Consider the following 54,357-nt stretch of genomic DNA (forward strand, 5'->3'; position numbering starts at 1 on the left):
GAATTTGTGTCAACATATACTTAAAGTACCAAAAGTAAAAGTACTCAATATGCAGATTGTCCTATTTCACAATCATATATATATGTTTGTTTTTATAATGATTGATGTATTGATCTCAAACTGGTAAAGGTGGAACTCATTTTAAGTACTTAATCTACTGCTGGGTACAATGTGAATTTATTCCAGGTGAAACTAAAGTCTTATTTAAGTGTTGATCATATTGTTTATCATTAATCTATATCTGCAAAGTAACTACAGGAACCACATAAGAGTAAAATATGTACCTCTGAATTGTAGTGGAGTAGAATTACAACGTAACATCAAATTGTAATGCTCAAGTAAAGCACAAGCACCTCAGAATTGTATTTAAGTACAGTACTCGGGTAAATGTACTTAGTTACTTCCCACCTCGGATTAATTGTCCCGTAATTAATTGCATTACTCTCACCTGTGCGTCTCCCGAGAGCCCGCCTACACGTGGTGACGTCAGAGTAGCCGGAATTGCCAGAGTTTTCTGTCGTCACTGAGGTGAGAAGAAACGGTCTCCCTTCTGCTTTTCTGTCTAGCTAAACATGACGTTGTTCTCTATAGACAAGTAATTCATTAAAATGTATTTTAATAAGACTGTATTTGTTCCCTGAAAGAAATCACTGGCTATTTCCCTCTTAATAGGGGCTTATTAATCGTTAATTAGGCGTAATGTAGTATCAAAACATGGCGGCTCTTTGCGTTTTCTTCCGCTAAGTGTGTGGTGCAGTGTTAGCCAGCCCAACATTACTCCTTATTTGTTTTTATGTTGAGTTTAATTTCAAAGCTGGAAACTTCCTTTACGTACAAGGCTATTAGCATTTGTTTGCTAAGGTTTTATATGGCTAAAGCTGAAGCTTGGCTGTTGCTTAGTGTTTGCTTATTGCTTACAGCTGTTGCTTATTGTTTACAGAGGCAGTCTTTGAAGAAAGATGTCAGCTGGAAGGATGGACACCAGCTGGATACCAGGTGACACAAACATACACGGACATTAACGCGACACTTTTTTATTCTCTTCATTCCTTTTCCCTGTATACTTTAGCTGTTAGTAGTTGCTACGAATATTTATAGTAATGAACAAGCAATATTTGGTAGGCCTAAAGAAAATAAAGCTGTGTTTTTGCAATATATTACTCCCCCCCTTTTCTGTTAAACATGTTGTTAATTACTGACAATGCGACGGTGTTGTTGATACAGCAAGATGAATATTCAGTGTTTGAAAATATACATCTCGAGTTTTTCATCCAGGTACATTATATCACCGAAGATTGCAAAAACGTGTTTGCACGAGTGAGAAAATATTCACCGTAGATGTAGCACGCCAATATTAGAGTTTACCATGTTCAACGCAGATTGGACGAACACAATGCTGCATTAAAACTTCCAATATCCATCAAATAAATGGGACGGTTACATTTCCTGCTGCATTTATTAATAATGTTCATAATCAATTGATCTATTAATATAGTGCAACTTAGTAAGTAGTCGATAAATATTGAAATATATTAAAACATTACGGAAAATGCTGCCAGAGGCTGAGTTAAATTGATGCTGATTAATTCTGTCTACAGACTTAACTAATGAGGTGACTATTTGTTTCATTTAATTTGTCAGGAAACGTTGGAATGGTACAAATGGGATGCTTATAGCTCTGGCTTCATATGTGATAAAGCAGTGTGAAATCTAATGACTAGTTGCAGTCAATGCATCGCTCTCTAGTGGGATTCCAATTAAACTTGGGAACCAATTTGTTGCAAAACCTTTCAATCCTTTCACACTTGTGTCTTTAGTGTTTCAGACTGGATTTTGTAAGTTAATGATGATTGTTAGCAACCCTCATGTCCAGATAGATTTCCAACAGAAAATCAGAAAGGCATCAAGCTTTAATCTGCAACGAGTGTAATGTATGTGACGGCTGCACTTCCTGGAAGGCTTTCTCACATGTTTCTCGTGCTGTTCTAACATACACAAAACACGCACAAACACCCAGCAGAGAAAGCTTTGATTGGTGTTACTGGCATCAACTTATCAGGTCTGGCCTAAAAGCAAAGAGCTCTCTCGCAGCCTTTACAAGTGAAATGAAGCAGCTGTGCATTTTCTGTAAGAAGATGTGATACTGCTCAATCTTTTGAATTCGGTTGATGGTGGGATCACTCCACACTGTTGATGATGAAGAAGAAGAAGAAGACATACTTTATCAATCCCTTACAGGGAAATTGCTTTCTCTACTCTGTTGTGTTGACACACATTAAACACACAGAGGATATACATGCACAAACACAGAGGAAATACATGCACACACAACCACATGCAGAGGAGAGGTGGCAGAGCAGAGAGACAGCCAGGTACCCGGCGCCAAGGGAGCAGATAGAGGTTAGGTGCCTTGCTCAAGGGCACCTCGGCAGTGGCCTAGGAGGAGAACTGGCACCTCTCCAGCTACCAGCTCACTCCATTTTTTTTTTTTGGTCCGATCGGGACGTGAACCGGCGACCCTTCGGTCCCAAGACCAAGTCCCTACTGACTGAGCCACTGCCGCCCAAATGTGGGCAGAAAATGTAAGAATTATCCACCAGCTGACAGCGCTTTCCCTTATTTGTTTTAAACTTTGATCTGTATTGAATATAATACACAATGCGAATAATAGTCTTATGACATAAAATAGTGTAGAGGCTTTGGCTACAATTTAACCTAAAGGCCTGCACTGCGTGGAATTTAAAAGACCCATGTGTTTATCAGGAATGGAGTGGTCTGCTGTTCAGTTGAATTATGGAACCCAGGGTTCTTGGCGCTTCAACCATATAATTAATTCCTGCATTTGAAGAATACATAGACAGACACTTGCCGTATGGCCGTGCAAAACTTAATAATTGAAGTACACTATTTTTCAAAATGCTCGAGAAGAGCTGGCTCAAATAGCTGTAACAAACCTGTTTCTGGCTCTATTCAATGCCAATGTAACCTAGAATTTGTACTCAAGTAACAGTTAGCTTGCATAACTGATCATATAATACACATATGTATGAAATTATCAATAAAACAAATAGAACAATTAACCATGTCACTTAAAATTGTAAGTAAGGTTTCAATTTAAGTAAGGAGAGGAACAAGTGTCCACATACATCATCTGAATACACACCGTGACAATCTAACATTCTCATCCAGTACAGTATATTCTAACTAATCTGATGTGTGTGTTGGTTTCAGCCTTGCCAAGGAAGACGTCACTTCCAGAGTTTGCACACACCAACCGAGGCTTCACCCTCCTTTCACTGAAGCAAGAGGAATTTGTCACCAGATGCAGCAGTAAGGATCTACACAATCTGAAGATTTCTACTCTGAGATGGTACATTCTTCACACACACACACGCACACACACACACACACACACACACACACACACACACACACACACACACACACACTCACACACTCCCACCCACCCTTTATTCCACACGCTAGTTGCAAAAAAAATGTCATTTAATTTACACCAGGGATTTTTATCAGCACTTGCATCTGACCGACACCGCCATTATGGTGCTGATGATAATCAATCTCAAATCAATTAGGGAGTAATTGCTGAGTCAATTTCGTAGGCTGGTTAAATATTGATAAGTGTCTAAAAGGCCCATCAGGCTCTATTGACAGCTTAGGGAGACAGACAGCACTGGTTTAGCTAAAGAGGGGGGCGGTGATGGAGAGATGGCTTAGGGGCTTGGGTCGCATTCTCTACTCAAGCTGGCTACTCTGGTAATCAATGCAAACCTGCTCTCTCTCTGGCTTTGTTCCCTGCTCATAACTTCTATTACTGTTGAAAGCACCTGAGGAAGCAATCAGCATCTAGTGTACCTAGACAACACACCTTGCATTATTTCATCTATAAACCTATGTTGTGCAGCTTTATTACATCATGCTTTATATAAACTGTACATACGTTTTTTTGGGGGGGGAATGAAGACATATTTTCTTCCGCAAATATTTGTGCCCATTAGAACATCCGGGCACTATGTCTGCGGTATCCTGTCAAATACAGAAGAGCTTGAAGCATCATGTGGAATTGTATGTGCATCACTGCCCTGGTCATAGCGACTAACAGTAACTTTAGTCGAGACTCTGTTTAACAGGATAGATCGGACATGTGGAGGGGTTTTTCAGTTATTTGTCAGGGCACACTGGCTGCTTTCATCTGGTGTCTTGGAGCTTATGTATGATTATTGTGTGTGGATTTGATGTCAGCATGACCTCAATGATCAGCTACTGGTGCACACCTACTGACAGCAAATTCAGTACCGCACTCTCTTTGGTAACATTCTTTGCGCTGCATTTGAACCGAGTATCCCTCTGTCTAGCATGTGGTGAAGAGGTCACTGCCCTTTCCAACCACACACCTTTGTGCCGTATGCTTCTTCAGCCACATTTCAGAGTTTCAGAATAGATTGAATTTAGGTTTTTATCTTAACAAACTTTAAGTCTTGTCAGTTTAAATATCTCTTTAAGTAAAAACTGAACTGAAAATATCAGAGTGTAGTGTCAGTGTTGGCATTTGAAACACATTTTAGAAGACCCTAGTCTTTGCCATTTGCAGTTTGAGTTACATTGAGACTGAAGTTCCAGGGAGGAGATGAGCAAGGACTCTGCTCTAATTATCATGCTGGCTAAACATGCTGTGTAGGGCAAATGGTGTTTGCAACAGGCGCAACCTCTGGCTGCTTATAGCAGCTACTTCCTGACACTCCCAATCAGCTTGATTGATTGGATCCCAAACCCCTCCCTAACTCTGATTGGCAGCTTAATGACAAGGGGGGAGGAGAATAACTAAGGGAGAGGGAGCATTTTATGGTACAATAGCTTATCCAAAGTTAGTTTTTGTTCTCTAGATGTATCTATGCAAATGGTTCAGGCGTCAGTCTGCGATAAAGGTAGCATCAGAAAAATATTCATTCATAATAATCTTTTCTTCGGCTTTCCCAAAACTGTCACATCTATCAAGATTAGGTGAATAGTGAAGCCCAATTCTCCCACAAAATGAATCAATCTCACTGAATGCCTAGAACAACTGATGCCGACTGTCCAAGTGACTCGTTGTATAACCAACTCTGACAAATATTCGAGGCTCATACCGAACCCCTGATTAGACAGCTCAGTGATCCATCTTCTGAAGACAACACGGACAGTCATGTTAGCATCCATCTGGGTTTGTTTCTCACAGGCAGCTAATACAATTAGAGGCTTTTGAGAAGGGCATTTAGCCCATGATTTTCTATAAATCCTTTCCTTTTAAACTCATAAATCAAGACAGGGGTTCCAAGCGCTTCTTTCTTCTTTGATGCTGGCGCTTCCTTGGTGCCGTGTTTGTTTTGGCTAGACTAAGATGTTTAATGCCTCCTACGGTCATTTTTACATTAGACAGTTTTCTTTACAGAAGAACATCAACAAATCAGTTTCCTGAAACCATTTGTTGTGTGCTTAAAAGTCTGTGAAACATTGCGTGCTGTCCTCTGATGGAACTTTGCTGCCTGCATTAAATGGTGAATCTGAAGTCCTTAATTAAAATCTTTGAATCACAGAGCACTCTGCCGGCTCTCATCTTCATCTTTCATTCTACTCAAATGTATTGTTTTCATATAATATCCTTTCAGTGATAAATAGGACCCTTATCATTTTTGATCTAGGTAACATCCTCCCAACGGAGACAATTGTTTGTAATCAAGAGAATTAAAGGAGCATTTAATCTTAAAAGGCTTGTCGAGTGAAATAGCTTTGATGTGAGTTAATTCAATATGAACATAACCAGAGGGCACTTAAGATGGAGATTGGGGTTGCGATAAGATGTGCCTTTGGAATACTTGCATAGAGTTGGCACACCCAGTGTAGACTAATCGTGTAAAGGAAATCTTTTCTTTGAACGCTTCCCGAAGAATATGAATAAGATGAGTTAACAGCAGCTGATTGCATGCCACTGTAGAACCTGTGCCAAAGCTTGCTTGCTGTATCAGAACTTTGTACATCAGTAATTGTCATAGAGTTGAAATGACTTTAGTTTTGGAATTCTGTGTTTGCACAGGGCGTTTAGAAAGGTAAATGTGTTTAACTATAAACTGGGTTGTGTGTGATTCTGAATTAAAGACGAATGCTCAGCAAACCTCTCCAAGGTAAATAGACTTTTTAAAAGGAAGAAAAAAATAGCTCAAAGGGGCAGTTAATGTGATTTTCAGTCCACAGTTGAACACCGTAACCATACAATTTTGATTGTAGATCACAACAGTGTCTCAACAATTACCTGGCCGGAGATTTCAGAGTGGTCAGATTTCTTGATTTCAACATGGTCTCAATGACCTGCTTCTCCACAGTATTTTGAATTGCTTGATGATTGCACTTGGTGGTTTCGCTGTTGCTCTCTTGAATAAATCAGATAATATCATTGTGAAAAGAAAAAGCCAAAGGGAATGGGTGAGAAGGGGTCTTGGCAGAGACTTGCATAGGAGGAGATCTATAGAAGGTGTCTTACTTACTGCTATGTAGGGCTGGGCGATAAATCGATTTTATCGATTAACTCGAGTGTGTAGTTTACGTCGACTTGTTTGAATGAAAACCGGTTTTCTGTTCAACATCCGCCAACGCTCCCCTCTGGCTCCCGTAGTTCCTTATAGGCTCAGCCCTCCCCCTGCGCCGTGCGTGCGTTTGCCATAGAGATACACTAAACAACATAGCAGCGAGTAGGGAAGAACTCGTTCCCAAGAAAGGCACAGTGTCATCCGTAATTTGGATGACACCCCCCCCCCCCCCCCCCCCTCGCCACTATATTTCAGATCTGTGTGAAACACTGAAGTGTGTTTGAGGTCTGTTGCTAGCAAAGGCAGCAGTACAACAAATGTACTGCAGCACCTCAAACAGAGGCATCCTGCCGAATGGGAGAAATGTTGCGCCCAACGGAATGAAAAAGACGGCGGCACCACAAGCACACCCGCCGAAAGTAAGAGAAAATCGATTTAAATCGTGAATCGGATTTTTTGTGAACACATCGGGGATTTTTTTTTAAGGCCATATCGCCCAGCCCCACTGCTATGTAAAAAAAGAGGTTTATGTTTTGTCTATTGTGTAAGATACTTGTTGCAACCAGTGCAGTTGATATCAAAGCATTTGAGCCAATAGTTGAACGATATTGGTATCATGCGGTTTCTCTTTGTCGTCGATGATAATGCTTTTTAGTACCGGCCTGTCAGTGTGTGAACAAGGAGAAAAAGCACTCCGCTTCACTCTGGTACCAATTCCCAAGTGCTCAGTGACAATATGTGGAGAAAGACCAGGGTGAACATTGGTTCTGCTTTTACTTGTTTGAGTCAGCTGAATGATTTTCAAGGACAAAAAATGCCATGCAGAGGAGGCCACTTTTTTCTTGATCTTATTGACAGGTCCAGTGGGTACTGAAATTTAGCAAATCCCATTAAGACATCACAGCAATCACTGTACACCGGGGGCACAGGAGGAAAGGTGACGTAATATAACCGGGAGCAGATTGACTTCGACAAGACTGGATATTTGGGACAATTCTAATTAATCCACAAACTCTCCATGGGACTGCTGATAGCACCTCAGCCGTTCACACAAACTTACTTGGCCAAGGACAGCAGCTAAGAGGAATTGAATCAATGTGATGGATAACATTTGTGTTTTCAGCACTTGCGGTTATTCCCGGGTTAGCCTTTCCAGGCGACTGTACTTTTCCATCCAAATGTTCTTGGCATTTTTATGCTATCAAGCAGTTGTAGAAACGTAAGGAAGTGAGACAAAAGTAGAACCATGGGGGCAACTGTACACAACCAAAATTCATCCTGACATTTTAAAAGCTTTCTTTTGAGTATGACTGTGGAACACTGAGCGGCCTCTTTGTGACATTAACACTTTGACATGTGATTTTGCCTTTTCAAATCTCTGCGGACATGAACACATTTTGTCAAAAGCCCCACAGTATTCAAAGACTCTAATGTTTAATTGTGTGTGTGAATAAACGGACACCTATTACATTATTTCAGAAGTGCTGTTTTACGTTACTGAAGAGCTATGAAATTGATTTATAGTTTCTCTTTTCATCTGACCTGAAGTGACCCAGAACAAAAGCATTCCTGAATAGTTAGTCCTACCATGTGTCTTTCAACTTCTCCCAGAGCTGACATCAAGGCCCTTTCTCAATACCTGATTCATCTCATGTCTATAAATCTGTATTCATTCATGATACACTGGCCAGCCATTGAAATTACATTCGTGTTTGGCGTTTGCTTTCATACATTTGAGCAAATTATCACTTTTCAAAACATTGTAATTTCCTTTTTCAAAGTTGTGTTTCCTCTCAGTCATTTCTATAGCTGAACACAGCCATTTGGCTTTCATGCTGCTGGAGTGCAATAAATCCTGTTGTGGATAATTGTAAATGCCTCTTGAGTAATAGTTAATCACTAACTGGCAAGAAATGCAGCCTTTTTGGAGGGCTTGATTTTATTTATGAAATTGCAGATTTCGCCCAGAAGTGTGAGATGATGTGACCCCAGAATGACGGGGGAAGGGGGCATTAACCGGTTACCGCATGCTGTCATCATAGCCTGAGCGTGGCCCTAATGTTCACGATGGGCGGGGCAGATAATCACAGAGTAACCGGGGGCTGTTGGGTGGAAGCTGGGGGCCCCTGCAGCGGTATCCACCCAATGAATTGCAAAGCTTCTTCCACCAACATGACACCATGACGGAGACAAGGCTCCATGTGTGTCAACGGTTCTTTATTGCAACCTGCAGTTGTGCTGGCTCTTAACAGGGCTGCAGAGAAAGCATTACACAGGGCAGAGGGCTGCGTAATTGCAGTACTCTGTAATCATGGGAGCTGACAGAGAGCATTTTTTTTGCTGTCACAGGTAGCTTCATGCCATGCTGCGTGCACTAGCTTACTGCAGCGATCGTGAGGATTTCAGGCTGTGTTCCTGTGCAACTATCCTCTCCAGCTTTGCATCTGATATTCAAACAAGATGCAATATTTGGGAATATATTTAGAAGAACGACAAATATTACCATTGGTGCAGTAAAACTTGGATAAATTAAAATAGCATGAATAGAAACAAGTCACTATCATAGAATAAACTAGCAGCACCAAAGAGTCAAACTTAGTCGTTCTTACATTCACATAGAACCCGGCAGTCAGTGCGGTAGAGAACAACATGAGAAAGATATTATAGGAAAAACATGTCATGAATATTAATCTTTGCTATTGTTTGGAGCCTGGTGGTCTCATTCAATGGAGCAAACGCCTGATTGACAGATGGATGGCAGTGGTGCACCAATCAATCAACCGCTTGAATGAGCGGTATTCCCAAAACCATATGCTGCCTTCGTGTAGGACACTGCACTGTGTCTTGGACGCACTGCCGTTCTGAATTTTTTATAATTTCATTTGAATGACTAACAAGAGCGACCGAGCGAGTGCTTGTAAAGAGGGCTGCATATTCAGTGGAAATGTTAATGCATCATTTTATGGAAATTAGGCACTGAGCCAAGAGGCAGCAGATTTATAAACACCTGTTTGCTTTTGATGTTCTGACACAAACTCACAGCCATTCCAATTCACAAAGTGAAGACTTTAACTTGAGGGAACAGTGTGTGTGTGACTTGCATTATATCTCTGTTGTAAATGAATCTATAGAAGGCACACTGCAGGAATGATACATAATGAACTAATCTATATTGGAACTTTTCTTGAGGAATGAATGGAATTCTTCTTACTGTCTACCAGAGAAGTAAAAGTCTGTCCCATGAAATATTCAAAAAGCTGTTTTTCTCTGGAATAGTAATTCATCATCTATATATAGCCTGCTTTTTATCACTCTTCCAGGATCATGGATGATTCCTGATTCCGGCAATGCATCTTTTTCAGACTTCGATGATGAAAAGAATGCTAGATGAATACAATATTCAGATGCTTACTTAGTCATGGTGGCAGTGTGAGTGTGTGTGAGGGGGGGTGGGCTTATCATGTAAGTACCCATAAATAACCAGTGAGCTATAGCTAACTATAGTTCAGGCAGAGGTAAAGGAAGTCAAATTATGATTTCAGAGTAATTAAAAGAGGGGAGGAATATATAGAGATAGCAGTGCCTGGACTGAGGCAGTAAAAATGGAAATATTAGACAATCGTGTTAATTGCCTGACAAAAATAATCAACATACTAATTACATGCTAAGGTAATCAACACCTCCACATGAGGCACAATGTGTACACTATTATGCAATGTTAAATCCTCAACATTTGCTGTGAAGAACTGCTCATGTAGATACATTTTCAGGTCTCTATTGATCTAAATACCTTAATGCCCACCTTCACCCGGAGTGTTTCATAGAGGACAGAGTTTTTTCAAACTGCTTCTTTTTATCTTGTCTTGAGCGCTGTATCTTGTAGGGGATTGGGATGGATGGAACAAGGTTCCTTCAAAGTGCCTCGGAGGCTTTGATGAGTCCTCACAGATCACCATGGCAGTGGCCTTTACCTGCTCCAAGAAAGAAAAGTCCTTCTTCGGACTCATAATCAGCTCCTAGAGGAGAGCTTGAGCTAAGTGGACTGAATAAATGAAATCACTCCATGTGACGGTTTCCGTGGGTGACTTTTGATGCTTTGATTTCAAAGTACTCTGCAGAGGTATTATCTTTCATTAAAATGGATGCCTTTGCAATTTATTTTTATCCTCTATGAGCCATCTGGAAATTGCAGGTCTTACGAAGTGATTGTGGGAAATGACTAATAGCATGAGGTTAATCATTTAAGGCCAGTTTTTTCACATGGGCAGTCGTTTTTGATAATTCTGTGAAAGAAAAGGGGATTCAACGGGCCAGATACTACTGATTAACATAAGAATTATTAGAACATTTCAGAATTTTCTGAACTCAAAGAGCACGTTTGTGTGTCACACACTATGGCACATTATCAATTAATGCTGCTGCAGTCTGAACTTCTGTTGGCGTGTACTTCGTTTGCACATCTTATCATGCAATTCCATCTGATTCTCATTTTTGCATGATTTTTACAAATCTTTATGAAGGGAGAATGTTAACATTTTCAAATGTAGTCATTCTCAAATAATGTATCGACTTGAAATGCATTAAATGTATTGGAATCTATTATTTTATCAATTCAGTATCACTGTCATCATTTCATCATGACAGTGATACCCTATTGACTACGGGATTTGGAATAGAGGGTGAGGGCACATATAGCCCTCAGTGTCGGGGCAGTCTGAGATGTGAGTGCTGTCTATGTGGAAAAGAATAATGTAGCTTACCTCAGTATTTCCCTGAAGACCCTCAATATCAGGTAACACTGTTCTCCCGCTTAATTGCTCCCTTACAGATAAGAGTCCTCTGCTCAGATGGGGGAAGGGTGCTCCGGCCTTGATCTGCTGTTAACAACACCTCACACCTTCATATTTTCAGACAAGGCTATATTAGACTTTAATTAATTCTGTGCCTAGCAATACACAAAGGTAATGGCATCGCGGATATGCAGCACAGCAGCTGCAGTGCTGTGATGAACAACATGGCAAGCGTTCAGAGTGTCTGCATGGCGCTTGATTTCAGGGAATTTGTAGAGGAACTGTAAACTTTGTGCCACGTTTGGATGCAGCAATAGAGGTTTGATGCTGCTAGAAGATATTTGTTCTGTCTCTGTTGACTTTGAGCTAACAATGTTTTCTTATGTGAAGAGAACTGTGTTATGTCTCTAAAGTGTGAATCCCTACGTGGTTTTGCACTTTTGCTCAGTGGTTAAGGCGTTGCATTTATAGCACAAGTGCGATAAATCATGCAAATATTATCATTTCACACATGTAGCAAATAACAGCAACGTGCAAAATATAAGGCATCATGAATCCATTCCATAACCAAGAGTTGTAGAGGAGGTTGCCAGGGAGAACTAACGGCATGGTTATGTATAATTGGGCTTGAGTGGTTTGATGGATAATATCTGTGGTTGCAGATGACATCAGAAATATAATAGCCGACGAAAACTGCATGAAATTCAGATATGGATGTAGTGCAATAACTATTTGATGAGCGTCAGACGGGCAGTACAAGCCAATAAGAGGCTAAGTAGGGTGGCTCACGCCTTCACCACAGTGCAATCACCGGCTGAATAAAATCAGAAACAAAAGACAGCTGTCAATCAAAGTGTTCCAAAGTAGAACTCTACTGAGAGAGCAGTCTGAACTGTTGGAGCGTGTTTGCCCTCCAGCGCTCCCTAAGAACACACAGACCCTCTTGCATACTTCTATACATGCAGGTGCAATTACTTGCCTGTTCCTATGTTTTGTTTCTTTATCCCAGCTGCCTGTGTGATGCTGAGTGCTTGAATTGTTGCACAAGGACTTACAGCAGAGGCAGTTAATACCTACTTGTGTGAGATGGCATCACAGTTAACATGTTTTATCGCAACATGCCATCAAAATTTGAAAAAGGTCATTGAGTGCATGTAGACATCCCTGGTTCAAGTTCATCTGGCTGTCCATCGCAGACTAGAGGCATGCAACGGTTTGTTTTGTACTCTGTTGAATGTTTAGGCAACTGTTAGCCACATAAATACCAAGTGTATTCCATGAGGCTTTGAGATAATGAGGGTGAATAACTCGCATGATTGAAATGAAATGTAATAGTTTGCCTCAGAGAGGATTGCCCCCTTCCCAGTAATGGAAACACTGAGACTTCTCTGTTGCCCAGATTATACTTTGCTGTTAAACACTCCTCATCCCACAAGAAAGGATGAATCACAACTTCAGAGGGAGATCCAAAGTGTCTCCTAAACAGTCTGGGCTGAATACCATTTCATGTTTTGCCTCTTTGGTCACAGTTTAACAAGGATGGCAAATCCAAGTGTGTGATGTGCAGTTTATAACTGTCTTCTTAAAGGATTACTAGGTTTTAAATAAATTAAGTAAATGCATTTAAATCAAATGTCAACTTTTGCCTTTTACTACCATTTCTGGCCATCAATATGCTAAATTACAGCTTTAAATGCAGCAGCATGTTTTTTGTGTTGAGTCTGATTGGTGCATTTGGGATAATTTGGACCTTGGTGGATTGAAACAGCTGAGTAGTAACACTTCTACGATGCCTTGCTTTAATCTTCTTTAGCGTGTACCTCCTAAAAACCCCACGCTATTGGAATATTTCTCAGTGCTTTTGTCAACCTGTCTAGTCAAAGTGTGATAAGTAACTCCTGAAGTGATTTTACTGTTTATTTGTGTATATTATCTTAAGTATTGAAGAAAAATATCCCATAACATACAGTAGGATTGTATCAGGGCTATTGATAGTTGTGGTTATCGCTTCAGTAAGAGCAGTAGTTATAGAAAGAGGAGCATATTTGTATTAGTATATGTAATAGTAGGAGTAGTAGCAGTATTTGAGTGAAAGCTGTACTAATAGACCTAAGTGGACAACAATGGAATGAAAGCATTATTTGTTCTATGATTTATTATTTATTTGTCGACCTGTAGCAGTAGTTGAGGCAATACTAGCAGTGTTAGTACCTGCAATATTTGTTTTGTTAGTAGTATCACTCCATCAAATAATTCACTTTCCAGCATCAGCAGGCATACATTTGAAGACTTGAACTGTTTGGTACCCAAGAGTTCAGGTTAACTTGAATATCAGAGACCTGCTCATGTGGAATAACCATCTCGCTGCACAGCTTTCTCCACCACCCAGAGAGAGAGCTGTTTGTTTATTTTCAGCAGTACGACTCGACTCAGTGCAAACCCTGGCAAAGTTATCTGGGGGCAACATATTATATTCTCTGGCATCCTGTCAGGAATATGATATTGGTAGATTTCTGATGATTGGTAACGCTGTTTTAATCAAATATTCGTGTATAAGGGTTTCAGCCAGCAGGGTGCCACCTCTGTACGGACTGAAGGTCAGGGGAAATGTATAAGATCAGCATTACTGATAACCTTAGATAGGGCACAACGGTGTGTAATCAGAAGGGATTAAATTGAAACACATTTTGATTCACCTTCATCGTGGTAATATCCGCTCCTTTAAAGAGTAGCTCACTACTCCAGCCGAGGGCACAGCGTGTCAGCTGCACACCGTGCCCTCTTCTCTCCACAGAATCACCCGCTCTATATGAAACACCAAACACAGACATCAAAGAATTATTTGCATGCATACATTCACACAAACAGCGACTCGCATGCATACAGAGTGTAACCCGCTGAGGTTCATTCCTCCTGTTACAAAGATAGTGTTATTGATGTGATGGGTCACATTGCAATTTAGAGGCAATTAAAAGGTAATGAATGTGCTCAAATGAAACCTGTGTCTGGAGGGTGTGTGTGTGTGTGTGTATGTGTGTGTGTGTGTATGTGTGTATGTGTATGTGTATGTGTATGTGTATGTGTATGTGTATGTGTGTGTGTGTGTGTGTGTGTGTGTGTGTGTGTGTGTGTGTGTGTGTGTGTGTGTGTGTCTTTAAGCCAGTATGAAATATTACTCAAAGAAAGGGGCCTTTGAACATGACGGCTATTATCATATTTGAATAGTTATGGCAATATGTAAATCTGTAGTTTACAAAAGCCCAGTGTACCAAATGCTGTGTGCCTTACATAAAACACCCAATGGTCCCATTTATTTCCCTTCCTTTCATCCTATTAGACATAGGTAGAATTGGCGTGAAATTGGACGCCGTTGTGGCCCGACAGTTACCAACCCTTTTTTTTTTTACCTTATCTTGACATGCACAGAAGACTAAACACTCTGTGACAAATTCATTTCTAACAAATTATCTGCTCAAGTGGAACCGTTTTTTGGCCTCAATTATCAATTAAGGACTTAGAGAAATTCTCTGTGCGCCTCACTGAGTTGAATAATTTTGAGGCCAATTCATTTCATACTAAGACATTTAGGCTATACATGCATGATTATTTGGACGGTTACAAATAGTTGGAAAGGGGATGTTTGACCACTTGAAGATGTGACCGGTAAATGAACTTCAGTGTTACGCTTGAGTCATTGATTACACAGCTCTATTGAGTGTTATAGAAGAAGTAGAATATGCCTTAATGACCAAATATAGAATGTGATTTATGGTGTTTAAAGACAATACATTATCCTTGTAGGTGACTTTCCTTTGCCCACATCTTGTGTAACTATAACTGAATGTACTTTAATATCAATATTTAAATTTGAATTACACTATTGTTGTAACTATCCTGCCAACCTAATAGGAGCAGGAAAAATGTTTATTCATGCCAGATGTTTCCCTATACTGTAAATATCTGCCATTCAGAAGGAGGAACTTATAGCCGTATTTCTCATTTTCTTGTTCATTAGATCCCCCTAACCTTACAACCTAACCAGGTATTACTTCCTAACTGCTCTCCTAGGTGTTTTTAATTAGTGCGGAATCCTCGTTATGTGAGGCAGATGGCACAATCCTCCGTCTTTTGTTAAAGTCACACTAATTAGGATTCTCGGAGAAGATGCGTCCAACCAGAATCCTTAATAAGGGAGCCTGTTAAGCCAAGTAATAAGAAACCTGATGTCTTCAACACAGTGCTCACCTTGAAACTCCAAAATAGAAACCAGTCAATTCTTCAGCACAGACCTTTTGTCTGTGTGTGTGTGTGTGTGTGTGTGTGTGTGTGTGTGTGTGTGTGTGTGTGTGTGTGTGTGTGTGTGTGTGTGTGTGTGTGTGTGTGTGTGTGTGTGTGTGTGTGTGTGTGTGTGTGTGTGTGTGTGTGTGTGTGTGTGTGTGTGTGTGTGTGTGTGTGTGTGTGTGTGTGTGTGTGTGTGTGTGTGTGTGTGTGTGTGTGTGTGTGTGTGTGTGTGTGTGTGTGTGTGTGTGTGTGTGTGTGTGTGTGTGTGTGTGTGTGTGTGTGTGTGTGTGTGTGTGTGTGTGTGTGTGTGTGTGCCTGGATGGAAATGTGATAATGTGGTTTAAAGTGATTTTCCATTTAAAACCCCTTAAAAAAAGTCTTTAGCTGCTGATGCATGAAATGTTTCTGGTTGAAATGTGGGGGAAAGTGATGAATGATCGGTGATTACATAGATATCAACTGTTAAATTAAACAACAGTTGCGTCAGAGAGAGAAAGCAACCCACAGGAGAATGCCTGCTGGCTTTTGTATGAATGGACATTGCTTGCACATCAAACCCCCCACATGTCAGTCCTCTCTGGGCCTTCCAGGACTTTGAAAGCAGGACTTTGAGGAAGAGTTGTAGATGCTCTCATCCGAGTCCAGGCTCCCCCTTCTACACAAGCACAGATGGCAAATTAAGGCAAATATGGTCCAAAATAAATCGAAGTCGATTTTGGTTTCTTTCATTGAACGGGGTCTGACAGAAAATAATGATGGCTTGCGGTTTTAACATCCTGACACATTATTATGCACAGTCCGTCTTGAAGAAATAATGTTACACACATTATATGCATACTGCGTTCTGTAGTAAAATGAGACTATAACGCGCAGAACTTATTTAAAAGTTTATACTACAAGTTCATTTACGAAAGCGTTTAGGTAATATAGGTTCAATCTGAAACATTGCATTTATGTTTCTAAAGGAATCATATTGGCTGCAAATTTTTTTGCTAATTAATACAATTCAGTTTTTTCCAGCATTCCTCTCCCTTATAGTCAGGAATTTTTCAGTCACACATTACACAAACTAAAAACTTGAGACAGTGTTTGTAGAAGACTTTAAATGTGGAAGTTTCTAGAAAAAACGTTATGCTTGCTTTTCCTCATTTAACATAGGACAAGACTATTGTTTAGTATTCTGAGTATACGATAGCAAGTTGATGTCACCTCCTTTTGGTGGTGTAGGTAGAATTATTGACGAGTCACCACTACCGACTGTCGTAGTAAAATGTCAGACCAAGGGACTTTATACAGCTGGACTACACATACTGTATGTATGGGTGCTTTTGCACGTGCTAGAACATGATATACAAGACAAAATGTGCAGGGCGTGGCTTTCCGACGCTGCCGTTTATGATCCTCTTCTTCAGCCCACTACAGAAATGCGATCTTCAAAAGTAGGGAAGTGAGAAACTGTCATAATTACAAAGACAAAAGTATAGAATTCAGCCATTCTGATTCGTATTGGTTGCTTACCTTGGGAAAGGACAATATATATAAATCAGTAGACTTTCCTAGTGTGAAATCAATAATGGTTCAATATCTGCTCATCTCCCCTGTGTACTAATGGGAGCGCTGGCTTTACAGAAACAAACAAGAGTGTGCTGAGGAAGACAACTCTATACTCTGAGCGTCCTTTCTCTTTTATGTGGCATTACTCGAACAACAAAGAGTTATCAGTACAAAGCTGATTCATTTTCCATTTGTTCCCGATAGAGTGCTTTGTGTTCCACATCTCTTTTATCCGGCATCAGTCATTTCTTTAAAGACCTAATATGGACATGATAATTACAGTGAATAATGCACCACTTAATTCAATTTGCTTTTTAAGATGGAATTAATAATAGGAAGGGTGAATGGGATTTTCTACCTGAATCATTTTCATAAATCTTAATAATGAAGTTCGCTCCCTTGTTGGCTCTAAATGTCATACCTTGAACTCAGAAACATGGTGCCTTTCTCTCAAACCAATTAATCTTTGGAATGAACTCTTTCCCTTTTCCAAGAACAAGCTCTCTATTATAGTCAGACAAGGCAGGGGAACTGTCAGGCGGATGACTATGATATCATCTTCATCTAACAACATGACGTACTGTATAGTAGCTGTGCCTATATTGTATACAATGCACCCCATCAAATGAAATGAACAAAGGAAATTCATACGGTTATTTTCTTTTTTATAGCTTATATAAACATGGTGATAGGCGGCAACAGCAGCTGAGTGACGTGGCTCTGCCGCCTGTGGCTGCAAGGATGGGGGCGATGGGGATCGGAGTGTTTGTTTCACACACCATGTGCATTATTTGTGATCTTGTGCACAGTATTGGAGCCAAATTCAATCAATACATCAAACCGAAGTGCAGTCAGAAGATGTTGTGGGAGGGCATATGGAGAAATGAGGATGTGGATTTCAGGATATTAAAATCCCACTCACATTTGAGCAATGCGGATCCATTTTACCAGCTGTTTTTAAAAAGGTAATCTGTCAGTAGGAGGTAGTTTTGCTACAATCTGTGTTTTTTCTTTGGAACTAATTTGATTTCCACCAAGTCATCTCCCGCTCACTATTAAGTCAATTTAATTTAACACAACTTGTGACAGATATAGATAAGTAGATGAGTACCGTAACTCTTTTTGTTATGTAATATTTTAGTACTCTCTGTCCAGCATGTGAAACATACATGTAGTGCTTTTTGTGCTGCAGTGTTGATCACAGTTAATTCAGATTATAAACATGTCCTTGGCCAACTCTATATTGATGTGCCCTCATCCACAAAAGTGGTTATTTTGCACATCTTTGAAGCACCACAAAAGCTTAGATGAAGAGTTTCTCGTTGTTCTGTCTTACAACACTTTGGTGCGAGCCTTGAATTCAAACACCTGCAGGTAATGAGAGCATTAAGTGTGAGGAGGTCTCACCTTGAAGTACCACTTGCAATACCTTATGAGCCAATTTATTTAAAAGGTAATTAAGTCACAGGTTGGAATAAGTAGGCAACTTTTACAGTCATATGGTCAGGGGGAGGAATGGTCAGGATCTGCCTCGAGCCCTGTCTGAGCCATTGCTGTTTTTTCCCCATCTTGAGAACAAATTAAACGGAGCAACAAGAGGCCAATGCAAAAAGTGCCTGCATTGCCCTGAGTTCAGCCACAATAAATAGCCTGGGCCCCCACCACATTTGTCATATTGATTTTCCTCTAATGATATGCACAAGAAAGTAATTTCCTTGTGTCTGCATTGTCAGCGGTGACTAATCAGATTTTCCTGAGACAACCAATTCCATACCTCAAGGAAATGCTTGGCTACAGATACTGGTCATCCAAGTGACACAGACATCACCTAACAGCTTGTACAGGTGCAATCTCCCTCTGCATGCTGGGCCGGAATACTAAGTGTGTACTACCTACACGGTGTCCTTGGTTTTTTTTAACACCCTAGACGGAGCTATTTGAACACATTTGATATAACAAGCACCCACCAATGCATCTAAACCTTCCTTCTTTAAAAAAAAAATATTCAATTCCAGATACTTCTTTAACCAACACCAGGGGAATGTACTCAGAAGGGAACACTTAGCAGCAACGGTGTTTGTGTTACCCTCCTCAAGTACCAAATAGACACAGCGGCTCGCAAAGGAAACCGACCTAGGTTCAAACCGAGACATTTCGTTCTACAAAGCTCCATCAGCAGGGGGGGCCGAGTCAGTTTATTCCATGGTGTTCACTGACCAATAAACAGCTTAAAAGGCAAAACCTCCAATAGGTAATGTATTGTTGTGGGATTTTCATACCCTTTTCTTCAATATTTAACCTTGGCCAAGTGAAATCTGAATATCTAATCAATCATGCCATATCAAAGTTGAATGCTAATCACCACCGGCTCATTACTATTTCACGAGGCGGCTCCATTTGTGAAATGTCACTCAAAATAGTGTACCCACATGGCAATCGATGTCAGCCGTCTTTCCGTCCAAATGTTTCATTTGCTGTAAATACATAAACACAGAGATATGGATTGGGGGCAGGCAGTTGGACGCCCACATGTGGTTTCGGTGCGGGGTGGGGGCACGCTGAAAAGGCATTGATCATCGGTGGGGCTCAGGATACAGTTTCCTGCAGGCCTTGTGTAAAGCTGCGACTGAAGCCTACTGGGACCGAGACGTTTGGAGTCAACTCGTGACCTTTGAGGTTGCTCTGAGACCAGGCTATTGATAGAAAAGCAGATACGGTTACTTCACAACTGGAGGTTGTCATTTTTCAATAACTGGTATTAGACTGTGTACTACATCGTGCAGGCAGAGAGAGGAGCCACAGCTTCCCTGGAGTACAGCATTTACTAAGACGCTTATACTGTATGTTACAGGGTCTGATGTGTTGGACTTTTGTGGAAATATCCTTACAAATTAATTGTTTATGTGCTTTCCTTCCTTCTAAACTTGCCTTTCACTGAATCTATTCTGTTTCTTTGTTACAGTAGTGACTCACAATTTATCCTGCCTTCTGTAACAGCAGGGGATGTTAAATAAGCCAGAATGGGAGATGCGGATATTATGGAAACAAACATATAATGAATCACACAGAATATCACTTGCTATTTTGTCAGCAAAATAAAGAAAAAAATCAGATTAAAAAGAAATGACTAAGAGTGTTTTCAGAACATCCCTGAAGGGTGAAGTATCTGTGAGGCTTCCTGCTATATATGAGGTTAACCTCAGGTCTGAAAGGATTGGCAAAGCACAAAGATCACTTCAACAGCTTGATGGTGAACAAAACGCATTTTGGATGGTCGAGTGTATAAGACATGGTGGCCTGATGAATTAGGAATCAAGGATATGAATACAATAAGTGAAAGGATCGATTTGCTTTGGGCTTTGTTTTCATTTCAATTAAATCTAAAAGCAAAACATATTTTTAAGTTTCAGAAAATAAAATCTGCTTTGTTTTGCACATTCTATACCTCAGAAATGTAAAGGAATTCTTTAATTTGATAAATAAAAGAAGATGGAAAAGTGTATAATCCGCATGACCTTAAACTAATCCCTCACATTCTACCTACCTTGTCAGCTGTGACGATTTTACACAATTGTGATATAATCCCAAATGATAAATGGACTCAAAGATGAAACACCTTAAGTAATAAGTAATACATTGCTTTATGGCACATCCAAAAACATCCTGTAGTAAACATATACTGAACTGCAATCAGGATACCTACTAACTTACAGAGTCTCTTAAAATAATGCCAATATATGAATAGAAAAAGTAAACCACATCACATATTGCAGCTTTAAGCGTGTTCTTCAAAGGCATACAAAATGACAAAAGAGTAACAATTAAATAAAGCCAAAATATTCATCATTTCTCAGAAAGAGCTCTTCTTTTTCTAAACGGTTGCATGCTTTGTATTACCTTTGATTTGTAACCAGTATTCTCTCTGACGGGAAAGGCTAGTGGCATGTTGTGTGTCATATGACTGAGACTTCCATGTGTCTGTGCTATCTCCCCTCAGTCCATGCTTGATGTCTCTGCAGAGCGGGACTGGGAGGAGGTAGCACAGTGTGTTTACTAAGCAGCCTGTATCATACGCATCTCTAAAACTTGCCACCCGCTTCTGCATGCTAGCTCGCACTCCGCTTCTCTTTGTAGCCCTGGCTTTGCTCATTTCCTGAAAAACGCATATTCACCACTGCCAAGGGCATAAACAATTATCAATCAGCTCTGATCCACTGTTCTGCATAAGTAACAGTTTGTGGAGCTCCGCTGTCACTTTTTTTTACAGCTTAGAAAATGTTGCTTGGCAGAACGTGATGCATGACAAGTTACTTACACTGGTGTCTCAAATGCATTGCAACGCTTACACAAATACTGTCAGTTAGCTGCTGTAGTTGTGGCCCATATCTATGTCTGTGTATGTAACAAGTGCAGAATATTATATCTGTCAGGGTGAGAAAGCCTCTATAACAGATACATAACTCTGCTCTGCAACCCAGACCAATGGAATTACTTTAGGGTTAGCATCCGATTAAGGCAGGGTGACCCACCACCTGCTGGTGCTACCCAATCCAGTGGCAGGACACCTTTTGGATGCAAGAAAGATCGATTTATGCTGTAGGTCAGGAATAACCACCCCAACATTCACTAGTTGATAATATACTGTACCTGTTCATTTGACGTTTATCTCCAAGGAACTTTTTTTCTGTAGGGTGCTGACTAATTTAAATCCTGCTGACACTCATTACAGTTGTATAGTTTCAATCACACACCCGCAGTCAACATGCTATTAACAGAGTTCCTACTTTCTGGCTAGTCATCCACTTTTAACGTCCATATGGTGGTTGTGAGTAATGAGAGAGAAACAAGGCAAGAAAATGAAACCTGCTTTCACCAGTCATGGTTTCAAAATAACCAAAGTTGGGCTTCAAGACTTACCCCAAGAGATTGTTGAGGGCACTGTATTAAGATATATTGATAAAGACATTAGGCAGAGCATGTGCCATGTTGCATAAGCCAAAATAAAGGGAGCAGAAACAGTGGTAGACACAGTGTATAATTGCCTCCCTGTGCTCTCCTTCAGGCATGATTCCAGTCACAAACTATGAAACACCCAAAGGCAACTGCTTGTGTGGATCACTCTGAAGCGCTACGAGTAAAAAGTATTAGACTGCATAGGCCTGTGTGAGCGTCGTGCACTGGAGGGCATTTGTTTAGCATGCATATTGTTTGCTTTGTTTTTACCGTACGTGCTCATCAATAATGCAGGGTGACTTAACCAGCAATTACAATGATAAAGACATCAAAATGCAAAACAGAGGGCTCATGCTCTCCTTTCCAATAAGACTTGTCTGCAAAGGGAGGACTACAGACTGGACAGACTTTTAATTAGCGCGCTTTGTATCCCGGCCAGGAACAGCAGATTGGCTGCTTGCTCTTTCTTGTCATCATTGCCATAGAAACCAAGAACTTCAAGCATGACCATTAGAATTATGGGTAATTATTGTAGTAAGCAAAAGCTTGATGGAATAATCACTTCCAACCAACTTCACCAAAAGATAGACACATCTGGGAAAGCTGTGGCTTGGTTGAATGTGATGTTTTTAAGAGGTAAAGAATTCAAAATGGTACCTAATACAGTCGCTGCATTTAATGCCTGTATGCCAAAGTGAACAAGCAGTGTCAAACATCCATTGCAGAGTTGTTTGTTGACATGCCATCCCTTTCTCCGCAAACCTAACAATCATGGAGACCTTGTTTTGCTCTTTAATTCAAGCTGCCACACCTCTCTCTGTAGTAAATCAAACAATCCTTTCAACCGGGTTTCTGTTTGCAACCTGAAGCACGTGTTGGCTAATGCGCCTCAGTATGCTGATTAAAAACAATCACTGATTGACTCTGTGACTTCTCATTAAAAGTTAGGATCTAATTAATAATTATACCCAAGTAGTTTATTTATTTAAAATGTTTTGCTTTGAGAGTAATTCTTAAAGACTCTATCTGAAAATTCCACACACACACATCTCTTTATGTTCGTTTTTTCCCATTCTGTTTATTTGCTGAACCTTATTCATCACTACTTTAGAGCATGGACTACTGTAAGCAAAGATTGATGTATTGATGTTTAAAAAAGTGATACGAATGACAGAAAAATAAGGAACACTCATTTTAGATTTCCTCTACACCATTATCTTCCCCAAATACAAATTAGATTCGGACAGCTGTAGACGGCACGCTCCAGACACTCCAAGCATAGAAAACAGCTGCTTCAGAGAGCAGGACAGTCATGTAGATTTCTGGCCAATAAATGTAGTCTAATGTGCTGTAACATTTTGACGCTTCCCACTACTTTTTCCACATGACTGTCCTAGCCTGTGAAGCACCTGTTCTCTGTGCTTTGAGTAGCTGAAGCATGGAGAGCATCCTTAATTGCAGCCCTCTTTGTTACCAGTCGAGAACATACCATCCAGATATTGAGTTTAACCCCATTGTCATCACATATAGAGTCACATCTATAATATATCTGACTGTTTTGCCATTGTAGTTGCTTGCTGCCATGGTCAGGCACTCCATGACTGACAGTTTTCCCAAAACAGTCTCTCGGCCTGCGAGACCTAGCCCACATTGACCTGTGTCTCATTTAAAGTAGAGTGTCTTGTGTGACCTTTTACAGAGGACTTTGCCCTTGTAAGGAATGTCCCTGTCAATACGGGTTATCATGGACCACTTACAGTAGTTCAGCTTTTCTCAGTGTTCTCTAAGGAATACTGGAAAACAACCAATAGATGACAACAAGCACAAGAAAAACCCAACACATATACTTTAAGTTCAGATCTTTCGACCAAGAACCTTAGTTCTACTATTGATTTCAACTGTAAAGTCATCTATTTTTATCTGTAAAATCAGTGTAATGTCAGAGCAGCCTGTGTACTTCCACTTTATTCCACACTCTAATGGTTTGTGCATTTATAGTTTTTAAATAGAAGTGTTTTAACCTTATTATTTAGGCTTTGTGTTCATATTCATTTGGAGACTGCTGCATGGTTCATATTTGAAGAGTACGAGAGATTTCAGTGACACCTTTTGCTGCAGGTCCAACATGTTTATCCCGTTAAGACCCCGGCACACAGTGTCAAATACAAAAAACCCGTCTGTGAATTCTTCTAATTTATGAAAGTTTAATGTGAATCCGTCTCAGCCTTTTGTGCTTGTGGAATATGTTTTCTGCTAATGAGCACAGGCTCAGTGTGGAACACCTGACACGCAGGTTCCGTGTGATCACAGACTCTTAATTCCTCCTTTAATCAACAGGACTTGGTCCCCGGTATTCTGAGGGCATTTGTCTCACCTCGCCAGCGACACTCCCTGGCAGATGCTTTGCATATCAGGCCTGCTGGATCAATATGTTATTAGAGAACAACCTCTCGGAGGCATGTCAATTAATTCTGGGCTGTCAGCTGCCCCCCTCACGGTGTCCAGTGGGGCTGTGGGAGAGAAGTCGGTGTCTTTTTAACTTGGTGCCTTTGGAGGATTTGCGACCTTAGCTGCCTCAAGTTTTTCTCAAGCAGTGCGTAGTAAGGCATGTTTGTTTACTGATCACATGGACTAACTTGTATACAATATATTAAAACTGCACTCAACTTGTTATCACACTATTTCTGCTGACTATTCTGTGTTAGTCCCTCCAACGCCCCAACGAGAGGTGTTGTCCTTACAAAGCACAAGGAGCAGAACGCTTACTTTACACAATTTGAAGTAAAAGTTGTTCTTTGTTTTATTTATACGTAATACAGCTGTACAGGGGAGACAGAGGGGAGGACATGGCCTGAAAATGAAAAGTGAACAGTTTGCCAAACACCAGTATGGAGCCTAAATGCTTTGTTTGCATTGGGTTTAAATACCAATGATTGGAGACACTTGTTGTAAGAACCTTATGTAAGACGTCTAGATGACACTTGTAGTACCAGTCTGATGGAGAAACCGCTTCACTGTCACTTCAGGAACCATAAGGCTAGTTTTTAGCTGTGTCAAACTTTCTCCAAATTTGACTTGTATAGTTGATATTCTTGAATATTTGCCAGCACACCTAGCATTGAATGATTTGGAAAATATATTCAGTGTTTGCATAATTTGAAGATGACTGATGAATTTTAGAGGGATGTTGTAAAGGCTGGAGTCTATCATTACTGCTTGCATTACTGTTTCCCACCACTGTTTACCTAGACAGGCTAAATGCAAAAAGGGCTCATACCCCTGAGGGAGAACGGATACTGATTCAACATATTTTCGGTGTCAATTGAGATCCAGTCGGTGTGGGGGAATATCTGGGAGTGCTTTGAAATACACCATAAAGAAGTTGGCTGTAGTGTGTGTGTGTACCTTTGTGTGCCCTCCACTGACAGACAGACGTGTTTGCATAGACAGCAAGCAAAGAGATAACCTGGATGACTCATGGCACTTTAAAAAAAGGCTCTTCTCACATAGAAGTCTTCACACTTTTCCAATCAATGGCTTCCATCCAGCCACCGCTCCATCAATATGTTGACGTTCTCTTTGTGCCGGCTCTTACAGTTTCCTAAGAAATTAACATCACACAGCGGGGGGACTCAGGGACCGCTTTATTGAAGTAAAACCTGCAAGACAGCCTGTCCTGCCGTTTCTTTTTTTTAAATTGACCCCAAAATCCAGCCTTCTCCACAGATTTCTCTCCAGACATTTGAAGTAAAGTCGTTGCACCGGCGCCGGGTGACAGAGATGGAGAGACTATTGTTTAAAAATGTGACTGATGGTTTCCCTGCCTGCTCCGCCTTGAAGAGAGAGATGGTGTTGATAGATGAACCAATACACTCCTAACTCTTTCTTCTTTAGGTTTGCTGTGTGTGTTGTTTGATTCACTTTCCTCCTGCTGGGGTGATATTTCACCCGTTTGCTGTGACACGGTGCAGCAGTGCCGGTCTCCGGCTGTGGATGTCTTCATTAGGTTACATCTCTATATTTATTTATTTTTTCTTCACTGCTGAGCTAAAGGCTGTGTTGCAGCTTCTCCTTTTCAATGCCATAGAAAGCTTCAGCCCTTTGACATCTGATCGTGTGTTATATGAACTATAAAAACAGCTCACAGTCGTGTTTGAGGTGCTGCATTAAATCGTTGCAGAAAGGAAGGAAGCAAGTGATCAAACAGCGACTGTTGGTGAAACGTTACAAAGACATGTCAAGGCACTTCATTCAAATTATGCATACTAGAGGAAGAACATATCCAAGTGGAGAATTGCTGAAAATATCATGAACCCTTTAATTATTTCAACGCTGTGATACACACATACTTTATTATGAACTGTTGCTAATATGTACTTTTTTCATTTTAAACACAATCTGTCTGATTTTCTTTTTAATCAGTAATAATTAAAGTATGGCAAGTTAAGGATTATAGGGTAAGACTGTTGATCGCAATACAGGAGACGTCATTGGTTGACAAAACATTTTATTAAATTAGAAATAGGCCGTGAGAAATAATTTAGTTCATCAAGGGATTCATAATGTTGGTCATCTTGTGAATTTCGTTCAAAAATCCTGCCTCTTAAGAGCGTTTACTCACTGATTCCTTTTTATTCTTGAGTCGCTTTCTTCCCACCCACCTCCCCTTCCCCTGTTCAACTTATTTTTCTTAATCGCATCTTAATCACCTCTCCTCCCTGGCTGTCCTCCATCTTTTCCTTTTTTTCCTTCTTGTGTCTTCCCTCTCCTCTAATTCATTTCGCACCACCTCCCTTCGTCAGCTCCTCTTTGCACCTTTTCGACCAGACTGCGAAACCTCTGGGGATGCTACTTCCTGTTGATATGCAGAGCGCCGCTCCTTCCAATCAGTACCTCTGAAAGGTTGTTACTAATGGTCCCCGAGGAGGAGAATCAACCTTGAATACGTACAAGGCGTCTGCCGGCCTCTTGCAGGTGCGCCGGGCACCGGGAGTGTCTCATCTTGCTTTCCCCCTTGTCTCCGCCAAGGATCAATTGCAATATAATGTCTATGAAATGGAAATACAGCCCATTCATCTGGCTTTTATTGTCTCTCAGGAACTTTCTGAATGATGATACACACAACAACTTTATTTACTAAATCCCAAAGATGTTGTGCAGTAGGACCTGGTAAATGAACACAATATTGTTTTAATTGAGAAGGAACTCTTAAGCTGACTGTTTAACAGACCATCAAAGTATTTTACCATCATTATTACCCATGCTGCTGTGTGTTGTAACAAGCCACTACACTGAACATCTCCCAATTTTTTTATTAGAGGCAATGAACAGAATTTACGATGATGGACAGGGGAGAGGCATTCCATATGTTTTACTTAAAAAAACCAATGAAGCTGCGAATCAGAGACTGGGGGGCAGAAAGAGCTGACCGCGCTCGTCCACTCCCTAGCTTTCTCAGAACAGCCGAGGCAGGCAATAATCTAACTATAATTAACGGGTATAAACCATGTCATGCGGCCATTAGACCAAATAGCTGGCAACCAATCAGCTATGACATTAATGGTACAAACCACAGCTTTATAATTCAGCAGCGTTGAAAGAAGGAATGTGTTTGTTTAAATTATTCTACAGTTTACCGCATAACTCTTTTTCTATCAATTGATAGTTTATGTTCTGTAAATGCAGATAACATACCATTTAAGGTAAATAAGTTTGCTTCTTACACGTGTTTGATTTTGATTTACGTGTTTCCGCGCCTCAAGAGAAGAAAATCAACCTTGCAAATAAAGCAATATCATTTCCGTTTTCATGAACATACTATGAGCAGAATTGTATTCAAGCAAAAAGCGACTGATTAAAAGTAAATCCACAAGACGCATAATTTAAACTGATGTTTGCCATTTCAAACAGCAACTGCAACACCTCCTCCACACCTAGGTAGAAAGCAGACTGCCCTCCACCCACAGCGTCCTTTGCGTTATGTTAATTACGGTTTCCGGGTGTAGGATTAGTTTACATCCATCCTGTCTATTAGCTAACTGAAAGAACAACGTTTAATGAGCAGGAGACAAGAAACAGCTGTGATAGTTGATGCAACAAGTGAAGTAAACATAATGCTGAGAATACGTGAGGTTTTTGAAGCATAAGCAACTGTCGCTAATTGCTCATTTATGACATTGGGCAACAGCAGCTTTGAGTGTCTACATTCAGAATGATTATACAAGGCAAACATTATGCTGCAAAACAAGTGAAGGACATTTAATGTCTGAAAAAAGCTGAACAACATAACAGAAACTGCTGTATCCCTGGTTATGATAAGCACTACTGCACTTTATCTTTTGAATACTTCCTGTTTTTATAACCTGTTAAAATGCTTGGGTGTACCACAATAACTGAGATGCTTGCTTCCTTTGTCTCTATAAATATTTCACAGTTTTCCAGTAAAACAAATGAAGAAGTATCGGTAGGAATGGGGCTAAGCATTTTTTATATAATAAACGCCATCCTTTGCATCTTGGTTGCCAGCAGTACCAACTTGCTTTACATTCACCTATTTTGATGGATTGATTTTACACAGTTTGGCTTTTGTCTTTGTTCATAATGGGCTACTTGGACGGATTGCATGTTTACTCAGCAGATGATCAGACAAGAAATTACTCTTAATGGAATGTATGGATCCTTCCCAATCTTTGCATGCTCACATCCTAAAGCAGCGCTCCTATAGACGCTCACTGACAGCGGCAGATTTACAGCATGTTGGAATGTAGCCAGAGACTCGTGTGAGCATTAAACAGATGAGCTCTGTGTGTGGCTCTACACGTTATATACCTCGACACAAAACTGATAAAGTTATCAAATGCTATTACCGTCATGAAAGGAACCCTGTAGCAACTGGTGCATCTAGCTCCTTGTTGTGCTCAACACATTTAAATCTGCAAATATGAAGTACGTATGGTTACAATCACAACTGAGAGAGGAATTAGGTTGTAAAAGATGAGCAAATGAGGACAAATATTTTTAAAACTACTATAAAATCAAGACGAATAAATATACAAGAATACATAAAAACGATTACTAAGAAAGGATAAATGACTTGCCTTGAAAAGTTGTGCAATTTTAAAAGATTTAATGTCAGACATTATTAATTCATTTGATCTAGAATTAAAAACAAGTCTGTGAAAGTAAGGGAACATTTTAAACGGCTTAAAGTGTAATTTATTATGGTTCTGGTCAATTGCAGGTCATCCAACTCACCCTGATGCCTCATAGATTATTAACAGATATTTTACGTCATTTAGAAAATCTCAAGTGCAGAGTTTTTTATTTTTACAAAACTTCACATGCTTAATGGCAGTAAAACCTCAGTGGAAATAAAACAGCGGCATGTTGCAGCTAGGTAGTGTTTTTTCGTGCAGACTACTAATACTGTACATCAGATCAGAATGTTAACTCGAGGCTTTCTTATTCATTCTGTGTGGAGTCGGTGTGTTTGCTCCCACAGTTCAAACACACCGAGAGTGCAGAAGCACTGACACACATCTATCTCGTCGCCCACAATGCATTCTCAGTACGTCCATCCATTTTTTTAACATCCACTTTTCTTTTTAGGGTCAGCGTACCCCGGCAAGCAGTGGATGGAAGGAAGGGAAACACCGTGAACAGGTCAGCAGTTCTCCCCATGTCTAATACTCGCATCCACATTTACACTCACGTCCACACCTCGGAGTAATTCACAGTTTCCAGTTCACCTTAAAAAACACACCCAGAGGACACGCATGAATAAAAATTATGTATGCCATTCCGAACAACAACAGCATCTTCCACACCCAGGTACAAAAGCAGATTGTACTCCACCCACACCCTTCTATGTGTTATGTAAATGACTGTTTCTTGGTGTAGGATTAGTCTAAACATCCACGATAAACACCTGAAAGAAAGCAGTTTAATGATTGGGAGATAAGAGGCAGGTGTGATTGCTATATAGTTGATACAACAAGTGTTTACAGAAAAACATGCATGCTGCTGGAAGAGGATGGTTATATTTGCCGATGATGACATGGTATGTAACCTTGGGATGCGTCCCCTCCTCTTTCATGAATCCATGAGCGATTTCACCCTGTTTTGTTAATGAAAAACACACACCTTTGCTTGGCCATACCACGAGCATTACTGTGCCTAATCTTCCAGAGGTGGTGTATGTCCCCTTTGGACATGATGTCCTGATTAAAGCTGGAATATATGAGCGTTTTCACTTAGTTGTGCCTTCACCATCATGGCAGTCCAGTCATTGATGCTACACTCACATGGGATTTTATTCTTCCACGGGAAAAATGGACAGTAAGAAGCAAATCATTCAAAAATATCATACAAAATGTCCAAAGCATCAATGAATTCTGCCTCAACACAGTTTTTCAATGGGCAGCTCCACTTACGACTTTCTACAAAGCTACTTTTGTTGGTGGATTTCTTTCCGGTTGACATAAACAACCTGTTTATCTATTTATATACCTGGTAGAATATCTCATGTGCTGCAAACCCATTCCTTTGTGCATCTCAAATTGAGTGGAAATCAAGAGATGAGGTAATAAATATGGAACAGAAGCCTGAACGTGGAAGTGTGAAACTTCAATATGAAAAGGTGTGCCTGCGCCTACAAGAAATAGGTCAGACTGTCAGATACAGCGGGAACAGAACATGTTACACACACTGTGCACGCTGCTAGTACAGCTCGTGCTTTCAAATATGGTTGGATCCAGGATGTTGCAATGTTGGGAAAGTAAGACGCACTGTCTTGTAGTGAGTAGAAGGTACCGGTTAATATTTGTGGATCAGCAGACTCGGTGCCTGACACATACTGAATTTAACACATGCAGCTACAGCATTGACTTTATGGGCGGCTGCAGCTTTCAAATACCATCCTTGAAAAGAAAATCGTTATCCATGTTTCCAACTATTCCTTGTTTCTCATCTTTTATCAATGTGCTGTAATGTGTAAACAGAAATGAAGAAGGACATGTTAGTCAGGAAAGCTCGAGTTTATATATCAAGAAAAGTGTATTTGATGAATTGTTATCAACATTAAGTTTACTTTGGGACAGAATTTATCTTAGTTTTGTGCTGGACTAACTCTGTGTACATACAGAAACAATGTAAGAACCTCCGCTAGAAGACACCTTTCTGTCATATTTGTGAATTTGGAGCAATATTTGACATGCTGAATGTGAACGTACACCTCACTGTAAGGAGAACTTAACTAAATAGTAAGGAGGGGGAAGTCACAGCGGGTGAGACTCTGGGTCTCTCTCAAAGTCTTAATCGAAGATGGCCCCCCCTACAGTTGTCACCTGGAAGCTTTCCATCAGCCCCCCCTCTCACGAAGCCAGAGATGAGAGCCATTCAGAGTGAATGGCCTCAGGCACAGGTCTCAACCAACGCTCAACTCCACAACCCAAGCTGTTTGACAGCAGCCTCTCTTTGTGCCTCCACATCTATCCACCAATGGTAACGAGGTTAGCTTCCCACCATAGGCCGCCCCCATAAAGACCCTTTCTGGTGGCCAAGCTCAACATTTATATGAAAGGCTAGCACCACAAGCACACATGGGATTAGGTGCAGAAAAAAAGCAGGATTTAAATGAATAAAAACTTAAAAGTTAGTTAAAAGGAGTTAAAAGAAATTACGGATCAAATCAAACCTTACGGGAAGCTGAATAAGACATATTGCCTCAAATCTAACAAAACTGATCTCTGTGTGGCATCGGGCATCAAATATGTGCTGTGTGGGATTTCCGCATCATGAAACTCCAGAGAAATGCCGCAAAACAAATAAGATCTAGCAATTATGGAATTAGGTTTGAGTTTGGTGCATTACCGGGATCCCTGTCAGCCTTGCTTCGTCAATTTAATCATCTAAACATCATTGGGTAATCTGAATCAGCCTGCAAACTGTCTTGATATGCCTTCCTGATGGATGACGGTGCTTACATTTATGACAGCGTAATAACTACACAACATGCTACAGAACACACGAAGACACAGACCCACAGATATTACATGTACTTCTTCCTGTGAAAAATATGATTTAAGAAAATGTGAGTTCAAGTGAGGCTTAAGGATAGTGAAAGTAAGCAGTGTGCTTCCTCCCTTACCTACAGCAGCACAGCTTTATAATTCTACCACCCACATACAGATACCCCCTGTGTCTTAAAATGCAGCCCCGTCTTTCAATAGTATGTGTTTCTTCCATGAAAATGTATTTCAACCCACATTTAAACAATTCTTTCCACCCTTTCAACAGTTTTGTTAAGAAACATTGCATGTTTACGACTCTGCTCGCCCAGAACTCTTGTAGACTCGAACAAATTAAACCAGCATCACGCTGTTTCTCTTGAAATGAAATCTGAGCACTCAGACAAGCCAGGGAGCATCTCATTTGGCAGACCACCGGAATGGTAACAGCATTAGAGTTGACATAGTGTTTTACTACAGTCCTGGGCAATCCTCAGGATCATTCATCTGCACATTCAAACTCTTTACTCCCTCATTTGTCAACCCAGGGCCTGGCCCAAGGTTTGATCTGGGCTATTGCAAATTAGCATGTTGCCTGTGATGAATGGCACTATGATAAGCATCTCAGTGCAGAATATAGGATCTCTGTCTGAGATGTGATTTTTAAATGTCCAGTCTTTGATGTAAATGCAAACAAACAGGTCGTCTGACTAGGAAAGGCTAGGTATGGATCAATTTCATTTCATGCTGAAATTGATGTGTAGAGCCCATGTTATTGAATTTACAGCACATGATGCGGGGGGTTAACGTGTGGTTCATGTTGAGAATATATTTTATGGTTGCAGGGATTTTAAATCGGGTGCCATGGTGGCTCTGCATGTTCCATACGAAAACGTAATCTGAAGGCATGCATGTTGGATGAAATAGAAGCTAACAAAGGTGTTAGTTATCATTATATTATTGCATCCTGTCTGCATCTACCCTGCTTACCTTAAGCTCGGACTGGCTCCAGCCCCCCCATGACCTTGAATAGCATATGTGCGTTTAAATGATTGATGGAAGGAAAAGTTGAAGTTAAAAGTGTTGCTCTTATTAAAACCAGTGAGAGAATATCCAACATTCAGTCATCAATATATACTATGTAATGTGGTGGTTACGACTACGTACATAAATACTATGATCCAACCTGGAAAAATGAATGCTCAATTCTAAGTACAGCTTCACAGCTAAGCACGGCCGTGGACTTCATGTTAATATCATTTGTTGTTTTGTATTAAATACATGCATAGCAGGGGATTAATTCAAGTATTATTGCAACTTTTCTGAGGCTTTTTAAACTTCTTTCATAACATATTGTTGTTAATCATCGACATTTAAGTTGATACGGAGCAGGGGTAGACATTGCTGAAGGATATTCCTCTAATAAAACTGATTTAAAATTGCCGTCCCACCTCATAGTTTGGTGGCAAGGTCATCTTCTTCATTCATATTATGTTGATGCTAGCATTTATGCCACACGATATTAACATGCTCTTTGAGCCCAGCAGAGAAAATCTCATAACTTCAGAGTGTTCTAAAAGCAGTTTGCCGAGCACTGAAGGTTAGTCCGGTAATCTCGTGCGTCATCTCATATTTTTGAGACCCACCGAGGAACATTTGGGATATTTATGATGGACATGTTAAATGGCATAGTTGGTTTTTGGAGGCTGAAGGTAAAATAAACCCAATGAAAATGTCATAACGCTGTTCTTTTAAGAAGTCATAAAACCAGCTACAGCAAGTAAACAAACATTGCAATTAAACTATAAAAGTTCTCTCTCTGCATTCCATGTTGGGTGGATGTTAGCGCTGGTCACCCACAAGAAGTGTTGGGACAGTTTGACCGCTGCCTTAAGGAGTACTTAGCGTAGAATGTGCTTCAATGGTTCCACCTATCTCAATCTAAAAGAGTTTAAATTCCTGTGACCCAATCTTTTCCTGCTGACAGTAACATATTGGGGCTAAGCCTTTAGGTCTGAATACGAGTCTATACAAAACTCAGGCCAGCTGGGGGAGAAGGGGAGAGGATGGGGTTGGTACAGCAGTAGAAGGAATACAGTTGCTTAATCTTTACTTTACATTTAAGATGTGATCATTTTTTTACGTGTGATTTATGTGACTGCATATTGCAGCCAGATCGAGGGTAAATCATAACTTTGGAGAGTTCTCTTCCCTATTGACACCTCCCCTACCCACATTAATGTTTGCAACAATTCCACATCCTACTGTTGACACAAAGCATGCAAGTCAGGGTACAACTTTTGACATTGCAGACACCACATATTGACTTGCTTTTTCTATAAGCCAAGTTCTAGCTATCACTCTCACCTTTATTCCTGCGACAAGCATACCTCTCTCACATTTAAAGAATCAAACAAACCCCCACTCTGTTGCACCCATGCTGAATGCCCTATCGGACCTCACCATGATCGGTCTGATGGGAACATAAGCCTGGACAAATCCCCCGCAGCTTGACGGCGGGATATTCTCAGTGTTGATGGTGCTATTGATCACGCACACATTAAAATGATGTCGGCAGCGGTAAATGCCAATGGTGGAGAGGTCCATTAATCAGGAAATCAATTGGCCTGCCAATAGGCTGCCCTGGCCCTGACAATCTGGAGGTGGAGCTTAGCTGAGAAGAAAGCGCTCCACTGCTCGAAATCCATCCTGTCTTACCAGTGAAGCTCTGTCCAGTCCTCCTCCAGCTGCAGGCATGACTTCATCATTTACTAAATCCTTTTAGGGACTGCTCAGTCCCACCACTCATTGAAGGCAGAGAGCGTGAGTGGGTCATGAGTCATGGTGGGATATGAGTAAGTTCAGTGTCAGCTTTCTTCCACTTAGGCCCTAGAGACAGTCGCCTCCATGACTGAAAGGCAGTCAGAAGTGAAACACCGCTTGCAGTTGCCAAAGTAAAACATCAGCTGTATAGTAAAGTATGATGTACACTAGATTTTCAAGGAGAGGGATTCATCTTCAGACAGTAACAACTGTTCCATTTAGGTCATTTTCTATCTCCACTTACTCGGTATCATTGCAAGTGACCGCACGTACTATAAAAGAGATTTATTTGTGGCTTTGCGGAACCCCACTGGTTGATGTTTGACTTTTCTAGGTATGTGCCTTGTTTCCTTGTTGTCTTTCCTGTGTTTACTGTAGCTGTTGGCCACTGATTTCATTTGTTGCTACAACAAACAGTGCATTGGCTCCTGGGCCAGCACTAACTCCCCCAATAATACAATTGCAGTGCTGACCAAAGTATCCTAATGGGGTTCATTAATCACAAAACTTGTCATATTATTCAAACATCTCACTCTGCTGAATAATGCCAGTGAGCATTTTTCTGGCAGATCTTTCTGCTGACAGAACAAATAAGTCATGGAAAGTGACAAAGTAGCTGGAAGTGTGATTTTCAAAACAAAAATGATCAAATTCACCCATAAAACAATCTGAGGACACTCATCATAAACTACTATTGGATTGTTGACCACAAATAAGTTGACACATTTCTTTAAAACACTATTAAAAGCTTGCTGAGTTTAGTATAATAGCTGTGTCAGTCTACCACAATGACACACTGAATACTCTAATACTATACCTATTTGTGATCAACATATACTATAAATATACAATTGGAATCTTGGATCACCCCAACTATCATGAGCTCATATTAGAGTCCAGTTGCTCTAATCCAGTGTAAGTTTAAATTGTCTCTTACTCCTCACCATATACGGCTCTCAGAGTATTCCTTTATGTTCTTTATAATAATACAATGCAGTTAAATTACTAAAACACTATTTTCTGATCGGTCTTAAAATACAACAACGGCTTATTAAAATCTAATCTGGGTCACCCTATGAAAAGAAAACTACCTTTAATGAAAAATACAACTCAATAGAATCAAAGTGTGCAGATGGGTGCGTGTGTTTAGCTGAAGTTCCAGATCACTAAAAAAGCACAACCATTAAATTACAATGCCACTCTGCGTGGCCCTGAAGGTTTCATGCCATTCAAAAGCACCTTTAAAGTTGTCAAGTAATTGCTGAGAGGGACTTGACTTTTCTATTTTGAAGCCATTTCTTTTCCCGTCAAGCATTACATGAATTGTGAAAGAACACTTCGCTCATGTCTGGACCAGAAATTGGCAGGCAATCTGAGCGAGTTTCCCTCTTTGTGGACGCATCTCTTAGTGAAAGCGGCAACTTGGAACGTTCCTTTTTAGCAGTTTTCCCCCTCCTCTTTTAGATAAGTGAATTCAATTGCAAAGACCCTGGATATAATTTGACTTTAGACATAACCAATTTATCTCACACCTCAGTGCAATCCGAGCCCCTGTAATGAAAAGCAAGGCTGAGAGTCAGGATTGGCGGGGAGTGACACCTGCTTCAGTTGGTTCAAATTAGAAATGCCAAAAGAAAGGAAGAAACTGTCAAATAGAAATGTGTCAGACATTTTACAGGTCTAATTCTCTTGTAAGCTGGAGGGTTCAGGTTTCAGTCCAAGGGTTTTTCTAAAAGTGTGGTGTTAGCCGCCCTGAGCGTACACACACACACACACACACACACACACACACTGACACACACAGACTGACACACACAGGCTCACACAAACATTGGAGGCATTTCATTCTCTGCCTGTTCTGACGCTGCTCTCTCAGAAGTCAGAGAGCTCCCTACTAGTGGTAGGAGCAAAGAAATGGTTTTTGATTTCATTATTCCATGAAAGTAAAGAAGGATTTCTCAACTTATCTGATGTCAAGTTTGGATGAAGGCACACTCTAAATGTTATGGGAGTCTACATGGATTGATTCCCTTCATTCATATTAAATTAAAAACATTAAAAATCAGTATGGGCGTTTTCGGCTTATTACTAATTGATAGTATTTTAGTTTAGTTTAATATTATCCCATAGTGGAAACATATTGCAGAGCTAAAAAGCCATTAAATATCCCTCTTTCTGTTCTTTCTGATTCTCTGAGGTGAACTGGAGTGATTTTTAGTTGGCTGTTACCAAATAATTGAGCTCCAATCAACCAGTTTTCTATAAATCACAATGAACATTTAGCATTCAGTACAGGAAATGTCTCTTAGGAGGGCAGTTTAGTGATGTACAGTACAACTCGGTGCTTCAGAGAACAAAGCAGAGCTATTCATCATGGAACGCCCCAACAATCTGTATGGTGAGAAACAATTCTGAGGTACAAGAATAAACATTTCTACATCTCGTTGAAATCCACAGAATAAAACATGTTTCAACAACTCAAACAGCTTTATTTTATCTAGTGGGTTGAAATTGTGTCAGTGTCACCCTACCATGAGTTTACCTTCCCCTCTCCAAGACCTTCCTCATCTCATATTCTCACAAATTCAACCTCAAAACAGAAAGTTTTCCTGATTACACCAAATCACTGAAAGTAGTTATCGCGCCGGCCTCCCGGTGAGAACAGCTGCTCTGCTGTCGCAATAATCCGTGTCGCTTATGCAAATGTACACCCTTTGGAAAGGTTCTCCAAAATATGATGTGATTTCGGCTGCCAATCATTGTTTAAATAATTACGCCGTTGCATGTTCTTGTGGAGTTTTGATGAATGACACATAGATCAACAGCAGAATATAAGACTGACAGCAAGAAACATTTTTTGTGAAACTTTTCTTGCTAAAAAGCCTAAGGAATGGAGAAGTTAGATTAAGATTGTTACATGTAACGACAGTAATGCAGTGGTTCCGTCAATAAAACATGGATTGCCTGCCGTTTTAGCCAAATGATTGGATGAGACAAGTGGCAGTTCGCAGCCAGTTTAGAATGCCATCCCTCTTTCTGTCAACTGTATCCATATCTTTGTGATATCACTGTGGGTAATGTTCCCCGTTTTAGAGCAGACTTATGTCAACAGGGTTTTCCTTGATAAATGAGCGGACAATCCAGCTCAGAGGAGAGGAGCTAACATGAGGAGGCAGGCGCTCCAGCAGGCAGGTTTAAGTTGCTTCATTGATGAGGCAGGAGAAGCAGTCTTCAGCTGATGGCAACTTTAAGTAACTATACTTGTCAAGGACATGAGCTGTGTGAGAATATTGTCCACTTCCCTGAAAATCCCATCGTTACCCTGTAGCACCCTGATGGATAACTCCATGTCTTTGGGCGTCGAAGAGAGACAGCTTTGAGGTAACTTCAGATTTTAATTAGCTTCCACCCCACCTTGCATGTCCCAACACCTTTTTGCTTTGTACAAATCTGTTAGAAAGGCCTGCAGGACTGTCCTATCAAAGCAGCCTCTGGATTGATGCTTTAAGGCTGTGTGTGGCTGTGTGTGTGTGTGTGTGTGTGTGTGTGTGTGTCGGGGATTCAGTAAGGGACACATTCACTTTTAATGAACTTAAACTAAACCAACTTTTTATGATGGTCCGAGACGTGTTGGGGCTTCACGGTTTGAATTGTTGGTGTGATAGTGTGTGTGCTTAAACATGGAGTAAAGAAATCCTTTGTGCAAAATTCCATGGGATATGGGAATAGTGTTGTAGAACAAAAACTGAACAAATACTTTTGTAAACATACAGTAGCACCTATTTAATAGTTCTGGGCCCTCTCGTGACCAGCTGCACCCAGACGTCTCTCATGCTGACACCAGGGGAGGTCACAGTGTGTTCCTGTTTCCTGTTGTGATCACAGGATGAGCGTTTTGCCTAGAGGCTGGGGCCCTTGTGCTAATGTAGATTCATCATGTGTGTTTGTCAGGCTTTTACACTTGCTCCAAGGTTGCTGCAGCCATCCATTCTTTAAGACGCTGCTTGTCGCCTTGATAGATGAGCAACCGGCTTTTTGGTTGTCGTAGTCTCTGACTGTCATGCACTATATATCCGCGACTCCATCCTGTCTCGCCTAACAGCCCCTCAGGTCGCAGCTTACCTGGGTTGTGGCAAAGCATTTATTTTCAGCTGGCTCCGCGCTCAGCTCGTGTTCTCAGCCTCACAGTGGCCCTCCATCAGGACGAGGTTAGACCCGCAGTGTGGAGGGTTGGTGTTCCTAAAGTTGGCTCAGCATCCTAAAGCAATAGGACAAAATGCAACACATTATTTATTTACTGCATATATTTATAATATTCTTAGCACTTTTATTTTTTCTTAATGATATTTCAAATAAATATGAATTATTAAGTTATCATTTTATTCATGAATTAGAGAGTCTCTGTGAGCTACAAGCTACCGGGAAGCTAAGCTGTGTTGTTCTGCAAAATAGTCAAAAATACCCATTATCATTTCCTAGAGCTCTTGGCGGCATCTTCTAATTCCTAACTTTTCTCTCCATCTGTACAAAGATATTATTTATACTGAATATATGAAAATAGAGCAGCACATATGCGGAGCTCTGATTGTTTAACAAACGCTGACACAATTAGCTGGAAAGTACGTTGATTTCTGGACTCATGGTAAAGCAGTGAGACTGCCTGTGCTGCCTCTCTGTGTGCTTGGGTAAGTGTGTTGGGCTCGTGCACTGTCAGGGTGTCCCGCTCCGAGGTGCGTTGGATTAACAGCCTTTATGCACTGCAGCTAATGGAGTGGGAGTTCAGTGGTCAGTAAATGTGACTTACACAATCAAGTGCAAGGCTTACTAAGCCTTACTGCGGCATCCTCCAGAGCCATAAAATCTGTTGTTTTATTCCTCTCTCATTACCCAGTGACCTGCCTACGCCGCCTGGTGTCAGTATTGGGCTCGGAGATTTACAGCGGAGGTCAGAGGACGGATGGATGTACTGTACGGTGCACATGCAGCGGCGGGGGATGGGTGGGAGATTGTGAGGAGAACTGACTGACTTGTAGATCACCAGTTGCATGGATGCGTAGCTATGAATTATTGACGGCTTTCAGCAGTGAAATTGTAATCGCCTGTGGGTCTTTTATCACCCCTGGAAGGCAGGAGTCAAAACAGAGCACACAGCGCAGAGGAGGTGATACCAGGCCTGTTTTAATGTTTTCTTTCCAAGAAAGAGAAGGCGTGTGCACTGCATGCAATGCTGTTGATCCCCGATGCTGTCTCCTCAGCATTTTAATGCATATGTCTCTTTTATTAAGCACTTTGGATTAGGGAGCCCTCAATAGTGGTATCATTTTCATATTTGGGGCTGATTCACAGGCACAGCGTGAAGCCCCTCCTGAAGAAGGAAACTGGAACACTCATTTATTACACACATCGACTGCTGAACAACCAAAACGATTGTTAGCTCCATGGCGAGCACTGCTGTCACACCCAAGTCAATGTTCGGTGCACTGCTTCCTCAAGTGATGCAGGAGGATATGTTCGAATGGAATTGTTGTGTATGCTCCACTGAATGTCAGTAAGCATGGTGGCAAATATGGGCTTGTTGTGTACTTTTAACCAAGCAGAAAGATTACAGGGCATCTATGTGAGAGCCTCTCAACAACTTGTATTCTTGAGAAATCTATTTGGAAAGCAGTCAGGTGGACAGAACAACAGGACAGATAATAGCAGCAGCATTCTGAGTGACTTTTTAAAATATAATTGAGAGGAAAAAATGTTCGTTAAACTTGGAATCCATCTTGATCTGTAATTAATATCTTTATAACCTTGTTATTCCTTTCAAAAACATACCACTAGCAAAGCCTCTCATAGTAATTAAGGGGAAATACTTCAAGCGTTCTGTCTAGATTGCATTAATATTAATTTGAACACTAGTTATCACCTGCCTTTTCTTCCAAGACATGATCACCGTGCTGAGGACTGCTTCCAGCTTTTCCTCTTAAGTTGAACTCCAGTTCATCTCCAGGAAATGTATGTCTCGTATATCTTCACAAAGTTTGATTTCTCCGCCACGGTGTCACACTGGAAGGCAACATGAATTCCTCCTCTCTCTCAAAGCTTTCAATACCTATTTTTTAATACAATCACGGGTTAGGCGCCACAGATAAATCCGTTTGTATAAGTCTGATAAAGTAACCGCCCCAGCTGTCAACCTTTTTCCATGACAGTTGTGTAGTACCCGGGGCAAGCATTATATCATCCCAATCAATCAAATCTGACATGCTTTCACTCCAAATGAAGTCCTTGAATGGCTTAAGTAATGTCATAGAAATCATGGTTTAACTTTGCCTGCGTGTTCAGCCTCTGGAGTGAAAGCCTGCATTTAGGAAACATTACCCTCGCTTCACAAGTTGTTGATTCCGGGTCATTTGTTAACCTTCGTTGCAAATTAAGACAACGACAAATGAAGCGTACACAATACCATATCTAGGCGCGATGCACTTTTACCTTAAGTTTAAATCATTTCCTCTCCTTTATTGAGATGAAACACTGTCATTTAATTGTCACATCTCAATCACAATACTTACCATTTACATACTTTTCACACATTTTACATTTGAATGCTTGATCAGTTTAGCTGTTTCTGCGTCTGTCTATTTATTATGTTCCGTAAAAAGGAGGAGGCGCACTTGGAGATTAATCGTTTAGAATATTCTTGGGGGATTCAAGTTTCCACAAATTCTGCTAATCTTTTTTTCAAAGATCTATAACAGCTTACACAACCTTTCTGTTCATGCAAAATGGAGTGTCTATTCATAATAAAATATTCACTTTGAACCCTCTCCAAACGTGCAGGAATGTGCAGTAGTAAGGAGCTCTGTGCTTTGCTAACATGGAGCAACATCCCAAACAGTATTCTGTAGCCTTTCACCAACATTGCAACAATACGGGGGTGGGTGGGGGTGGGTGGGGCTCCTGTTCCCGTTGACCTCCTGAGTCTGGGATTGATTGGCTGGCATTGCCACCAGACCCATACTCATCACAGATTAAACCTTGAGGTGCACGCGAGTAATTAGCCAGGATCCTTAGTCATCAAGCTATGTAAATCTCTCGCCAGCTCATTAGCGGGGTTAACTTTTCCCCTCATCTTCTCTTTTCTCAGCTTCTCTGCCAAATGTTGCACCCCTGAGCGTAGCTTTGCTGAGCTGTTTATTTCCCATGTGTTTAACGGGAGAGTAAGAATAGAATTAGTGGAAGGAATGGCCATAAAACACCTGAGTTGTTTAAGGGCCAGCGCACAGAATGTATTCATCTTTTTCCTGAGATACATCTGGAAATCTTTGAGATATGTAAACGTAAATATAGTAAATGAATTACAGTTTTTGCATCGTTGAAAGGTAGAGGGGCCACAGAAGAGATATAAAATAGTCACTTGAACATAGTTTTTTCAATTATTGAGAAATATCTTATTTCACTTTGCTCATGTGCATTGTATCATCCGCAGTACAACTATCTTGTCAATATTATCAACCTCAGATGATTAGTCACCATTTTGTGTAAGGAAAGCTGCAGGGCCGGGTGGAAGGGCCTTTATCGATGAGCACAGCATCAATATTGACTTTTCCAGTAAAGCAGGAATTAAAAAGCAGCATTTCTTTTGTAGAGACCAGATCCACCCTGTGTCAGTTAACCTAACACTTCAGCCGGATTTAATGTATCAATAACAACTCTTTATTGGTACAAATAAATTGGAGTTTGTGTTTATAAATGCACATACTGTATACTCATTAGCATCTGTTACTGCCAGTTGCTGGAGTAGAACCAGATCATTGTGATGCTTTGGGAATGCAATAGTATCTGATCAGATGAGAGGAAGATAGAGAAGCTCAAATTAAACACTGAACAGAGTTTCAACTGAGGTTGCGATTGCTCAGAAATCCTAAACATTTCCAGTCATCATTTTAATATATACTGGCACTAGGACTTACTTTACCATCAGCAGCCAAACCCTTTCAAACTGCTAAAATTCAATATATTGTCAAATACATGTTATATATTTTGGTGCCATGTACACACTTTTACTTTCACTTTGTATGTTCATTTGTATCCAATATTTACAAGGTATTTTATTGGACATTATTACTCAAAGTTGTTATGCTTGTATGAATGACTTTACTTACTTTAGTTAATCTTTTTTATCGTCAAAATTCTTATGTGTTTATAAAAAGTTGTAATCTCTCTTTTTTTTTTTTGTACATTTTATTTCATTCTAAAATGGAGCAATTCCTTACGAAAGGAGACTGATTAAGTTTCAAACGGCCACATTTCTCCTTGAAAATATTTTGGGATGCATCTCCGAGTGTATATAGTCTTTCGTCAGAATGCCCTCTTCCCTTCTACAAATATTTTACCAGCACTCAGCACCACGCACTCCTCGGCCGGTCGAAATTTGCAAGGGCAGACATCGTGAATGTTGAACAACGGGGCGAACCTGTCTGGCTTCGAGGTGTTGCATTTAATGTCAGGGCAGCGAGCGCTGGTGGACAGACGAGCTCCCGAGAGTTCATGAAAGAGGCAGACGAAGCAGCAGCTCATTCCACATGCAGCGCCTGCCGGGGGAAGCTAACGCCCCATATGCACACCAAGCCGGAGTCATTATGGAAATACACTCTGTCTGTGCTGGCTGCATTTTTATGTAGCAAGACACAAAATTTACATTTTATATTCTGTCTGTTTAGAGGCCTCTCGAGATGATCTCCGTGCGGTGTGTGTGGAGTGTGTTGCTAGTAGATCATCCCCCTGGTATGTTGTGACTGCATGTGTTAATACTCAGCCACTGTGTGTGTGTGTGTGTGTGTGTGTGTGTGTGTGTGTGTGTGTGTGTGTGTGTGTGTGTGTGTGTGTGTGTGTGTGTGTGTGTGTGTGTGTGTGTGTGTGTGTGTGTGTGTGTGTGTGTGTGTGTGTGTGTGTGTGTGTGTGTGTGTGTGTGTGTGTGTGTGTGTGTGTGTGTGTGTGTGTGTGTGTGTGTGTTGCTTTTTCGTTTTATCAAATATTTGACATTTTCTTAACTTTCTCTTGGAAGAACAGAATCAGGGTCTAATGCTACCTAAGTGCTGTCCCCTGTCTGCTGACCCAACCAAAGCAGACTCCCCCTCTCTCCCTCCCTCCAACCCCCACTGAGTGATTTGTGAGGCACTGCTGTCCTTCAACAACTGGTTGCATCTGCGACTCAAAGCATTTATTTCCCCGGCCTATCAAGCCGCTCCTGGCCTCAGACTGCCGTAAAAGTGCTGACCAGGACATGTTGCTGAAAAAATGCACCGCCTGCAGGAGAGGAGAAAAAACAAGTATACATGGAAATCAAATACCTTTTGTTCTCTGAATGGTCCTGCTGCAGAATTCAGATTTAAGCGGCAACTTGCTGATTAGTTTCTTTATGTGTTTGTACTTCATACTGCAGTTCATGAGAAGACCCACTTGGCTGTAGTCAGAGCAATTGCGTGTCGTCCCAGAGACAGTTCAACAACTGCTGAAAGTATGATTGAACAATTTGTAACCAAAATTGTAATAAAATTGTGGGTGGATCTGGAAAAAGAGTTTTCAACTAAAGCAACTGTTGATTATGGTCCCTACCAGGTGGTTGGGAGGAGTGAGAAAATCAGTCAATGACGGTGTAATTAAAATAGGCTTTTCAATTAATCCCTTTGTCCTTGAACATATTATGAGTTTTGGGGTGATCAGTCGGGATTATGCTTCGGACACACAGATATACATAAGACATACCGATGACTACCCCCCCTCCCAACATAGTGAAACATAAACATAGATATATAGTACATGTAAACTGTACAATGCTGATCTCTGTGCAGGTGAAGGGTGAGTTGACTTAAACTCCCTGATCAGAAAGGTTCACCTGAGGTTCATTCTCCCAATTGGTTTTGATCTAGCTAATGATATACTTTTCTGCTGACAAAAGGAGGTCAGAGAAGGAGAAGATAAAGTCTTGGTTAACGCCCTTTGGGGGTTGGACTTGGGGGTTCAAGCTAAATTCCGTAGCTGAAATTGTATTGAAAAAAATCTGAGCTTTCTTTACTGAAAGCCACGAACAATTGATCGAAGCCAGCAAACAGGCTGTCCATACAAGATTGCCTTTGGTCTCTAGAGAGATACATCTAGGGGGGAAATTCCAGCTAGAATTGTTTTAATTTTAAATACCCTTGAGAGTATGTACCCAAAGGATGCCTAATTTGTGCCAGGATGCTGTCAGTGCAGTAGTATTACTACAGTAAGGGTTTATGCGAGCCACACTCCCACAGTAGCTTGGCACAGTCAACCAAGTGACCTTCTACAATATAGGTTTCACTCTAAAGTGGCTGTATTTCTAACGCTGCTGGGGGTTACTGAATTCTGACCATTTGAATCCCAGAACAAAAGAAGAACTAGGATGTTGTTCTATGTTTGCAGTGTCTCGCATGTTATCGCTGCTGTTTCAGTTGGCCTCTGTGCCTCTGTTTACTGTCACCGGCTCATGGACTGTTGTTTGCTAACCACCCGGGCAGTAAACTTTTGACTTTCACAGCCAAAGGTTACATAAAGACAACAAACCATGAACCAAATGTCAAATATAAATATCAAATTCCGCTTTTAAAAGGCATGTGAAAAAAAAACATCCACTGAGCTTTCCAGCCAGGAAAACACTGACATGACAATGAGCTGGCAGTGGGCACTGCCTGGGTGTTAGCAGGGGAGACCATGCTAATGAAAATTATTGAGGGGTCACTATGTGGAGCAGTACCCCTTTCTGCACACATCCTTGTGACCATAATACCGGCACAAATCAAATCCCACCGCCATATTGAACCTGGATAATTGCAGACAGGGGTCTGATAAGCCCTTGTAATGGAACTCTGTCAATCAATCCATGCCATATAACCTCTCTCTCCTGGGTGTTGGCTCAAACTGAATGAAGAAATCCAGGAACCACTGACATTTAGGTCTACTGCACTGCCGATTGTGGGAAGAATGTTCTGGTTTATCTTCATTAACTGAAGGAAAGTAAAAGCAAATTTGCCGTATGAAAAGCAATTATGGCCCTGCTGACTGGAGCTTTTATGCCGGGAAAAGGTCCTCCTCTCATTGTCTATCTGAGTGAGAACAGTTCCCACAATTTGCTGCATGAGGTATTTATCATGCAAGTAAAACACAGGCCTCATGCTGCGATAATTATTCGGCCTCCAGGTCAGTGTAACCCAAACCAAAGGATCCGATGACAGCTCTGCAACTCATCCATTGTTTTTCATTTAGTTTAAGTTGTTCAGGTGATGTGTTTCCTCAGGTGTTCATGTGGTATTTGCGTCCAGATTGACGATTTACACTACAATGGTATCCCTTGAGACACATTGACTACAGATGGAGCGACCTGTCATTATATAGAATGCAGTGCATACTGTAAGTTCTGAAGATGAGGAAGAATCTTGAAAAAAACAATTGGGTGTGAAGGCATTTGGCCTGAGCATAGTTTAATAAAGGTTAAAGCGCAGTTTGTGATGATATGAAATTAGATTTTCAACTGCAAATGTCAAAATCATACGATTAGGACAGAACATAGCAAATATTTGAGTTCTTTACTTCTAAAAATGAGTGAAATCTAGATCTCCATATCATTAGCCGTAGCTCCTTTTCTTCTTTTAAACGTGCAGTTGATCATTTGTAAATAACGCAGCCTTTCTAATCACGCCTAATTTATAGACTAAATTGTCAAAAGCTATTGAATAATTGAATACCTATTGCATTCATGCACGTAGATGGTTAAATATGAGGAAAGCTAGCTGGGAGGAAAGAACAATTGAGACATTGCATTTTAAAAATGTCTTGGAATTTATTCAAATAACGGTGATGTAAAAAGTGGTGTGTGACACAACCACGCTTTTCCTCAAAGGTATTGTATGTCGAATAGATAACCGCCATTCCCAAATAAGTACAAAGAATTATTACCACCCTGTGATACAGCTGTTCATTATCTGATTTGGGGAAACCTGAAATGTGACACCTGAGCACTATGACATTTCAAGAAACCTAATAGCCGGTGGAAGCCAGAAACAAAGGCAGACCTGGGACAACAGTGAGCATGAAATAATTAGATTTGTTGGAAAGAGGATATTAGGTGACACACCTGCTTTGGACACATTGATGCAGATGCAGGGGACAGGAAAGCTTACAATACAGAAGTCATTGAGATTCAAGTCGGGCAGTGTGTGACTAAACACCATTTCTTATTCTCAGTATTTTTTTCATCCTATTTCCTATTAAATGTGAATTATGAACACTCAAAATGTATTCGGTACAAGTGACTAGTGACAAGTGTACAATTATTATTTCATCCAATTGTTTTGACAGTAGTTAATTTATTACTCAACCGAATGAATTACCGTAACACAAGCTTGTTCCAGTTGTAGAGTTTTGTCCAGCACAAGGCTGTGAACCGTTTAGGATAGTGTTACCGTGGTGATGATTGGATGTATGTCAGGTGTGCTCAGGTTCTGGCGCTGTCGCCGATCACCTGCTCGTTAGCATTGAGTGGAGACAGGTGTGCATCTTCATACTCTGAGAGTGACTGGGTGCGGTTAACAGTGTTCTACAGGAAACAACATGGCACTTTTATGAACGTTTGTGTCTACCTTCCAAATGTTTCTAGTGCTAAACATATTCTCACCTTTTTGTGCTAGTTGTGTTCCCTCAAATCCTTTTGAGAAGAGGTCTCTTTTAGCGCAACCATCAAAAGTTAAACTCGATCTTAAACATTAAACCCACAGTAATGGGATGTGTGTACAAGCAAAGGTAGCAACAAAGAACAAAACAGGAGAAATAACAAACCAGGATTGTTGTACATTGCTGAAGCATGATGGAAAATGTTTGCTGTCATCAGCTGATTGGAGAGTGCATTTTTAGACTATACAACCTATTACAATCAATACATGGTATACAAAAGTAATAAGTACGCAGGAAAAGGACAAAAGATTTGCTGGGAATCCTAAGATGAATAAACTACGCAAACAAAGCTCAGTGTCGCCGTAAACAGGACATTTAATCTGCAGCATCTTAGTTTGAAAGCAGAGCACTACTAAAACCCCTGCCATCCCCCCTGCAAACTCTGACAACAGACATACACATTATTCCTTTTCTTTGCTTCTGAAAATATTAACAGTTGTAGGGGACCAGTCCACTGCACTTTAAAACCAACCCACAACAAAACCGTGAAGTGAGACGTAAAAACGTACAGAAAGAGTGCGGAAAATCGATCATGGCCTTTATATCCGCAGTTTCAACTCCGAAGTATCCTGCTGCTTGAGTGCCATGGGCTGGGCTCTCTTTTCTTCCGTGAACATGCCCCCTCCGAAGTCGTAGAATAGCCTGAGTGCATGGTGGAGCACACTACCTACCAACCTGTATTTCTATGGCAACTCTCACCGGTCCGAGAGAGAGCTGGATTAAAGCCTGTTGCTCACACAGAGAGCTATCAGCACACATAGGTGAGAGAGTGGTAAAAGGAACTTCAGCATGGCTCCCTGTGGCTGCACTGTGTCCAATGGAAATGTGTTACCCTGAGCAGGCCATGTCAGAGCCGTCCATGGTGGGAATGTTTTTTTAGAATGATAGATGATAATAGAATTATGACGAATAGCAGAATCTGGATAGCTACATTGTGTTGTTTAACCACGTTGAAGGACAATATCATGTTCAAAATTCATTCATGTTTCAGCAGTGTGTGTCTCTGTGTAGTGCAGTGTTCACAATGAGGGTCCTTTTTAGCTTAGCAATTTTAAAAAACACCTCCTTGACTTAAGCAACATCACGAAAGTGAATACATAGTATTTCAGCAGCACTCCCCCTCAGCTCCTTTTCTTCCCTCAGATTGATTTAACCACTATTTTCATTCTTTTGCTCCCACAGTGCCCAGAGCCAAGTGCCGTTACACCAGGCAATGTGTTCCGTATTCAGGTCCTTGACTTAATGTAAAGAAAAGCATGATGATAAAAACACTTTGAAGGTGGAACATTTTGGGAACGTATAGGTCTGTCTGATGTGGAGGCCTTCTGATAACACCAATTACACTCAACAGAGTCCTTTTTGTTTTCAGTTTTTAACCACAGTGCTGGTAACCTGCGGCAAGTGCATAGCAGACTTTTAGCTTTATGGAATAAAACAGCAGCGGAATACATCAGAGGGGTAAATTGGAATCAGAGGCCGGTTAAAGGCCCTTGGGCCCATACTCTGCTGGGCTGCTGGTCTCAGCACAGGCCGTCCTCGCCAAACCTGTCTCATTAGTAACACAGAGAAATGTCACAGGATGGCTAGCTGTATAAAAGAGGTTGACCTGGCTCACCGGTGGAACTGTTCTGGGAAATTCAGCCAGAATAAAGCAATGGGGGGGGGGGGGCGGGGGCTCTGAATATTGTTTCACGCTTTGTTCAGGTTGCCAAGTATATGGCTTTTTATTTTCTGGTCTTTTGCTCAGAGTTACTTTGAGGAATTACACGTGAGATTCCAACATGAGCCGGTAGTACTTCTGTGTGGCCGTGTGGGATGAGGAGGAAGTACGGGCAAGGAGCAAGTCCTTGAGAAGGTGTTAGTAATATTGCATCACTCTCTTTGTGTTCTAATTGTGCTTTCTGAAACACAATGAGAATTCAAAGTGGTCCGTGGTGAATGATGAGAGTGATAGAACAGTGCCCCGCACTTTCTGACAGAGGTTGAAATGAGAAGTGGTAGGGCCGGGATAAAGGCAAACCTCTAGGGAGGCGCTGCAAGAAACTTAAATGAATTCGTGTTTTGCATGAGGGTCTATTTTTATGTCGTCTCACAATGGCATAAGCCGAGGTTTCGTAACAAGTGCATGAATTGTCACAACAGGAGGAAAGCATGCCCCACGCAAATAGATGACCATGAACTTATTGAAGTGAGTGTTCTCGTACTGCATTCATCCTGATTGTTTCTGAATAATAGTCCCCAGCACCTGCCATTTCAGCTGAAAGGTTTACCTATAAACAGACTCATATATCCAATTTCTCAGTTTGAGGTGTTACTGCGACATCCTCAGGTAGTCCAGCTCCTTCACTTTGCACTTTGGTAATACATTTCAAACTGTGCGACTTCACTTCGAGTTAAATCTGCTGTTGTTCTTGTCATATACATGTCTCAAGGTAAATCTTTAGCCTGCAGAGAACAACTAGTACAGCGAGCAGGTTTTCCAGGGTCAAAGCACTTAATGCAGCATAGTTACTGTGGCTATTGCCCCAGGAAACATGTGTTTAAGCCAGCTGAGCGACTTAAACAAATAACACCAATAATATGATTAATATTGAGCTTTTTTAAACTATTTGTATTCATCATCGGATCATATTTATATAAAAAGTTATCCTAAACGTCATTTTAAAATGTCTTTTTTGTCGTGTGACTCTACAGGTTTTTCACTTTATTGGCTGTTCCTTTTGCTGTGTTCAGCTTTGATGCTTCCTTGCTGCTGGCTTATCTCTCAACTGACAGCTGACCTTTCTTAAAGTGGGTATCACCACACAGTTTACCCGTCTGACTGAGTATGACCTTCCAAGCCATCCCTCTAACGTTCTCAGCACTAGGTAGATAGCTGTGATTCTCCTTTTAACCCGTAGTGACACACATATGGCACAAGTGTTTGTGGTGAATTCTTTATGAATCATATAGGGTGTATTGTGCACTGTAAACAGGGATTACCGGGTAGAGACTTCTGTACTGCTGCTGAACGCAATTTTGACAAACAAATTGATCTGTCTGAACATCGGTTTCAGAATGTAAATGTTTGGAAATGGGAACAACATGAAAAACTTTGTGCACGTCTCTGGCAGTTTTCTCATTCTCATGTCTGAATTCTGAAATAAATATGTGTGTCTCTTATTTTATCTGAAATAGATTACTTTATTTCCTTGAAATCAGCATAAAGAAATGCTGTTGTCATGTAGGTCTTCTCATGAGTTTATTTTAAGCATGGATACAGGGAATAACATTGAATGATAACGGGTGCCTCCTCTCTCTTTGGTGCCGCTGCTTTCTGATCTGTTTGGCTTGTTTTGGGTCCTGAAGTGATGATATGGGAGAGAACAGCAAGACCGGGGCCAAAGACCAGAGTCAGATAAGAACACTGCTTTAATCCCATTCAGCAAATGGCTGCTGTACACAGACTCAACCAAGGGACTCAAATCCTCTTAAAATGCATCTCAATCATAACATAGTGCTAAAACAGGTCCATGTGCAACTTAGAAAAAGGACAGTGCCTCTCCAACGATCACATGTCACAGTGTATACGGGGCTCTCAGGGCACATTTAATTACTGGTGTATTTTTGCACAAATATTAATAAAAGGCAGTTGATTATTATAAAGATCTCATTGCCGAATTCTGCCAAGTCTGATTGCTATAATTAGTTGCGAGAGCAGCTGACAATAATACGCTGATTTCTGACTATGACTCATGGAACTTTATATAAGCAGAGAATGCATGTGGGAAATAATTAAGGACACACTGGATGAATGTAGCTCTCTTTTTAGCCATTCATATCATTTCTTTTTACATGCCATTATATGGAATTACTGAGTAAGTAATGAGTAATTACTAGTACTGCAGCAAAACATGTAAGTTATTTGCCCAGAAAGCAATTATTTTCAGGATGGATATGCCTCTGAATCTGACCGCCCCTCGACAGTAACATTTTTGAAGCTTTAGGAAATACTGGAAACAGACCATATGTATTTGCATCAGGTCTAATGCTAATACCTCCCGTGAGCCAACTGAAAAACCTCAGTTTGACTTTTGTTCTACCAAGAAAGTTCAACTTCCTTGTTCTTTAATGTCAAGTACTTTTTAAACAAATCAGTATAAGAATAGCTGATGTAAATAGATGTGACATTTCTTTAGCTATATTATGAACCATTATCCTCTCACACTTTTTAGTAGTGAGCTCTGCCCTTCCGCAGCTATGTAGAGAATTCAAAAGACTGAAAATATACGTGGTGTCAGCAGCAACACAGTGAGCAGGTGCTCTTAGGTGTCTAAAGCTCACATCTGGAAGCAAGAGCGTTAGAGGTGAGCTTCATCTGTCTGGTGGTGTGATCACTGATGTTGAACATCATAGGAGAAGAAGTATTTGAGTTACAGAAACCGCAAGAAGAAGAAAAGTTTTGTAGAATAATACCAAATGTCTCAGGTCTGATGAGTGTAATAAGATAGATACAGAATCTGCATGGTGTCCATGGAGGAAACAGCTGAGAAGAGATACAGCATGTGGGACCCCGGAATCGAAGAATTGGGAATAGGAGAGGACTGAAACCAGCAGGAAAAACAACAGGTTTATATCTCTGCAGAGTATCATACAGTTCACACACTGCAGGAATACATTTGAATGGTACCTTAGGAGTTTCAGGAATATAAGAACATGCATATCCTGTCGACTGTTTTTCAATGACAGGATTTGAGGCTCAGCAGCTATTTCGTGAAGTCTTTTTAAATGACTTCCAATGTCATTGTCAATGTCCATTGTCTTTTATCTGCTTAACCAGCAGAGAACAGAAGGTCAGATCTTGGTGGGTGGTGGCAGGTGATTTTGGGTATGAGATGTGTGCGCGTGTGTTCTGCATGCAAATTGTATGATGTAAGGCTTAAAAGCACAGTCTATTCAAATCTCAGAGGAGTGAAAAAAAAGAAAGCAATCCCTACCTTCTGCTTATCCACTCATCTGATGGGACCAGATGATGTGGTGTTGCAAAGTCACTTTAATCAGTTATAATGAAGTTTGAATAGAAAGGATACAGCGCAAAATTCCACCGCCTCTCCAGCTGTGGTTTCCAGCTCACATCAATAAGAGCGCAACAATCTGTGCCGCTGATTCATCCAATCAGGGACTTAACTTTCACTTCGGTCAATCGGGTTAGTTTCAGTGTACGACTGGAGGTAATTAACGGCGTTTCTCCGAGAGGAAAGCGGTATCCTACCTTGAGCAGACATATTGCCTCTGGCTGTCTTCACCCAACACTTTCAACCGGATTAGGAGGAAATCACGATCAAAGGTTGGGGGGATTATATTGGACGTTTAGAGCTGATGGGTAGGGGAAACATGTGCGATGTACCTATGCTTCACAGTCAGGTGATGACCTAGTTTTAGAAGGTTGCGTAAGGAGAAAGTTGGAATTATTGGGTTAAAAATAGAGGAAGAAGCTATGGAATATGGATGACACTTCTGAAGTCATGTTTCAATTAAACACAGGGCAATAATCACATTCTGTAATAAACCGCAGATACAAAAGCTCAGATACAAATAATAATTGAACTGTAGCCTTGACAGACCTTGAGCGCTGTGTTTCTTAAATAAAGTGAGTGGGCGACATTTAAGGTCAGCGTGACATAACTTAATCTTCTTCAATGTCGAATACAAGCTTTTACTGTAATTCAAAATCAAAAGAAATAGCTTTATTGTGCTGCCCGAGGCTTAGAGGAAGATTTCCCTGTAAAGCTCTGAAAACATTAAAACAATGTTGCTACTGTACCATCTCCAAATTAAAATGTTACTGCCCTGACTATCCTTTCATCCCCATGTATAGGGAGGGATTAACTCGGGGGAGAAGATTCAGATCATAACTCACCTCAGCCGAACCCCATTCAATCACCGTTTTTCCAGGTATGTTACTTTTGCTACATTTGATTAAATAAAGTACATTTTTGCTGCATTTGATTAGTATTTAACTCAATAAAACTAAGCTAAGCTACTTAGCTAAGCTTAGTTTAATGATTGTAAAATGAGAAAAACTGCTGTTTTGTTTCTCACAAAGTCCAAACCAATGCGTAGCGGTTGGCAGCTAGTTCAAATAGACACAGCGTTCCTGGGACAAAAAGTGAATCTGGACTCTCACTTCATTTTCTAATTCAAACATGTAAGTTTTGTTATTGGGCAAGTTATACAAGAAAAGTTGATATGAAGTCCTCAGTTGTATTATTTCATTGCTTGGCGACAGGACTCAATAATAGTATTCAATAGTTCCAAAATACTGCTTTAAGTATTAAGTTATCAAACACTTCACTAGATCAGAAAAAGTATGTAAAGAAATGTCAAACAATTCAGATTTGACAATAGGTCACCATACTGGATTTGAATTTAATAAAATGCTCTATCCCCTGTGCATTTCCCACAATGGCAGTAAGAAAGCCCACTTCACACACTCCACCATTCCCTCCATTGATGCCTGAAGGCAGCAGAATAGATAAACCGCTATTGCGGCTGGTGCTTTGACCGTGGTGCACAAAAGGCGGTTCATCACAATGCAATATTTAACAGTCAACTGAAGACGGAGGCCTCTGTGTATCCAGAGAACTCACA

At 40.7% G+C, this 54,357-nt stretch overlaps 1 long non-coding RNA gene across 2 annotated transcripts; it reads left to right on the forward strand.

Moving 5' to 3' along the window:
* The first annotated feature begins 458 nt into the window (after positions 1-458).
* LOC134883735 (uncharacterized) lies at positions 459-53,661 on the forward strand. Of its 2 annotated transcripts, none has more exons than XR_010168315.1 (5): positions 459-528; positions 941-996; positions 3,232-3,370; positions 29,765-29,818; positions 53,585-53,661. It is a non-coding gene; the product is annotated as an uncharacterized LOC134883735 (long non-coding RNA). The 2 variants fall into 2 exon arrangements; XR_010168316.1 differs by lacking the exon at positions 459-528 and adding an exon at positions 566-595.
* Positions 53,662-54,357: the final 696 nt, after the last annotated feature.

Source organism: Eleginops maclovinus, chromosome 21 (genome assembly GCF_036324505.1).
Source record: "Eleginops maclovinus isolate JMC-PN-2008 ecotype Puerto Natales chromosome 21, JC_Emac_rtc_rv5, whole genome shotgun sequence".
In the NCBI taxonomy this organism is placed as follows: domain Eukaryota; kingdom Metazoa; phylum Chordata; class Actinopteri; order Perciformes; family Eleginopidae; genus Eleginops; species Eleginops maclovinus.